The sequence below is a fragment of the Myxocyprinus asiaticus genome, chromosome 34 (genome assembly GCF_019703515.2).
Source record: "Myxocyprinus asiaticus isolate MX2 ecotype Aquarium Trade chromosome 34, UBuf_Myxa_2, whole genome shotgun sequence".
Taxonomy (NCBI): domain Eukaryota; kingdom Metazoa; phylum Chordata; class Actinopteri; order Cypriniformes; family Catostomidae; genus Myxocyprinus; species Myxocyprinus asiaticus.
Genome location: NC_059377.1, coordinates 21,253,171 through 21,325,259, shown reverse-complemented (window position 1 = coordinate 21,325,259; position 72,089 = coordinate 21,253,171).

Below are 72,089 nucleotides of genomic sequence, written 5' to 3'. Positions count from 1 at the left end.
CATTTGCTATAACTGTTAAACCACTTAATCCCAAAATTAAATCCCATCTTAATGGGTACTTGTATTTTACTCCCTTGATACCCCAATGAAATAAACTGAATTCCTTTTCTTTTTTTTTCTTTACTTTTCTAAGTTAGTTAACATATGTGCTTTGTTCTTGCTAACAACTGTAAATAGTGGGAAATTATAGTCAAAATTTATCAGTTCTTAATAAGACCCATTAGAAAATAGCAAACAATAAAGCAACACAGTTTACTTTTCCTAACCCTTTTATTTATATATTTATACGATGGAGTGATTACATGTGACACTCAGCCTGGAGCCTCATACCTATGGCCATATCAACAGCTGTTCTTATATTCAGTACTACAGCAATCCAATTTCTAATATGCCCAATATGTTTGAACTATAATTTCAAAGCATTATGTATAGCATTTTCTGAATAAATTAGCAAAATCCCTGCTCTCCTCTACATTTAAATTCAGAATTTATAGGCAAATCATTATAGGGATGTGAGCTACTTTTATGTTTGTGATTTTTATAAAGCTGCTGTCAAGCTGATCAAGATTATCTTTTGCGGTGTTGTTGTACCACAAAGCACTCGTGTTCAGAACTAATAATTAGACTGTCTCAGATAAAATAAAACAATAGCTTTAAGGCCTCATTTACTTGCACATTTGGCATATGCAAATCTGCTTCAGAGACAAGAGAGCCTTTGATTCAAAGGAGCATTTTACATGATCCAGACCTTATTCCACTGGTCTTTTTTTCTTATGTCTTCTGTTTCAACATTTCTAGAGACAGTAGCCTAGTTTCCATCCACTTTTCATGCTTTTTTCCTTTCAAATGGCCTTTTATCTATAAAAATGGTGTGCGTGATGACATCGTGCCTAAAAAAAACACTTTGTCACATAAGTTTTGGTTTATCGCAAAATAAATCTGCCCTTAAGCCGTTTCCATACAGAAATGTGTTTTTATTGCTAATTCGCCTCCCAGATGTCCCTAATTTTTTTCCTCCGAAGTTTTGGTAAAATGGGGAGAGTATCGAGACAATTCATTGAAATTAGTCAGCTTATTGTCATTTTAATTTCACAAATAAAAGCAATCAGAAGAGGAGGAATTGCAATCAAAAGAGAACAGTTGCCCTTCTGATAGGACTGTAATATTGGTCCTGATGTTGCGCCTATCACAGGTTGACACCGGTTCCGATCCAAAAGCGAATCGTCGTGGCCCTGTTCAAGATGGCAACCTGCACCAAGTAGTGGGGGAAACTTTCAGTCTTAGTATAAGGACCATCCATCCATGTGTAGCCTATATGCTGTGTGCACAGCTATTAAAGAAAAAAATTATGCGGTGTAATATCAGGGTTTAAATATGATACATTCCTGATATTCAATAGGCTATTTTGAACAATCATCTAATCTAAAGCATCACCATCACAACTGCATTATGTCCTGCATATTTGTCCAGCAAATTTTAACGACCAACTGAACTTGATTATCATCTAAAATAAATTTTAGCATCATAATGCAATTTACATTTTCTGAAGAAGCTCAGCAAATGCGATCCGAGGTAAAAAGTGTTAGATTTAAAATATTTAAAAGTTTTAAAATGTTCAAAAGCTAGTTTTCTGAAAGCAAACACAGCATTGGATAAATAGTTCTGATAGTTTATAATCTTGAAAAAAGTGTAGAACACTCTGAGAATGTAATTCAGCCGACTTTTTTTTTGTCTACAGAACAGGGTAAAGCTAATTTAAATTTGTGTAAAGAAAAGGCATATATAGGTCTAAAAAAAAAAAAAAAAAAAAAAAAAAAATATATATATATATATATATATATATATATATATATATATATATATATATATATATATATATATATATATATTTATTTATATATTCGTTTGGTAATTTATTTTTTTAATTTAATGCTTTTTTCATTTGGTAATTATTTAATTTAATACAGGGAATTTTGCTGGCATTTTTTTCAAAAGTAAGCTAAAAAATAATTATATAAAACTGGGCCATGTTATTGTTCCCAAAAAGCACACTGATGTTTTTCTCCTAGTATTGTGTATTTATTTGTAATTTTAAACATCTTTGTGCACAGAAATGATATGTTTTTTTGTATTGTGGGCTAATTCCGTGACTGCTGTCTATTATTTTGAATGGTGTGGAAAAGCAACTTTAATAAATAAACGGATGTCTACCGTGATTAAATTAATCGCAAAGAGTGGCCATCATTTGTTCTCCGCGCACTTGTCGATGTGCATGTTACGAGATATTTGTGTTGGCACTCCTGGAAGTGTCATGTTTGCAGATCGGATCTATATGCCGTTAAGGTCAATCTATAATCACGTACAATATTTTGGCTTTCAAGGATGTATAATGTTGTCATGATTTACCTGTTGATGTGCATAACCCCCCCCAGAACTGATGTCACTTTGCTTAAATTAGTTCACATATACTATATAGTCTAGTCAAAAAAAGAGTTATTAATGTTGACATATTATAAAGATGTATAATTTGTCAACATTATGAACAATTTTGAACAGCACACTATATGGTAAATGTGAACTAATTTAAGTAAAGTAAAGTCAAACCCATGGGTGGGGTCAATGAGCATCAACAGGTTAACACAGGCTAATGATTGGGGTAAATCCTGTCATGTGACACTACATTTTTGCATTAATGCCAATTTTCTCAACAAAAAGCATTTCCAAACCAGTTTTTCACGACGTGAAGTATCGAGTTTATGCGCTAGAGTTAAACGGAAAAATTTTATGTCGACACTTGTGAAATTGTAGCGATAATTTAGCGATAAGTTTCCATCAGCTTTATTTTGATGCGCTAAAAATTTTCCGCAAAAAATCCTTGGATGGAAATGTAGTTAATGAGCGTCTTGTCTAGTTAAAATCTTTAAACTTCTGAAAGGCCCAGGTAGTGAAGAGCATAATTCCCACTGGCGTCTTGTCAGCAAACAGCCTGCATTGAGAGTAACCATGCTAAGTCATTCTCCCTTAGCTGACTTCCCACACTCTTCACAGTGCTTATGTAAGAATATAACTGTAATTTCCCATGCACTTCTTTTCTGTAGAAAAGAAATCTTCCTTTCTGTATTTATTTCTTTATTTTAAGCCACAGACTAGGAACTGACAGTTATGTCCAGGACATGTGTCAAGTTCTATTTTAATATCAGCAAAATATCTAACTGCCAAATGTCTCATTAGAAAATTAGTCCTTTTCAATGCCATGTAGCAGTCAGTCAAACCACTGGCATCCCTGACTGCTTTTGCATATACTTTTTTTGTTTTTTTTTCTGCAGCAGTTAGAATTGGATAGGTGAAAATGTAACACTATACACTTGACTAAAATGTTTCTCTAAGTATTATAATGTATAATGTGTCAATCTCTGTGATATTATTAGTCTAAATTTGTGAACATAACAAATCTAAAAATTTCAAAACACTATGTAACTGTAACACGCAAACTCATTACTTTCAAATTGCAAATACAGACCAAATAGAGTTGCTACTTGTTTAAAATCATGTACAATTTTGTAATATAATAATGTTTCAAGTTTGAATATGAGCATTAAAGAGAAAAGCAATCGTATGGCTTTAAAAGACTTAGAACATAGTTCAGAAGCAAGTTATGTTTGGTAAAAAGATTTTGAAAGACAAACTTTATTTTGGGTGCACCGATTAATCATTCACAATAAGACCACAATAATGTATTAAAGGGACCATGTCATGAGGAATCAAATTTTCCATGATATTTTGACAAATAAGAGGTCATTTTACTATTAAAAAAAAAAAAAACATACTGTAAATTTAAGAAATCAAAACTTAATCCCCAGTTCAATAAAAGCATTTATTGAAACCAAGCTGCAAAAATGCCTCATATGGAAACTACTTCCGTGATTTCCCTACATCTGTAGGAGCCCCATAAATTCATGACCTCTTCTACAGCAGCAACATCAACACCTATTTTAAATCATCACACCCTCCCACTGGATCTTGGTTCGTAAACAGAGAAAGAGCAGGACAAACAGGCCTAGTGTGGCCTACTAACTATTCCTGAACACCAAAGGGGACCAATCTGGAATATTTTGAATTATTTTTGTATATACACATGCACTAGACAGACGTCTTAGACTGTTGTCATGTATCTCACGGCACATTTAAAGGACTTTTAAAGTGTCAAGTTACTACTCTGAAAAGTAGTATTCATATTCAACCGTTTCATTCAGCTGCTGTGCATCTTGTTGTTTTGAGCCCAAATGTGTTCTGGACACCTTCTTATGCCCATCTATGCTATTTTTAATTGCTGGTGTATGTAACCGTGCACTAGATGGATGTCTTTTACCACTTTGATGCATTTCCGGTGATGTGCGCCTCAGTGCAGGATGATACTGTATGTGTATGCGTCTTGTTCATCGTGCTTTGGACTATGTATGTGCGATTTTTCTGGCTCATATCAGCGTAGATTGCTTGTGAACCAATGATAATATGGTTCAAGTTTTGCAAAGGAACTGTTATTGAAGGATGGGGCAGTTAAAAACACTACTGGACCCGATCACAAAACCGTAAGTAACCAGTTTTTTTTATGAATATTTCATGTGTCATGAATGTTTAATTGCTTATGGTGCTGCTGTGCTTGAGTAAACAGTTTAATATATTCATATGCAATGTGTTGTGTGATTACACAGGTGCGATGTGCGTTATGTGTAAACTGTGAAAAGAGGGCCAGAGACAAGGTGGAAAATGATCATGTATTACTAAATTATGACTGTTTTGGTGCAAAAAACTTTACTAATATTATCAGTGGACCTCAGGGAAGATAATACAATTATAAAAAAAGAGTATGTCATAACCACTTTAAGAAAGTAAATACTGTCAATTTTTCTTTCATGTTGACTAACTTTTTAATGGTCTTGACTTTTGAACAAACATTTGCTGATGTAACCAAAGGTTTTCATCTGTGGAAATCATAGATTGAGGCATTCATGGGGCTGTTGCTGTTTCTGTTCCTACAGGTCACTTTATTCATGCATGTGAGGTGCTGGAGTGCTGTAGAGGTTAATAAAAGGACCCTTGTTAGTTAATGCTAAAGTGTGTAATTTTCTATGCCACTAGCATCACCAAATGGAATTGCAAAAATTATGATTGTTTTTTAAACATCAGTAACATCTGACAATGAGCGTCTTGTCTGGTGAAATTCTTTCACTTCTTAATGGACCACGTAGGGAAGAGCATAATTACCTCTGACATCTTATGTCAGTAAACAACCTGTGCTGAGACCTTCTCCTTTAGCCATCCTCAATGAATTAACTGTGCAGTGTGTACTGTAATTTCTGCAACACTTTTTTTTATTTATTAATTTTTTTTTGCTATTTTTTTTCAAACTCTAACCCATTCTTCTGTGGGTTGGACAAACAGATGATCCCACCCCAAACTCTCGCCATCAACATCTCAGTCAATATTGCTGTGTTGGTTAGTGTTGGTTTGATTAGGTTGATTTCAGGAGCCTATAATAAAAGCCCTCTTATTATATTTTTTTCCTAATTCAAGCATTGTACTCTTTTCATGCCATATTTTCAAAATAATCATATTTACTATTATACTATTTTACTGCATGATTTCACTTAAAGGAATAGTTCACGCAAAAATGAAAATTTTCTGATAATTTACTCACCCTCAGGCCATCCAAGATGTATCTGAGTTTCTTTCTTCATCAAAACAGAATTTAAGACTTTTAGGATTTCATATCAGGCCTCCTCCTCTAAACAATGCAAGTGAATGTACTCAATTTTTTTGATGGTCCAAAATGCATATTTAAGGTGCATCAAAATAATCCACACGACTCCAGTTGACAAATAAAGTTCTTCCGAACCCAAACGATTGATTATTTTTAGAAACAAAACAATACTTATATACTTTTTAACTACAAAAGTTCGCATCCGTACGTCTCTGTGACGTGCGCTCATGAAAGGGATGACATAAGTTCGTTGGTATGGTCACGCGTCACGTGGAGGAGGAGGCAGGAAGCGTATCATTTCTAATCTGTATTAGAAATGTTTTTATCCTGTAAAACAATTGAAAGAAGGGAAATATCTCATTAATAAATAAATATTTTTTCTCCAAAACACATTGGCCACAATAATTGGCACCCCTAGAAATTCTTAAGAGTAAAATATATCTGAAGTATATTCCCATTCACATTTTAAATTTTTTAGTGCACCTGTATGACTAGGAACATGAAATTGTTCAGCCATGACTTCCTGTTTAACAGGGGTATAAATATGAGGTTACACACAGTCCAAATTCCCTTAATCATCAATCACAGAGGGTTAAACAAAAGAATATAGTTCTGATGTGCTGCAAAAGGTTGTTGAGCTTCACAAGATGGGAAGTGGCTATAAGAAAATAGCTAAAGCATTGAAAATACCCATTTCCACCATCAGGGCAATAATTAAGTTCCAATCAACTGGAGATGTTAAGAATTGGCCTGGAAAAGGACATGTGCCTATATTGTCTCCAATATTGTCTATTGTCACAGTGAGGAGGATGGTTCAAGTGGCCAAAGAATCTCCAAGGATGAATCTCACAGCTGGAGAATTAAAAAAATAAATAAATCAGACATCACCTACATCACCACAAGTTGTATGGGAGGGTTTCAAGAAAAAAAGCCTCTGCTCTCATCCAACAACAAACTCAAGCATCTTCAGTTTGCAAGACACTACTGGAACTTCAAATGCGACCAGGTTCTATGGTCAGGCTTTTTGGCAGCAAACACCAGAGATGGGTTTGGCATACACAGAGATGAAGTACCCAATGCCCACGGTTAAATGTGGTGCTGCATCTTGAATGTTGTGGGGCTGTTTTCTACCAGAGGTCCTGGACATCTTGTTCGGATACATGACATCATGGACTCTATCAAATACCAACAGATAAAAAATCAAAACCTGACTGCCTCTGCCAGAAAGCTTACAATGGGCCCTGGTTGGATCTTCCAGCAGGACAATGATCCAAAACATACATCATAATCAACACAAAAATGGTTCACTGACCACAAAATCAAGGTTCTGCCATGGCCATCCCAGTCCCCTGACCTGAACCCCATAGAAAATTTGTGGGGTGAACTGAAGAGGAGAGTCCACCAACATAGACCTCTGAATTTGAAGGATCTGTAGAGATTCTGTATGGACAAATGGTCTCAGATCCCTTGTTCTCCAACCTCATTAGGCATTATAAGAGAAGACTCAGAACTGTTTTAATTGTTTTACTTCAATTAAATATTAGATTTTTGTAACTTTTTTGAATGAAAGATCAAAAGGCTAAACAATGCAGATTTTTTTTTTTTCACAACCTTCTTTGCACATATTTACCAAAGGTGCCAATATTTTTGGCCACTACTGTACATATATATATATATATATATTACAGCTCTGTAAAAAAATAAGATACCTCTCCAAATGTTCAATTTCTCTGGATTTACTATTTATAGGTATGTGTTTGAGTAAAATGAACATTTTTGTTTTATTGTATAAACTACTGACAACATTTCTCCCAAATTCCAAATAAAAAATATTGTCATATAGAGCATTTATTTACAGAAAATGATAGTTGTTCAAAATAACAAAAAATCTGCCATGTTTTCAGACCTTTAATAATGCAAAGAAAACAAGCTCATATTCATTTTAACTGAGGAAGAGTTCAGAAATCAATATTTGGTGGAATAACCCTGATTTTCAATCACAGCTTTCATGCGTCTTTGCACGCTTTCCACCAGTCTTTCACATTGCTGTTGGGTGAATTTATGCCACTCCTGGCTCAAAAATTCAAGCAGGAATTCAACAGACATTGGAATGGAATGGCTGCCATACATGTAGAGATGCTGATTTAAGAAACATTTGGAATGGTCTCTGTGACGAGGAAGAGGGCGGGGCTGGGCTGTGACTATGCACACCCGGCCCCCAATCGGGCTAATCAGCCGAGGAGAGGGATAAGTGCAGCGGGATGCAGCAGTTCGAGAGAGAGAGAGAGCCACATGCAGCTGCCATGTGTGCGTTTATGTTTTGTGTCTTTTTGTTAAAGTTTAAATTAAAATATTACGTTGACTGTTCAACCGGTTCCTGTCTCCTTTCCCATTTTAAACTTGTTACATTGGTGCCGAAGCCTGGAAGGAGGGATGCACTGTCGTGGAGTCCTCGCCACTGCCGTCCGCCCAAAGGAGCAGCCGCGGCCATCCGCGGGGGAACAGAGGAGTCGCTGCCGGCCGCCTCGACATGGAGGAATGGCCGCCATCTGCGAGGGGAGGAGGGGCTTGCTGCCGGCCGCCAGAACCATCTGCCAGGGGTCAGAGGACTTGCTCTGGTCCGCCCGGGGAGGAGTGGCTGTCGTCCGCCAGAGGGTGGTGGAGTGATTGAGGACCAGGCGACGGTGTGTATACACCCATGAACCAAAGCATTATGACCACTCACATGTGAAGCGAATAATATTAATCATCTCCTAACAAGGCCACATGTCAAGGTCTGGGTAGATTAGATGCTAAGCGAACAATCAGTTCTCGTAGTCAATGTGTTGAATGCAGGAGAAATGAGCAGGAGTAAAGACCTGAGCGACTTTGACAAGGGCTAAATTGTTATGGACAGATGACTGGGTCAGAGCATCTCTGAAACGGCAAGGCTTGTGGGGTGCTCCCGGACCACAAACCGGCAACAGGATGTTGGACACCTAAAAGGTCTACTGTGGCACAAGTCAAAGAAAATTGTAATGATGGTTATGGGAGGAAAGTGTCACAACACACAGTGCATCACACCCTGCTGCGTATGGGGCTGCACTGCCACAGACTGGTCAGAGTACCCATGAGGACCCCGTTCACTGTCGAAAGCGTCAACGTCGGCGAATGTCGGAACTTGCCCTTGGAGCAGTGGAAGAAGTTCGCCTGGTCTGATGAGTCCCATTTTCTTTTACATTACCTGGACGGCCCGTAGACGTGTGCGCTGTTTACCTGTGGAAGTGATGGCACCAGGATGCACTGTGGGAAGACAACAAGCCGGTGGAGGGAGTGTAATGCTTTGGGAAATGTTCTGCTGGGAAACTCTGGGTCCAAGCATTCATGTGGACGTCAATTTGACACATGCTACCTACCTAAACATCATTGTAAACCAGATATACCCCTTCATGTCAATAGTATTCCCTGATGTCAATGGCCTCTTTCAGCAGGATAATGCGCCCTGCCACACTGCACACATTGTTTGGGGATGGTTTGAGGAGCATAATGAAGAGTTCAAAGTGTTGCCCTGTGGGATGTGCTGGACCAAAGTCCGATCCATGGCGGCTCCACCTCGCAACTTACAGGACTTGAAGGATATGCTGCTAATGTCTTGGTGCCAGATACAACAGGGCACCTTCAGGGGTCTTGCAGAGTCCATGCCTAGGCAGGTCAGCACTGTTTTGGTGGCACACGGAGGACCAACAGCATATTAGGCCAGTGGTCATAGTATTTTGTCTCATCAGTGAATCTACAGTATATATATGTATATATATATATATATATATATATATATATATATATATATATATATATATATATATATATAATATATATATATGTATGTGTGTGTGTGTGTGTGTGTGTGTGTGTGTGTGTGTGTGTGTATGTGTCTGTGTGTGTCTGTGTGTGTGTGTAACCTTTTGGTAATGCATATTATTGTATAATCTAATTAATTAAGTATTAACATATTTTAGTAAGGTACTTCAACTCATTTGATTATTTTCTCTTTTTATATGGAACTTGATGGACACAGACCAAAATAAAGATTATTAATAACAAAAGAATAAGTCTGGCATCAGTGCAAATACAGCTTAACATTGTTTAACACTTCAAATAAAAAAATTAAATAACAAAATAATCCAAAAAAAATAAAAATAAATAAATAAATAAAAAAATTATAAAGCTGATTGTTCCAACTCTAAATTCTGATTTACTGTGCCACATTTGAAGCAATTGCAAAATCCTGCTAAAATATATATATATCTTGCCGCACACATATATCTACCATGGTATAAACATTATAGCAAACTCTCTACTGGTAAAACACTGTTATACTACCCAGCCCTACTCACCAATATTGTTAATGAAGATATGTGCAGATAAATTGGACTAGGAGAACCCATTACAGTATTCAAGTGACTGACAAGGGTCTATAACAAAACCAAAGTGTTGAACAAGAAAAAGACTAAACTGAAGCAATACATTTGGACTGACTCTTGAAGATGATCACAGCAGGCTCTGATTGGTGTGTGTGCGCCAAGAAAAGTAAAGATGCTCTGTGTCTTTCCATGGGCGGCCTGATGGCCTGTTATTGAGGCACAAGGTGTGAAATTATATCCTGCTCTGTCTCCTTTGCTTGCAGTTACTCATACACACTCCCATACACACACACCCACACTACACGCACACACAGACCAGTGCACCTGCTCATAATAACACTTAGGTCGTCATGACTGTTACCATTAAAAGCAGCCTGCATTTATTCACAAAAGAAAGCAAAGTGTAAGTCCCTTGAGAACATGTTGCAATCAACAAGATACAGCTACCTTTATGCTTCCTTGCCCTAGTGTCATTTCCGATCTGTCATTTCATTCACTGCCTCTTCAGCTTTCTTTCTTTTGTATTTACTACATGCCTGTTTGCTTGCTTACTCTACAGTATCAGTCAGTAGAAAGGAAATCGCTTCACGTCTTAAAACAACAGACAGCAGGAACCCTGGAGTAAGTATTTAACTTTGTCCAAATGACAAATGCCTAGTCTTCCATTCTGTAAAACAGTTGGATCTTTGCATTGCTTGTGCCTATCTGTGCACAAAGCTCTTTAAACATGACCGATATATCTCCCGGCCACAAAATAAGTGTGATTTTATTTTTCAACTGCTCATTGGAAATAACTGTGACAACTCGAATATAGAACAGGACTGCCATCAACAATTTATTCTCATTCTGTCCCTAGCAGTGGGCTTGGGTTTATTTCAGGTCTACTTAAATTATATAATGAAATCTTTAATGGCTGTTTAGTACAGGAGTCAAATAGTAATGGTACAATAAGTTAGAATGGCAGTTTTTGAACTGTTTCATAGACATAACATTTGCCATATTCACAGTATTGTCTGCACAGATATTACTTTATTATTGTAATTTAATCTGAGTTTAATTTAATTTTAACTGTGGTTCCATCACTGCACAGTAGAAAGTTTGGCCTAAAGGTATCCCTCTCAGGTTCCAATACAACTAACCACCCTTTGCTTCTTAAAAACCAATTAAGAAAACTCAGCCCGTACACATATCCCTGAGCTACCCATTTTTAACATCTATTGATAAGCTGGGAACAATTCATGTCGATGCCAGAAATGACTGTATTTGTTCTCTGGATTTTTATTTATTTATTTATTTGTTTATTTTTGTCTCCTGCCTGATTTGAAAGCCTTGATAGTGCACTTCTGAGAGTGCATGGCAATGCTCAGTGGTTCAGCTATCAGCTCTTCCAGCACCTTCTGTACTCATAAGTGGTGTCTCTTTGAGTGGCTGACAAGGTTATCCATATGCATTTGAACAATCATCATAAAGCAAATAGATGCAGGAATGTGGCAGGTATCCCATGTAAGCAAAGCAGGAAGACCATTTTCTCATTAGCTGCTAGACAGAGAGGCTATTATAATTGTTGTGAGATCTAGTGAAATAAATCTGGTCATTCCTGTCAAGCCCACTCCAGTCTCTCCCTCCCTCACCAGATCAGCCTCTCCCGTATACTAACTAGCGCTTCATTGGACTCACCTGTTCCCCATTATCCCCATTAACTAGTGTATGTTTAAGTTGCTCCATTTCCTTTGTTCCTTGTCAAGTCTTGTTTGTGTGTACACGGTGTCTGATCCTCGTCATCGTTGTTTTCAATCTAAGTGTTATTTGTTCTTGTTTCAACCCCATTTGTTTGGTGTTTGTTTTGCATTCTGTTTTTGTTTTTTTATTAAATAATCCACAGAACCTAAGTCTCCTTTCATCCTTCCACTCGCCTGACAATTCCAAGACCAGAAGATGCACACTGTTGTAGAGCTAAATATGACATTGCTATTTTACACAATACACAAACTATTGATATTAGACAGGTTACTGTAAGCCAAGGAAATGAAAAAAAAAAGAAAAACAGATTATTCTAGAAAAGAGAAATCAGATGTTTAGAACAAGACAGAATAAACTAAATAGTGAGTGAGTTTCTACTAAAACTTGATGAGGTAAATCCTCTGAAGTGCATGTCTGATCTGCAACTGCAAGAGAGATTATCTATGTACTACTCTATGTTTGAGGCAAAAGCTTTTTTCTTTGTGGCTGCATTTCTATTTGGCATGCAACCACGCTCAAGCTAAAGGTGAGAAATTTTGCTGGTGGCAATTGTGATGCAAACTTGGTCCTGTTCCAGTATAATAATGTGAACGTGAGGCTGTGATCCAGCTCAACACAGTTTTACACCTCTGTTTGCAGTTAAAGAGAATAGTAGAATGGAAGATTCAATAACGGAGTACTGATGCTGCTACAGAATCCTGAAAGCATTTTTAGATTTCTTGCTATTGTGAAATACACTGTGGGCATGTGGCAGTTTTGTACTTCTCTGTATTGTCTGACGGAGCCGCATTGATAGCAATTTGCCAATTATATGAAATCCATGTTGAACTGCATGCTTTTGACTCACAACCCATTTCAAGCATGCTTTAAATGGCCCTTTTATTTAGAGCGATCCAATGCATGTTTTGAACAACAATGCATTCAATACAGTGTTAGAGGACATTGAACAGCAATTGGTATGTGATTTTCCTGAGCTGTAGTTACAGTTGAAAGCTTTCATACAGCTGCTACTATTTTATCCAGACCTAACGGCTAGTAATCATAGTAGTGTAGTTTATCTAACTGTGAATGAATCTCAAGAATCTTTCATTTTTAGATGAATTATTCCATTAAGGGACTTCATATAAAGTTAATTTTAAGTTCATTAACACATTAATTATTTCTCTATGCAGTGATTGTGTTTGATTAGTACCAATTATATTCCCCATCATGAGAAAATTACATTTTCAGTATTGTTACTTTCAAGATCTTGTGTTGCTAATTGTTCCATAATACAAACAATTAGATCACTTTCATGTATTTTTTTTTCTGTCACTCATAAGGAAATAACCTAAAATATTGTTTCTTTTTATGGTCCCTGGACAAATAAGGATAATTTTGATCCTTCTAATATTTGCTTGAAACCATTCATGTAAATGGAGACTTTCTCTACCACAGTTAAGCAATGACAGTAAACACATAAAATAGTTATAATGACTTGAATGTCATCAGTAATGTTGACTCAAGAGGTTGGTTTCAGGGCATACAGCTTAGTGAGAGTGCTTTTACAGTACACTACTGCACAAAAGTTAGTTCACCAATCAGTAAACACCTGGAATGGAATGCCTGAATTGGAATAAGAGTGGGTCATTTTAATTTTTAATTTTTTTAAAGTACAGAATGTGTCTCCCTACTTTGATCTGTAAGGGCACATGGTAATACTTTGAGTCAGAGAGATTGGTTGTCTTGGGGACTGTTGGTTTACCTCTCAATCTTTGGCATTCTGTGCAGATGTGCTGATGATTGTGTATAGCTTCTTGGCCTTACAATGTCCTGGGTAGGGTTGCACCAGCTGTGCATTAAGTCTCATGTAAAATGGGACATAAAATTCAGACTAAGGGATTAGTAATTACTAGTTAGTTTTTAACTAAGTCAGTGCTTAATTTGGTTGCACCACCTGTCTTTTGGCAGTGGCGGCATTAGACGGACACCCGCTTAGTGATGGTCATGTGCATCACACTACCAAAGATGTCACTCTGCAAGTTGGAGCACTGCATACTGAAACTATTCGCTTATATATCATCCCATCACCTCATTACTCTGTAATTTTTGGTCTACCTTGGCTGCAAAAACACAACCCTCAAATCTCGTGGAACGATCAGCAAATTACCCAGTGAGCTGAACCCACTTCAGTTCCTAATCTACCTCCTGAGTATTCCGACTTAGTTGAAGCCTTCAGCAAAGCCAAAGCCTCGCAACTACCTCCTCATCGCTCCAGTGATTGCGCCATAGAACTACTACCTGGTTCCTCACCTCCATGAATCAGAATCTTCCCCTTGTCTAAACCTGAGTCTGAGGCCATGAAGTCATACATTGAGGAGGAACTAGCCAAGGGTTTTACCAGACCCTCCACTCACCTGCATCAGCCGGATTCTTCTTCGTGAGTAAAAAAGAAGGAGGGCTTCACCCATGCATTGATTATCGTGGTCTCAATGAAATCACTGTAAAGTTTTGTTACCCCCTGCCATTGGTTCCAGTTGCCCTTGAACAACCCAAACTCGAACTTCGCAGTGCTTACAATCTCATCCGCATTCGTGAGGGGGATGAGTGGAAGACAGCTTTCTCAACCAGCACAGGCCACTATGAATACCGGGTCATGCCTTTCGGATTAGCCAACAGTCCTTCAGTGTTCCAGGCATTCATCAATGATGTCTTCCGTGATCTACTGAATCAAGGGGTAATCGTATACATCGACGACATCCTCATCTACTCTAACTCTTACGAGGAGCATGTCAAACACGTCCAGGCTGTTCTACAACACCTCATCGCCCATCAACTGTATGCCAAGGCTGAGAAATTAGTTCCATCAGACATCAGTGTCATTTCTTGGATATGTTATCAGCACAGAGGGCGTAGCAATGGATGATAACAAGGTGAGAGTGAGACTTAGATGAGCTGGGTAGATGAGGAACAGGTGAGCAGGTAATCAGTGCCAGGTACGGGGATTATGAGAAATGGAGTTCAGAGTGTAAAAGTCAATATTCAGGTGATGGAGCCCTCAGGTGGTGAGTGGGAGGAACTACGGAGGCGGGATTCGTGACACCTATATATATTTTGAATGTGTTTAAACTTGACACTGGGCGGACACACCCTAAAAACTGCACCGTTAGAGCGGTTTCATGCTGAAAAGCCACTTAAAGTAAGTTTTTTTTTTCTCTCTCATAAATGTAAATGAGTGTAAATGTCAACATCATACTGTTTGTCAAAAGTATTGAAGCTTGTTGTGCAAAACATGAGCTCACTAATGTCATCAGTCTGCTTTTTTATTCCAACCATTACTCCTGGTCGGAGGCTTCCGTAAATATTTAGTTTATACATAGGGTTACGTCCTACCTAAATTTAATGGTGCAACGCTCAAATATTTAGTAGTGTGTAAATTGTGACTAAGTACCCATTTATGCCACAACTACGCTAAGTTGTAATTTACGTATAGCTGGTGCAAACGACCACTGGAATCTTAATCTCTGCAGTACTTTGATATAAGTGACAGTCATGAATTATATACCCAGTCTAGTAAACATATTGCAGTCTATCATTTGTGCACCACAGTTTTTTCTACTCCATAGAGCTTTCCTGACTCATCAAGCTGTGGAAACAAGTAAAGTAGTCTGCTATTTGGGTCAAGTGATCCAATCACTACCTCAGACAGAGTGCTGTTTGCACCTGGTTTAAACATGTGTCTCAAATGTGTTTCCTGTGACCATTTGCGATCAGATTTTGACAAAGAATTGGATCTCTGATTTTGTAACAACGTACATCACTTACTACATCACAAAAAAGTTAGCAGACTGTTACCCCCAAATATACTTCAAAATTTTAATTTCACCACAATGGAGACATCTCAGGCAGAATACTCATTGTTATTGTAGTGGAGCAGCCAACTGAAATTTGGATTGGCCTTCTTTACATGATCTCTCACTGCAGGTGCTTGCCCTGCTGAACACACACACACACACACACACACACACACACACACACACACACACACACACACACACACACACACACACAGTATAGCTGGTCACAAGCATATGTTGTGTTATGGAAGTTCATCCACAAAACAGGATGCTGGTGTGCTGGTGTTCCAGCAAGGCGTTTTGACTTAGCCAGCAAGACACCCTTGATTAACTAGCATTACCACAAAAAAACAATACTAGTCGACCAACTTAACCAGCTTTTGGCATGGCTATGACAGTCTACCAGCTAGAGCAGAATCAAATCAGCACTAACCAGCTTGAACCAACCTTACAAATGTGTGATATCAGTGTGTTAAAAGTAAATTTAAAGAGGACCTATTGTAAAATAAATAAATGGAAATACAATGTTTAGTATAGAATTCTCTATTAGATTCTTCAGCCATTGCTGTAAGTTCTGTGTAGCGCAAGATAACACCCATAACATATATGTGAGCCTGAGATGATTTAACGCAGTTGTAACCATCATGTATTTGCAGAGTAGTTCAGTGATTTCAGCATGCTGATTAGATGGACAAGGGTAAGGATCCTCCATTTTAATTAATTTGATTGAAGACTGGAGACCTCAACCCTCCAGATTCCACCCCTGTCATGTCTGCTGTTGCTGGGCTGTGAAAGAGGGTTAATGTCAAGAGCTCTTGCTTTTGTTTAGGACTTGCATTTGTTTTCCCCTCACAGCCTTTCTGTTCACTCACGTCTTCATCAGAGCAGCATTTAGTCTGGCTGACATGTGTTAGTGAAGCATTAACACAATTTTCTGCCTTGAGGAGAGAGAGAAAAGAGAGAGTGAGTTAAAAGATAGGACCCCTCCAAGGCGATTTACTGTTGATATGCTGGTCAGATCAGTGGGCCCTAACCAGCCCCAGTTATGTCAGCATTGCCTTGCTTTTCCCTCCAATTTTCTACTTTTTTTGGATTAACATTTTCACCTTGTGCTGTCACCATAGCGTAAAGGAGATATGATGGGTGTCTTAATCAATTTCTGACACCAGAAGGCAGGTCCTGTGAGAGTTAACTTGATGGTTGCCGTGGAAACACATGCAGAAAAAAGTAATGTGGTTTGCCTAATCTCCATAAACCAGAGATTTAAGCTGTCTAAATGCAATAATGCTCAATATACAGCTGCTGATCACTACATGAAATATCTATCTATCTATCTATCTATCTATCTATCTATCTATCTATCTATCTATCTGTCTGTCTGTCTGTCTGTCATGTCAAAAATAACACAAATACAAGTAAACAACAATACTATTTTACATAAATATGTATTATTCCTAGACCAATAACCATACATATTTCCTTTCTTCCCAACATATTTTTCAAGTTTTAGTGCAAACTTAATTCATCCAATTACATGCATAATACACACATAGAAGACTGAAATTAGTCATTTGAAAAATAAATAAATAAACTGTTGAAAAAACAAAAACAAAAAAACAAACCCTGAATCAATCTCATTTTAATTTATGTATTCATTTATTTTCATGTTGCGGATCTCAGTTTTCATCTGAACCTTATTTTTACTTAAAAAGATAATATGTTGAAGCTGGGGGAGGATCAAACTCTCCCAACAACCATTAAATTGTGGGTCAGGTGGTTATGCGATACCTCATAATTCTGGATAACATTTCAGAATTTGATCATCCTCATTATAAGCCCTTTTTTCTGCTTTTGTTGCTAATGGCAACACCCCATTAACAAGTTTGCATAATCTCCAAGGTCAAGGAAGTCCAGAACATGGTGGTATGAATGGTCATTAGTGGGGAAAATATCAGTTGACCAACTAGAATAAGCATTCCAACAAACAAACGGCATTACTCAGCTTGGACAACAGCTAATTGGACCACAGACTTTCATAGCATATCACTTTAACTCAGTAAACTCGAGAAGAAGAAAAAATAGCTTATTTTACATTCATTTTGCAATAAAAGTTTTTTTTTAGTTAATGGAAAAGTCAATGAGATCATGATGAAAAAACAGGACACCCTTGTCTGTGGATGTTTCACACAGGTCCTGGTTAATCTGTCAGGAAAGGCATTGTGCAATCATATGTAACAGCATTACAAACATGCAATATCTGTGGTGTGAACAAAGAAATGACAACATTTATATTCAGTCAGAGTGTGAAGACTTGCCTTTGAAGATTTTTAGATGGTTCTATATTTTTAAAGGCAGAAGAAGAAATGAAATACCAATTTTAATGATTGAATAAAATACATTTTCACTGGATAAAATACCAAACCAGACTGCCTTTGTGTTGTAAGAGCAGCTGCTGTTTATTACGTAGCATAATTTGCCTGGAATCCAGGCTCTTGTTTCTCTGTATTGTCCAACAAGATACAGCATGGATGAGAAACGCTTTGGTTCTGGTGGTGTAATTCTTGGACACACAGGAAAGAGTCCCTGATGCATGAAGATTGTAATTTTAGTGTACATTGTAACAAAACCAATAGTGATGTGTAAACCTATGTATTTTAAAAATGCCTGAAAATATATTTTGAAAAAGAAATTTTACGCTTAAAACGTTAAAGTCTCCGTATACATAAGTCAGTCATATGAGGTATTATTTGAAAGCTTATGCTCTGAACTTTTCAGAAATAACCAACACTTCTGCATTTGTGTTACTTAAAATAACAAAATAAGGCCTCACAAGAGTCACGTTGAAAATTGCCGCCCCCTAGAGGTAATGGGGTAGAAATATTCATATGAAAATAAAAGTCCTTCGCATAGCACCTAAATGGACAAGTCATATATCAAATGAAAGCTCTCACTCTCAATAATTTTGTCATTTTGTTGCCCTAATACCATAGTTTGAAAGATTTTTAAAAGAATCACAAAGTGAAATATTTCTGTAAGTCATCAAATACTGTACATACGACTCATTTAACGCTCCGATAACTACTGCTGTAAGCCCCAAGTAGATTAAAAATAATATCTGCTTTTACCCTAAGGAGGTACACATTTTTGTCTGTGAGCAGCATTTGGCTGAATAATCCAATGTTATATCTTAGATGTCAGAGCAATATATGACATCCAGAAGGAAAAGCATGCAAAACAATTAATCAGAAAAATATGTTTTCGACTATTGATGATAAAATGTTATACAGTATATTATCTCAAAGGGGAGGATCTCAGCTAGACACCTAGATTGAGCTTCCAGTCCACTCAAAGACTAAGATATTCAATGAAACAACGAGGGTGGTGCTTGAACTGAAAATTAGACTGAATGTCTATGGACGAACACATCTGTGAGGGCTAAAATGCATTAGAGTGCCACCTACATTTCTCTGAAAAATTAGACAATTTTTTTTTACAATTAGTCCACAATAAAATTTGAGATTGAAAAATTACGGGCGGCAGCCTAAAAATACACCAGAGTATAAGGGGTTAGAAGATAGGTAAATTGTGGCCATGAAGGGATGCACATGGTCGGCAACAATACTCAAATAGGCCTTGGCATTCAAGCAATGATTGGTTGGTATTAATGGGCCTAAAGTGTGCCAAGAAAACATTCCCCACAATATTACACCACCGCCACCAGGTTGGACTGTTGACACAAGGCAGGTTGGGTCCATGGATTCATGCTGTTGGTGCCAAATTCTGATCCTTTCATCTGTGTGCCTCAGCAGAAATCGAGATTCATCAGACAAGGCTAAGTTTTCCAGTCTTCAACTGTCCAGTTTTGGTGAGCCTGTGCCAACTGCAGCCTCAGCCTTCTGTTCTTGGCTGACAGAAGTGGAAATCGACATGGTCTTCTGCTGCTGTAGCCCATCCTCCTCAAGGCTTGATGTGTTGTGAATTCTGATATGCTTTCTGCTCACTACAATTGTCTCAACTACAGAGTGGTTATCTGTGTTACTATAGCCTTTCTATCAGCTCAAACCAGTCTGGCCATTCTCCATTGACCTCTCTGAAATGCTGCTCACTGGATGTTTTTCTTTTTGGCACCATTCTGAGTAAACTCTAGAGACTGTTGTGCATGAAAATCCAAAGAGATCAGCAGTTACAGAAATACTCAAACCAGCCTGTCTGGTACCAACAATCATGCCATGGTCGAAATCACTGAGATTGAACATTAACTGAAGCTCCTGACCCATCTCTTCATGATTTTATGCATTGCACTGCTGCCACATGATTGGCACAATTAGATAATCACATGAATAAGCAGGTGTACAGGTGTTCCTAATAAAATGCTGAAGGAGTATATAAGATATAAGATAAAATCTAGATAAATTAGTTGTCCACCTTACTAAATTACTAGTTGATTGTTGGACTAGTGGACCATTGTGACGCTTCCCTAATGAAGCGCAACAGTGCCCGTTCACTTTTTCAGTCATTTTTGGTTTCGGAAGTATTTTTCTTATTAATTTTTTTCCACAAGGATATGATAAAGTACTTCATAAAAAAGTTCTAAATAAATCACAACATTACAAACTTTGATCTGAAGCAAAAAAGTACTTCACGTCTTTAAGGAGGGAATGAACTTCAATCCTATAAAGCATTGCAAATGACATAAAATAAAAACAAAGAAAAAAATATGAAACAAAGCTGTTTGTTATAAATATAGGAACACTATATTTACATTTTATTACAAAATTTTCAGATATATACAAATATATAAGTAGTTTCAGAGTGTAGGGAGAGCTCTTTTTGTTTGTCGCAATTTTGTTTGTCTCTGATTGGTGGATCGTTACCCTTCAGGATCATGGATTGTTAAGTTCTTCACCAAGAATTCTGCTATTAATCACGATTAAAAAAAAAATGAAGTTGAAATAACACAGACTGTTCGCTTCAACCGAAACATATACCATGAATTAACAACCTTGGAGCTCGTGGTAGGTGTATAATTATTGCTAATAATCAATTCTATGGAAAAATAAATAAATAAATAAATAAATGGGATCAGATTGGAACCAGACTGTTGTGCTGTATAGCCATCACACATTTCATTCTCATGTTCATCATACCCGCTTCCCTGAGGAAAATGAGATATGCCTTTTAAATACTACAAGGCATTGAGTGCTCTGTTCCCATGAAAAGTAAAACCTCAGAGAATGAATATGGTGAGAGTGTTAATGCTCTTGCCAAGGTAGCACACTAATGTAGCCTTAATACAAGTGAAAAGAGTTAATGTGTGGTAATGTGTGTTTAATAGTGTGTTTTAACAGTAATGTATTAAAAAGGTTCTTTGATTACACATGGCCAGCCTGTTTGTTGAAAATGCATTTATGAGTGCATAGGTTAGGTAGGAGTGCTTTAGCTATTTTAGCTTTGCTTTAATCAGTGTTGAATTGCTGATAAAACATATTGTTTAGTAGGCTATAATTGGAATCTTAGTGAGGGAGCTTCTTGGGGTGAGTATATGCCGATGTGTATGTTAACGATCAAATCAGTTCATATACCTCACCCACAGAACCCTATCACCCTTATTTGTAGCGAGTGCAAGGAATGTCAAGTAGAAGGTCAAATCCAGGATGGCTCCAGGGATCTCATGACAAGGAAATATTCCCCTCTTTACTTGGGGTGGTGTGCTGAGGTCAAAAGAGAAGGGTAGAGGTGAGTCTTCTCATTAGGTTGATGGGAAGGTGGCATTGATCAACTTACAAACACTTGAAAAACACGGAGAAGATCACTAGGTCAATGTTATCATGAGCTAGAAAGTCTTTTCTTTTTTTATATATCAATTCACACTTATTTCCTTTGATCTTGCCTTAGTCTTTTTCTTGATTTATTTTATCATTTATCAGTCTTGAGAATACTACACTGCAAATTGAACACATTTCTTCATGGGCAAGAAGATCCATCCAAGTCTAATGCTGGAGATCGTCTAGTGACTGATGTCTCCAATGAGAGTCCCCTCACCCATTCTGATGTATGGAGGACACACTGATCATCTTATTCCCATCCGAGACATCATTCTCAGACTGTTCATATCCTGCAGGCCATACTAGATTACATCACTTATTTATAAGCGTTCATTTGTCTGGTAAAGATTTAACATTCAATAATGATAAAGTTCAGCCTGGCATTTTGCAGCATGACTCCACCAAAATGAGAGACATTGCATCTGTAAATTGCACTGACATTTTATCATATTATTGATCTTAATATTGTCGTCACTGTCCTGTTGAAACTTCCAGGATAATTATATTCTATTGCATTCCAACTAAGAGCAATGTTTGCAGATTGATTATTTAAATTTCAGTTCTTTACCCATCACACTCTGCTTGGCATTGATTGACGTTCAAAAGCTGACAAGCTTGCGGCTTCAGCTGCATTGCATTGTCTTCATCTTTTTACTGAAGGGTGAGATGACCCTGAAAAATGAGCGATCAGGATTCAAGATAGAGGAGTATAATTCTCCCCCTGCAATCAGATTTTAAAGACTTGCTGTCAATGAGGCCCATTCATCATATGGCACCATATTCTGACAGCTGGCAGTGCCCTTTCCACAATAAACCATGACCCATGACACTTTAATCCAGTTGGTGGATGCTGTACATCAATATGCCTGCAGGCACATACAGGCCTAGATCATCTTCAGCATTGCTTTGTGCATGTATTTCAGTGATAACATCTGTACCCAGTGGACCATCAAGCAGGTTAATAGAGTAAAGGAGAACTACATAGGGCCTTCTGGCATTGCCAAAGTCGGATGTAGCTGGTGTGAAAATGCCTGTGTCAGTTGCTTTCCATCACTCAAATGCACTCAGCTTTTTAATTAATTAATTTTGCTTGCCTATCCTGATGGGCAGGTGTGCCAAAGAATATGAATTGAGCTGGGCCACTAGTGGAGGTAGCCTCGTGCTAGGGTCAGTGTCGGGATAGGAAACTGGGAGATGTAGGATAGGAGAAGGCATGCGAGTTGAAACACTGAAGGGACAGTGGCGGTATCAGCCACAAATGAGCTTGCGGAGAGCTGTTCTGTGCAAGAGCAATCACAGCATTCGATGGGGGAGTAAACCCGGCAGTGAACGGGCGAGCCCATGATATTAATAAATGTGGATAGCTCACGCTGCGTTCAGATGGGAGATTGAACGGGAGAGCCCTAAAATAGATTGTGTTGGAGGGGTCTGCAACGCCCTATCACAGGGGGCACTGGGGCCAGCCTGGTTGACAGGGATATGCAAGCGACCCCTCCCGGCCCTGGTCATGAACGCCTCGTGGTTAGCTGATGAGGGCTTTTTGAGCGTTTCTGATATGGAGATGGTTAGTGTTGCGGCACCGATGCAGAATGAATGACTAGAGTATAGTTTTTTCAGGGATGCCGTATTTGATCAGGACAGATTTGAGGTGTTTTGGAACCAGAATCGGGAAACTGCATAGTTTTTGTCATCTACAAAAAGCGGATCAAGAGGAGTTCTGGTAAGGGATTTTCTGTGATGGAGATAGTGAGCTAGCGACTGGAAGGGCTGAATAGGACTTGGCAGATTGAAAATGAAAACTGGATGCCCTTTTTTGGTCTGATCTGTCTTGCTTACAGAAAATGTATTTGTAGAAGAAATGGATGCTACTTAGGTATCCTTTGATTGTTCCTGTATGGATTTTGATTGATTGAGGTGTGAGGGAAGGGAAAATCTGGGAATGGTAGGTTGTAGATATGGTGAACATTTTTAAAGCATTTCCACGCCATCCAGTAGGTTTGAAGAGTTTGAGGGGGAAATGGCATGAAGGATGGAGTCTAAGGAAGCTTAGTGGAGGAGTCTGAGAGGGTAGTTTTTATAAATTTCAGTTCTAAACGGGGAGGGACTGGGGTTGGTGTTGGGTTCGCTTCTGGTGCCAAAACTATGAATCTTTGCAAGGATTTGAGAGCAGAGGTGGTTGGAGACTGGTGGAGGTTCTGAGAATTCAGTGTTTGAGGGAACGGCGAGAGGTATAGTTGTTTGTAGATTGAAGTTGGGAAGGCGAGCTGGAAAGTCTGGATTGGCTGAGAAAGTATTCAGAACCGGATTGACTTACTGATGCAGCCTCGCGAAAGGATCAGCTCTGGAATGAGGGAGATTAGGATGATAGAAGGAAGAGGGATAAAGTTGGGGAGGGAATGGGCTTGGGGTGGAGTTCACCAGCAGAGGCAGCCTCATGTGGGAATCCGTTCTAGAGGCCCATGGATAGGAAGGGATAGAGGGATGGATGTTGGCAGAAAGAACAGGTTGCATGAAAACTAATGTGTCTGGAACATATGCGAGGCAATGTCAGGTACATGCTTAAATGGCATTCGTGATATGAACAGGCTGAATCCTGGGGCACGGGACCGCATGGCATTCAAAGGGAGAGCGTACGAATCGTGTGAGGATGTGTATGCTGAATTTTTACTGAGCTCGCTCGAAGCTGCGAGCGGCTGGATCCGCAGGCGTGGGCCAGCACAGCATTCGATGTTAGGATGAACAGGATGAATCCTTGAGCGCAGACTCAGGCAGAGTTTAACAGAAAGAGATGATATTATTGTGTGAAAAGTTTACACTGCAAATAAGCAAAAACTCACTCTGTGGTACGAATGGGTTGAGCATGGCTTTCGACGTGGGGGCATATGGAAGGCTATGTTTGAATGAATTTGGTTGATGCGGAGATGCAGGCTTATGGTGAACTGTTTAGGGAAGACCTGAAACAGCCCAGTTGTTGTCAGATGCTAGATGGGTGATGGTTCATTTGGTATGAGTGGTATAATATGGGTTACAGAGCCATGGAGGCTGAAATGCATGGTCTGAAAGACGTGCTGCGGTTGTGTCATGTGAACGGTGGTGGCGATTAGACGGCGTATTTGTGGTGTAGTGGGAGTTAGTCAAATGGCCTTTAAGACGCCACAGTTGCGGCCCTTGGACGGCACATTGCGCTGTTTGCGGTGTAGTGAGAGGTTTAATCGCATGGTCTGAGAGATGCCACAGTTGTGGCACCTGTACAGCACATTTGAGCTGTTTGCGGTGTAGTGGGATTTTGGCACATGGCCGAAAGATGCCAAAGTTGATGCGCTTGGATAGAACATCGCACTGTGTTTGGTATAATGGGAGGTTTAGTCGCACGGCCCAAACCATGCTGCAGTTTCGGCACCAGGACAGTGCATACATTGTTTGTGGTGTAGTAGGAGTTGTTGCATGGCCCGAAGATGCCACAGTTATGGTGCTTGTATGGCGCGTTGCGCTGATTGCAGTGTAGTGGGAGTTTGTTGCATGGCCGAAAGACGGCACAGTTGCGGCGCTTGGACAGTGCATTGCACTGTTTGTGGTGTAGTGGGAGGTTAGCTGCACGGCCCAAAAGACTCCGCAGTTGCGGCACATGGACAGCACATTTGTGCTGCTTAGGGATGTGTTGAGCAATTGAAAACATGGCAACGTGGTAAATGTAGCGTCTGTGGATGCCTGAATGTAATAGTTGCTAGATTAAGTGTCGGGAACATGTGTAAGACAGTGTCAGGAAACATGCTTGCGTGTGCTTACGAACAACGTCATTTAAAGTTGGTTTGTCATGAAATTAGAAGGCACCTGAGGAGTACCATAGTGTGATGTTTATTAACTTAAACGCATGGTTTGGAGCTTTGTAGATTGTTTTCCAACATAATGCAAGTCATTTCATGACTCTATGTTATTGGCACGGGATGACTCGTCTCGTTTGATGAGGACGTATGAAATCGAATGAGTTTGTGCCTGAGAGTTGGATTTAATAGATACTAAAAGAGCATTAGTAGTGAAGTGCAGTAGTGAGGTGAATAAAACGACTTGTTTATATTGATGACTTGTAATAAATTCTACAGAAAAACAGAAATATTAGAGTATAATGCAATCATACTGCGTCGATTTAAACCTGTTTCTTTAAAATTGGGTGGAACATAAAATTATGACAGATTGTTGAACACTTTTAAAATTATGCAGCAATTAAGTTGTATGGTCAGGCTTGTAAATAAAAGTTTGTAATCCAATGATTCGGGCAAGAGTAGAGAAGACTGTCTGTAAAATAAAATGATTTATTTTACCTGTGTGAAATGTTTGTCCTGACGGGAGGAGGAAAAGTGATGTTATAGTGTAGAGATGAGTGGAAGTTTGTAGCAGCACTTGCTTCATGTTATCGGGGCTGTGTGGCGAGGCGAGCTGGAATGCTGAGAGGTGAGACAAGTTTGCAGAATGATTATGAATGAGTTGGGACATGGTACTTGTTCCGCCTCATGTGGAGCCGAATTCGGCTCGTGTCTGTTTGAACAGAGGCTGTGTATAACTGCAGTGTGCTGTGGAATGGTCAGAGCGAGTGCTGCGCGGCAGAAAGCTTGCGTTAAAATGTTTGTATTGGTTTGCAATGAAGTTGTAATTAAAGTATCGGACGATTGGAGTTCACTGTTGCATGATTGCTCCTGTGTTCCGAATGGAATAAATCATGCTCCAAAGGGCACTTTGAAGGGAGAACGATCGTGATATTCATATTAGAATTTGACAAACAGATTTGCTGAATGGATCACACCCTAAAACAAGCTGCACGCCGAGAGAACATATGAGCAGACACGTGGAGCTGTTTCACATTTATGAGGCACCGATGTAGCCAGTTTGTGGAAGCAGCTTCACGTGAATGGGACACTCTGGGTGGAAAGTTTAGATGAGAACATATGAACAGTCGTAGAGAGCTATTTCACATGTATACAGCGTTGAAGTAACCAGTTACATCAGCAGCTTCATGTAATGATCTGCTCTGGCGAACAGAGATTAGGAGGAAAGACAGAGTAAAAGTAGCACTAAAAGTGGTAGCAGTCTATGCTGTGAAATGAATGAAATGCTGTGGCAGCTTCTATTGAATAACGAGATGATTTAGACGGAAGAGCTGTTCTGATGAAGGCAAATGCTTTGCAGCGGAGTTGCAGTCCGATGATCCGAGTCACTTGTATGGGTCTGTTCGTGGGCAATGGGCGGGGCCTAATGCCGGAAACTCTCAGAGCTACACAGAGGTAAGCAGGTGTTTATATACACTTACTCTAGCCGTGTGATTGGTCGTATTAAATGAACTTGCTCCTCCCAAACTTTGTTAATAAAACTACATTTATTTGCTTTTTCCCTTTATTATATAGGACATTGAAAAAAAAAAAACTGACAGAAAGTTGGAGGGAGATAAATGAGGAATGGGACTGGGACATGACCCAGGTCAGATTTAAACCCGGGTCCCTCTGAGCCATCAGCTTCCTATTTGTCATGAGCAACCCATGCCCTCTGTCCCACAGCTGCGATATGCACTCAGCTTGCCCTGTTCCTGGAAAACCCTAAGAATGCTTGCAGAATTTTCTGGAAGCCCACACTCCACATGACTCAAAGCCTTCACACAGGAGGGCTATAGAAAAACATCTATTACATTTAATTTACAGGTGTTTTTGCAATTAAAGTTACTGTACAGTGATAACAGAAAATCTGTAGAACAAAGCAGCACAACATAGCAACAATGACTCAACCAATAGTATGCGTTTGGGGTTGGATTTTGTTTTTGTTTTTTGGGTAACAATTTTTGTCTTTTGATGAAAATGTCCTGTACATTTTGTCAATATTTATCATATTCATTAATTTTAGTCAATTTTACTTCTACTACAATTGCCTATAATTTTAGTCGACACATGATGATAATGTGCAAAATGCCGAAAACATCTCAAACTGTAACAAATCAAACATTAAGTTAAATATTCAAACATTTCATTATCAACGAAAATAACAAACAACAACTCTTCATTAAGGAACATTTTTGTCATTAATTGTGTTGACAAGAATAAATCCTGTGTTCAGGAAACCTGCTTGAAAACAGTCATTATTTTGCACTTCCGTTTGGTTATGCTAGTGGTGAAGAAATTACACACCTAATATATTTATTTAAAAAAGAAGCAATTTTCTGAAGTCAGATCTTTTTATACAAAAAGATGGAACAGGCAGATCCCTTCGCTGAGAGGTTTGCTAGTAGTGATATTATCCACAAACACCTGATTATTTCTCCAGCTCATGTATTTTTACAGGATATTATTCCCAAGACTTTTGCCTTACTCAGCACATTCATTACCAACTCTTAATGGCTTCATATTTTATGCATACTGTCAAGGACATGCATGCATAGCAAATGAGTAAAGAGTAGTTCCTCCAGGAGGAAAAGGCACTTTTCTGTGGTAATTAACCCCCTTCCGACCTTGGGGGCATAGGGTGTTTGGGTCTTGGAAGAAGTAGGGGGAGAAGAGAGATGGCTGTGGTGAAGCAGAGTTCCTGTGTTAATTCATAGTTTTCAGTCACGTGACTGGTGCGGAGACCTGGAGGGCAAAACATTGTTCCAACATGGCAGCCAACACAGGCCTGTCAATTTTCCATCTGTTTCAAGCGACGAATATTTAGATCACCTCTCAAAAGAAGAAAAACAAAGATATGTGAACAAACTTCAAGTTTTGGGCACTTGCGATCCATCTACAGCACCTGCGCTGGTACGTCCTGCTGGATTTTTTCCTCATAACAGCGGAAACAACTTAAAATACTCCGTAATTTTTGGGCATACAGATATGTGTAAGACATCATTAGAAACTATAAAGGTTCTACTTTTATTTGTGTACACTCACAATAACAACATAACCTTGTGCTTTTGTAAAATAAAGAAAATAAACAGGGTGCGCTTTCAGTCGTCTCTGTCTCCGCGAGCATCTTTCCGAAACACGTCACAAAAATGAACTGAAACTCCGTGAATACTTATCAGACAAACATGAAACATATGTCTAAAGAAAGCTTAAAATGTCTACTTTTAAATAAAACAATTCCAATTTAAAACAAATATTCTCCTGCAATGTAATCTGTATGAAACAAAGCGATGTACAGTTTTTCCTGGCTCAGCTAATTATCGCTAATGTGATCACACCCACCAGCAGAGCGCGCTATTCATACGGTAATGTGCTGAGATGATCTATGCAAACGGTAAACGCCCCCAACAATGCCTTAAAAAGCATCAAGTTCATTCACTTTCTGCGCGTTTGGAAGATGGCACGCTACACAGGTGAGGAAGATCCTGGATAGTTCACATTTTCCTCAGAAGAAGAGCGGGACTCCAATGAATGTTTGAAGAGCGACTTGATCCAGCCGAAGATACAATTTCGGATGAGTAAGTCATGTAGTTTTCCTTACGAATTAGTTGACATGCTATTTTATATAAACATGGACATATTTTACTAGTTGGACTATTTCCAGACTTGCCAGCCAGTATTCAAAATATTGAAATTTGAAATATGTCCTAATAGGCAAGTTTTAGTTACATTTAAATGTTGTTTCGGCTAAAGCAGGTATTTAAATTGTATGCTGTATGATATAAATATGATATGTTATATGATATAAAAATAATATGAATGTTTAGATTATATTTTAACTAGTGTTTATGCTGCCTCATTATCACCAACAAAGCTTGTCCTTGCAAATATCTGTTCAGGTGTAAATGTGTAAAATGTGCTGTAAATGCCCATATTAGAAAATCAGCATATTAGAATGATTTCTGAAGGGTCAAGTGACATTGAAGACTGCAGAAATTATGCTAAAAATTCAGCTTTGATCACAGGAATAAATTGCATTTTACAATATATTCAAATAGAAAACAGTTATTTTAAATTGTAAAAATATTTCACAATATCACTTTTTGCTGTATTTTGGATCAAATAAATGCAGCCTTGGTGAACAGAAGGGACTTCTTTTAAAAACATAAAAAAAATCTTACAGATCTAAAACTTTAAATGGTAGTGTAGGTCTAAAGTTTTTAAGTAAAGTCTTTATGTAAAGAAAATGTATAGTCAGATTACTTCTTTTAACTTAAACTTGATTTTGTGAATAAGCTACAAACAATACATTCAATCATTAAGTCTCCTCACATTCATTCTCTCTCAGGGGAGGGGTCTTTGTCTCCTCAGGTGTGAATCACATCAATATTCATGATCATCCACGCCTCCTCGCATATGGCCTTTCTAACACTAAAAGTGTCTTACAAAAGTTAAATGACTATATTGTTTGGTATGAATGAATGATCAGGAAGGTTTTCACCTATTTTGTAGCAAAAACTCTAGGCTACAAGATCCAGTTCTCAAAAGTCTTGTGAACAAATGTTTAGTATGTGTTATATGGCCTTATATGGCCAATTTTTGTTTTTTTTCAAAAACCATGCATAAACTTTGTTTTCTCAAAAATTCAAACATGTACATACATGTTGTTCACATATTATTGTAACCCAGTTTGTGCTGAATATGGTGTTATCAGACTTTAGCCATTAATATGTTTTTAAGCAACTGGAAAAAGCACAAATGTCAAGGCATGTCAAAACTTCTTCAGGGCCCAAAACACCCTCAGACCCCAGAGGGTTAAATCACTGAAAACAGCAAAATCCCTGCCAGAGCTCCACTTTGGCAATGTTTGCATATGTCTTGTGGAGAATCCTTCCCCATACACTGCCGCCAGGATGAAAGTGTACAAAAGTACAGACAGTTATCTGTTTTTTTGATCTGGATGGGTCAATAATGCTGCTGTTTGGGATGTGATGACAAGAAATTCTTCATTGTCAGAGCAAAGGTGAATGCTAATTAGCTAATGCTAGTTTCAGGGTCACTGTAGTCAGCGATCTAGGGCAGTAGTGACAAGAGCAGTAGTGGCAGTAATGTTTTGGTTAGGTTAACACAATATCTTATGACATAAATCCAATCAAAACTTCTTTTTTTTTCAATGTCAGGTAAACCATTCCTACACTTTAAATGACTCACAATTGACAGCCTGGGTAGCTGGGGAGAAGGAGGGATTGGTGCGATTTGGATGCACAGCATTCTACAATATGCTACATATATCAGAAAGCACTGAAAAGGAACCCAACAAAAGCTCCATTTTGTCTGTTGTCCCTGGCCATGCAAAGAGGTACATACCTCAGGCAGTGCAACTGAACATTCCTGCATCCCTATGCAAGATGTACAAGCCCCAGTACAGGTCACTGTCATGCCAAGAACTGCAGGCAAAGAGTGAAGTCTTTATAGGGTTAAGCATAACAGAAGATCAGGTACATTTTTACATCAGTCAGTAAATGTGGTTGAAGTCATGCATGTCAGGAATGTCCTAGGCACAAGTGACTAGGATAGTTCAAGTGCAGAAAACAAAATTCTCCACAGAATTCAATAGTCATCTTTTTCTAATAGTTTTTTCAATCACAATAAAATTCATCACTGATTAGATTTGTCAAATATCACAAACTTGTTATTCAACCTTTTTCAATTGTAGTGTCATGTGATAGAAAGGGAGACAAGACTACAATTAAAATGTGCCATGTGGTTTGACCAGAAGGCAGGAAGGGTGATGGCATCAAACATCTGAGCAGCCTGCACACTGACCCAGACAAACCAGCTGTCTCCTTGCTGAAGAAACTGTTCTATCATGTGGCCTACAAGGACCCAAACAACACACGACATTCTCTCAGGTATTCACATCCACTTTACACTGGATGAAAGCAGAACAGAAAAAAGTGGAAATCAGGATTCCCAAATAGGCCAAAAGCAACCACAAAAGTGATGGGGTGTGAAACCATGGCAAAGTGCATAAAAGTTTTTAATACAGCATTAAAATACTCCTTTCATGGCTTTGTAGTCTTATACAAAAACACAAAGCGTTAAATCTAAATGCAGACCACTTGTACAGTAACATGTTTTGAGTTTCACTCTTTTTCAGGCAGCAATGTTTGCTACATTAAAAAGAGTTGCCTGAAAGTGCAACTAGAAACACATTGCTATGCAAGTGGTCTGCATGTTGATTTAAGGCTTTGTGTTTTTGTATAAGCCTACAATGCTGTGAAAGATGAGTATTTTAAGGGTGTATTACAACATTTTATGCACTTACCCTCCCCATCACTTTTGTGATTTACATCCACTTACCTTATCACCTTGCTGGAAAAATACAAATGATAACAGGAGATAAATGACACCTGCTAATAAGGATGTCATTTGGAATGATGTCTCACAGCACTAATGTCACTGTGATGTGAGCAGTGTTCATTGTTGTGGTTATCATTTATTACATTCATTTGATACTTAAGGTGTACAACCTTATACTTATGGGGCACGGAACATGAGGGAAAGGTAGTTGGGAAGTACACCAAGATGATGGAAAGCCACCACACCAACCTCACTGTAAGGAAGGGAGGGCTGGTCATCAACCCTCAACACCCATGGTTAGGGGCATCCCCAGACGGCATATTAACATGTGATTAACTTAAGATGGGTGTGTTGGAGGTAAAGGCACCCAGCAGCCTTAAAAATAGCACTTTGATGGAGAAAAGCAAACGGGATAGCATATGTTGTCTCCAAGAGGTGAAGGGTAAACTTTCATTGAAGAGGGACCATTAGTACTTCTATCAGGTGCAGACACAAATTCATCTGACACAAGCAAGCTACTGCGACTTTGCTGTCTGAGGACCAGGGAAAGGAGGCAAAGGGTAAATCCACATTGGGAGAATTCTGCCTGATACTGACTTTTTTGGAACATTTGTGAAAATTTTCATACATTTGTCCAGAAATGTGTAATTCCAGTGCTAGTAACAAAAGTGTTTACATCTCCTATTCTAGCAACATCATGTGATACCACCAAACCATCTCAAGGGCTGTTACTTTGGGGTGCCCGTCCTGCATAATGAAGACAGACTTGAGTGTAAATCAGGAATCTGTAAAAAAACAATACATTCATAGAAGTTTAAAATTTCAAGTTGGAAATGCAGTGACTGTACGCAGGAAATAGCTAAACAAAAGAGGGATAACAGAAAACAACTGAACAAAGTCTAATTATTAAGTTTTTTTATTCAACACAGGTCACATACTATCTAGTATGTATGTGTACATTATATATATATATATATATATATATATATATATATATATATATATATATATATATATATATATATATATATATATATAGTCAGGGTTGGGGAGTAAAGGAATACATGTAACAGGATTACATATTTAAAATACAAAATATAGTCAAGTCAAGTCAACCTTTATTTATAGAGCACATTTAAAAACAACAGAAGTTGACCCAAAGTGCTTTACATATCAAACAAACAAAATATATAAAAACAGATTGATTTAAAGTTAAATATAAAACATAATAAAATCAAAACATTTAAATGCAACATCATGTATTAATCCATTTCAACCTATTCAATGATCTATTCAAAAGCCACAGAATAAAAATATGTTTTTAAAGAAGATTTAAAAATGGCTAATGATGAAGCTGACCTCACATGGAAAGGGAGACTATTCCATAGATTAGGACCTATCACAGAAAAGGCACGGTCACCCTTAGATCTGTAGCAGCAACGAGGAACCTTCACTAGAAGTTGATCAGAAGACCTGAGTGCTCTGGTTGGGGAGTAAGGGTGTAGAAGGTCGCTGATATATTGGGGCACGAGACCAGATAGTGCCTTGTAGACAAAACTCAGAATTTTAATATCGACCCTGAATTTCACTGGAAGTCAGTGTAGAGATGCTAAAACCAGGGAATTGTGATCCCTCTTTCTTGACCCTGTTAAAACCTAGCTGCCACGTTTTGAACAAGCTGTAGGTGGGATAATGCAGTTTGGGGCAGACCAATGTACAATGAGTACAATGATGAAATAAGTGAGTGGATCACAATTTCCAAGTCTTTATGGGAAAGAAAATGTTTTATTTTAGCGATAGATCTCAGGTGGAAAAAGCTACCCTTGACAACAGCACTGATCAGCTTATTGAAAAGTAATGATGAGTCTAAAATCACTCCAAGACTCCTCACACGATCTTGTACATTCGACGACAGAAGACCTAACTGGGCAACCAGGCCAGGTAAGTAGGACATGGAGGAACCTAAAATCAGAACTTTGGTTTTGCTTTCATTTAATTGTAAGAAATTGTTTGCCAGTCAATGTTTAATATCTTTGAAGCAATTTAGGGCATTCTCAGATGAACAATTCTTGTCTACACACACTGGGGAATAAAATTGGGAATCGTCTGCATAATAGTGATTAGATACGCTGTACTTATGAAAAATAGAGCTCAGAGGTAGCATATACAGATCGACCCTTGAGGGACACCACACTGTAATTGAGCTGAAGTAGAAGAAAAATTACCTAAATTCACAGAGAACGTCCTTTCTTTTAGATAGGAGGAAAACCACTGGAGGGTCATCTCCTGGATGCCAACCATACATTCTAGATGATTGAGGAGAATATTATGGTCGATGTGTTGAACGCGGCACTGAGATCGAATAGAACTAAGACGACAGGTGAACCTGAATCCATGGAGAGTAAAATATCATTTTCAGTATGCCATCAATATCATAAAATATCACAGTGCAGATTCAGTGCTGTGTAAGTGTCTGAAACCAGACTGAAATATATCTAAAATGTTAAATGTATTTAGTTAGGAGAAGAGCTGTGAATAAACAGCTCTCTCCAAAATCTTGGAAATAAAAGGCAGTTTGGAGATTGGTCTGTAATTGTTGTGTATTGCTGGATCAAAAAAGTTTTTTTTTTTTTTTTTTTTTTTTTAACAAAGGATGTAGAATTGCATGTTTAAAACTACTTGGAACAACTCCACTTGCTAATGAGCTTTTAATTATAGCTGTCACACTGGAACTGATAGTCATGAAAACTTCTTTAAGAAGGTGTGGAGAAAGAATGTTCAGCTTGTAACTGGAACACTTCATCTTAGATAAATATATAAGTAATATATGTAATACAAAATATAAGTAACTGCATTCCACTACAGTTACAATTTAAATAATTGTTCATTAGAATACAGTTACATTAAAAAAGTATTTTGATTACTGAAGAGATTACTTTGCATTTTTTTATTTTATTTAATATTTGGTCTTTTCAGATGGAAAACATTTATACATATATATATGATGCTATCCATAGTGCATTTGAACAGCGGTGAAACACTTTATTATGATGTGTTACATTCATATGAGCAGACAGAGAAGTAAGTTTGGAGCAGAAGTAGAAATAAACCTTGTGTAAATTGTCAGCATTACGCTAAGCTATAATGCTATTTCTAGCCATTTTGCATGCACATTTTTTTTTTTAATCATAATTTTTTTTTTTTTATATAGTAAGATCTTTGATATTAGGGCAAATTTAATAATAATTTTTGTATTGTTTTCCTGTAAAAATATCTAAAAATCCTTAAAACAAGATCAATTAGATTTATCTTGTTTTAGAAACAACACTGTATAAGATACAGTTGTGCTCAAACTTTGCATACCCTGGCAGAAATTGTGACATTTTGGCATTGATTTTGAAAATATGACTGATCATGCAAAAAAACTGTCTTTTATTTAAGGATAGTGATCATATGAAGCCATTTATTATCACATAGTTGTTTGGCTTCTTTTTAAATCATAATGATAACAGAAATCACCTAAATGGCCCTGATCAAAAGTTTACATACCCTTGAATGTTTGGCCTTGTTACAGACACACAAGGTGACACATACAGGTTTAAATGGCAATTAAAGGTTAATTTCCCACACCTGTGGCTTTTTAAATTGCAATTAGTGTCTGTGTATAAATAGTCAATGAGTTTGTTAGCTCTCACGTGGATGCACTGAGTAGGCTAGATACTGAGCCATGGGGAGCAGAAAAGAACTGTCAAAAGACCTGTGTAACAAGGTAATGGAACTTTATAAAGATAGAAAAGGATATAAAAAGATATCCAAAGCCTTGAAAATGCCAGTCAGTACTGTTCAATCACTTATTAAGAAGTGGATAATTCGGGGATCTCTTGATACCATGCCAAGGTCAGGTAGACCAAGAAAGATTTCAGCCACAACTGCCAGAAGAATTGTTCGGGATACAAAGAAAATCCCACAGGTAACCTCAGGAGAAATAGAGGTTGCTCTGGAAAAAGACGGTGTGGTTGTTTCAAGGAGCACAATACAACGATACTTGAACAAAAATGAGCTGCTTGGTTGAGTTGCCAGAAAGAAGCCTTTACTGCGCCAATGCCACAAAAACAAAAACAAAAGCAAAAAACAAAAAACACCTTGACACGCCTCACAGCTTCTGGCACACTGTAATTTGGAGTGACAAGACCAAAATAGAGCTTTATGGTCACAACCATAAGTGCTATGTTTGGAGAGGGGTCAACAAGGCTTGAAAAGAATACCATCCCCAATACTATCCCCACTGTGAAGCATGGTGGTGGCTCACTGATGTTTTGGGGGTGTGTGAGCTCTAAAGGCACGGGGAATCTTGTGAAAATTGATGGCAAGATGAATGCAGCATTTGTTATCAGAAAATACTGGCAGACAATTTGCATTCTTCTACAAGAAAGCTGCACATGGGACGCTCTTGGAATTTCCAGCATGACAATGACCCTAAGCACAAGGCCAAGTTGACCCTCCAGTGGTTACAGCAGAAAAAGGTGAAGGTTCTGGAGTGGCCATCACAGTCTCCTGACTTTAATATCATCGAGCCACTCTGTGGAGATCTCAAACGTGCAGTTCATGCAAGACGACCAAAGAATTTGCATGACCTGGAGGCATTTTGCCAAGACGAATGGGCAGCTATACCACCTGCAAGAATTATTACTAAAGACTGCATGCTGTCATTGATGCTAAAGGGGGCAATACACAATATTAAGAACTAAGGGTATGCAGACTTTTGAACAGGGGTCATTTCATTTTTTTCTTTGTTGCCATGTTTGTTTTATGATTGTGCCATTCTGTTATAACCTACTGTTGAATATGAATCCCACAAGAAATAAAAGAAATGTGTTTTGCCTGCTCACTCATGTTTTCTTTAAAAATGGTACATATATTACCAATTCTCCAAGGGTATGCAAACTTTTGAGCACAACAATTTTTAACATGTGTATTTTGTCTTAATGTACTGGCAGAGTTTTTATAGTCAAAACAAGTGAAAACATCTACCAGTGCTGAAGAAGTAATCCAAAGTATTAGAATACATTACTGACCTTGAGTAATCTAATGGAATACATTACAAATTACATTTTACAGCATGTATTCTGTAATCTGTAGTGGAATACATTTCAAAAGTAACCCTCCCAACCCTGTATATAGTTTTTGTATATAGATGCACATTGTTATAAAGATGTATATAGTTATTTATGGTTAAAAGTATGAATTCATCATTGTCATTGTCATTATTTCATTGATGGAAATAGTGCAATAACACACTTTTTTCTTATGTTTAACCCAAACGAACAATTGAAGGAGCCACGTTTGTCAGTGCACAGCACACATTGACTACTTTAGAGGTGTAAGAACTTTAGGATGCTCAGCTTCACACATTTGAATTCCAATTGTACTTTGAAGTATGGTATACCGATTCCTTGCCTCACCGACAACTCTCTCAACATGGATCCTAACCAATGCAAGTCCTCGTGTGGACTCCAGTTCCACTGTACCCATTTGCTTTTTCCTTTTGTAAAAGCTGGGATCTTAAGCTCAGCATTGTACAAACCAACTGAATCTGCCACATCAAACCCTCTATCAGCTAGTATCACATCACCTGGGCTGAGCTGATCTAAAAATCCACTTCTTTCAGTCAAGTGTTTGTCTGATGTTCTGCCACCCCATCCTTTTGATACAAAATAAACTGTTCCTTGTGGTGTTATGCCAATTAGATATTTAATGGTATGGTGATGTTTGTATTTTGAGTATGTCTGTGCTCTTGCTCTTAGGTCTCTAGGCTTTTCAATGAAAATCTCAAAGCAGTCAATAATAAAGGCACAATTACGAAAGACCAGTCTAAATATCATAGGCATTGACAGCTGAAGTTCTTCTCGATTTGGCCAAAACACAAGTGCTGGAACAAGCCTTGCATTCAAAACTTCAATGGTGCTTCTAAATGGTCTGCTGGCAGTTGGAATTGAGATCTTAAAGATACAACCAAGCAGTGAAAGGGGAAGGTTCGTTTTCAGCCTCATAAGTGTTAACAACAGTTGTTGGAAAGGAGAGAGGTTTGTACCAGTCTGCAGAAATGATATCACAAATGTTAAAACTACTTGTAACTTGGGATATATTGGGATTACAGTCATTGCCTTCACCTTTTCATCATCTTTTTCAAAAGCCTGTTCATCAAATGTTCCTGATTTAATAATGTCCTTCAGCTTATGATTTTCTTCCCTGAGGTCATTACATTCCTTTTGTAATCTTGCAATCTTTTCCTTGCATGGTTTGTTGTCACACTGTTGTTCATCCTCAGCAGGTGGTGCAGGCTCAGCATCTGGTACTGATGACAATTCTAGGAGGACATCCACTGCATCTTGCTTCTTTTTCTCCACCTCCCTTTTTCTCTTCTTGGTGGCTAATGTGTGCGAGAAGATGGATGGAACTCAGTCAGGCGACAATGGGCCATCAGATTTGGCACCTATAATGATACAAGGGGGTTTATGTCCAACATATGCCAGCAAGTTAGAAGTAATGTTAGTAACATTTGTGATATTCCTGCAGACTGGTAAAACCCTCTCTCCCTTCCAGCAACTGCTGTTAACTCTTCAGACTGAAAATGAACCTTCCCCTTAACTAGCTAACTGTTAACGTAACCATTTCCTGACTCAGGAAACAGTTCCGCTAGTGTAAGTCATCAAGGCTACTGAAGTTGGTTGCATCGCTCCACGAAAATGAAGCAAGTCTGAATGATTATGTAAAGATATAATGACTAAAAATACAACAATTAAAAAAATACTCAGTGTTTACTTAAGCTTAACTTTGATGAAATATTCGCTACAAAGACATGTGTACTTTGATGGTTGCCATTCTTTGCCCTCCCCAGGGACGGAGGCACGTCTAATAGCACAAATCCACAATCTCTTCTTCTCTGGGTTTTCTTTCTCGGATGGTATTCAGTAGAAGCACAATCCAGGCTTGTCTCCTCATTGGTTAGTACATCCGACTGAACAACAACTATCCAGCATTTTGGCTAAACAAACCTGGTAAAAATAACTGCCGGTCAGTGGGAGAAAGCCGTGTTTTGTCCTCCAGGTGGGTGTTCCTGTAAGGATGTGACTTCATGTGAAAACTATGAATTAGAGTGAAAAGTTGAGCCATTCTTTTAAGTTTTCGAACAGAGAATTGGTAGAGTGTCATTGAAGTGCGTGTTGATAGAAATTTCCACTCAGAGCTCCTATGACTTTGCAGTCTCAGATGTTTTAACACGAGACAGATCTGAGGGAAAAATCAGAGTGAATAGAGAGACTGTTGAGTTCATTGTTGTGATAAACATCAGTGCATTGAGCCTTAAGGTGTTATATTAATGATCTGCCACGTGAGGCAGAAGAGACGTGAGGACAACCAAGATATGACCCAGAGCTGTTTCCTCTGGCACCACTGGATTAACTTCCTACCCGACGTCATTGCCGACCGGACAGAGTGCTCTCGTAACCCGCGAGTGATGTGTGGAGGAGAGGCCTGAACTTTCTACAAAGAGGTGGACATTTTGTTTATTGAGCTCACTGAGTGAAGTGGCAGTTGTTAATGCCTCAATGCACCCAAGAAGTGATTTAGGACTGCAATGGTTTTATTTTCTTTACAAAAAGGGGGTGTTGTTCATGTTTTCTGTTACCTGTGATATTTATGTGAACGGCAATAAGTGAGTTTAATCAAAAGGCGCCTCATATCCATATCAGAGTGCACTACTAATAGGTTAGCAAGGGTTTTCTTCTTGTTTGAGTGAACTTGCATGTCTATATGTGATATTTTTTTCTGCCTGTTGAAGGGTTTGTGTCAGATTTACATTCTAACTGAAGTCTGATTTAATCTATTTGACATGTGATCTTTTCAAACTTGAATTGTTTATTGTATCTGAGGACTGTTTTTGTGCCTTGAAAAAAAGTGTTTCAAGGACAGTGTTCAAATTTTATAATTTAAAGGAGAGAACACACATTTGAGCTCTTGCAAATAATTTATTAATTTTATTGATTGTATTTTTTATTTTATTTTTGCTCATATATATATATATATATATATATATATATATATATATATGTGGAACAACTAAATATGGAATTCTACTAAATATTGTTGTGTTTATAATTTGAGTTTAGAGAAATTTGAAAACAGTTAGAAGCACACCAAAATAAGCGTTTATTGAAAAACACACACAGAGAAATTCATACTAGAACTTTATTTTGGCGAGATCCAAACTTTTAAGAGCCCAGGGCCCATACCGCTTAATTATAGGGAATAGGGCGCTACAAATGTAAAGATGGATGTAACCAATTTGACATGAATCCATATACTTTCATCAAACATCTTAACTTTGAGATTTCCAGGATAAGTAATCTTTGAAAAGAGAGATTGTAAATCCGCCACACGATGTAATTTTAAATATAGAGGAGCTCATACAGTATGTCCCCTTGCTAGACTCTCATTAAGTATGCCACATGGTCTCTTTGGAGATGTGGCACTTTTCATTCCTGCCAGCTCATACAGATCAGACCCTGCTGGACCCACCCTCATCTGCTTCACTCCCAGTGAAGGGAGCATTTTCTCACCACGAGAAGCCAGAAAGAGAAAAAAGCACAGCCAGGCCTCCTGCTCTTTGATGCCTACCTCCCATCATCTCAGCAGGGCTCTAAGGTGCTATTGAGCCCCATGTCTATCCATTGTGTGCATTGCCTGTAAGTTCACTGGCATTAGATCTGTCTGATTAGTAAAAAACTGAGAGGAATTGTCAGAAGGCTATAAAGATAGATATAGGAATATGTATGTGTGTGTGCATGTGAATTCTAAATGTGTAATGGAGCAAAGAAACATCAGTAAGTGAAGAGGCTCCCACTCATTATCAGGAGGCTTGGCTTTGGTGTTAAAACTAGGCCAGTTTATGATGGGAAGACAGGATAAAGTTCGTAGTGTCAGATCATTATACAAAGATATGCAGCTGTGACTAGTGTGAAGCTCTGGAAAACATTTATGAAAGGAGGGAATCTCCCCAAAGTTTGAAAAATATGTTGTCTTCCATAAGCACATGAACATTTGGGAGGGCTGCTTGCACCACACAAAGCAGGGGCCCTGCATAATTAAAATGAGGTTGTGAGGTGATGTTCACCTATGGGGTTGGAACATTTATCTTCCACCTACAGCTCCACAGGAGTTCAGTTTATTTTGCCTCAAGCTCACAGGAATTCTGTAGAGATCCTGATACTTTAATATTAGCTCTAGTTTTACATTTCGTGCCTGTTTGACAAGTGACTGTCATTGCTGCACTGTCATTGTAGGTCAACCCACACACACCAGTGACTCAATGACAAGGCTTTGATCCCTTCATTAACCTTAATAGGTTGGTGCACCACCACACGAACACTACACCCGCTCTCTCTGAGATATTAAACTGAGTTACTTAACAAAAGATGAGAGATGTAATCAGGATGGGGATGCCAGAACCATCAAGTTGTTAAGAGTATGAGAGGAAACTGATTAAGATAGGGATGATTATGGCTGGACAAGGGCCCCAATTACTTGACACTTAAATCTAAACACAAGTGCTTTTACTGTATTGCAAAATTGTGCAGGATTACTCTGCATAATTTATTTTCAGCTGACTTTGCAGCATCAGAACAACAGTAGATGTATTCTAGGTATGTGCCAGTGCCAAAACTGGTTTTGATATCAGGTCTGATAATGTGCTTGTATTTTACTCATTAAAGTTGAAGTGTGTAATTTCTGTAAACAAAATTGCACAAATAGTCTGTTTTCAAACAGATTGCAAAAAAATAAAAAATAAAAAAATAAAATCTCTCCCCACCTTGTACTTGTTGTAAAACTGATGTCATGTCCCAAACTTATGCTATTGGTTGAGCAATTTTGCTGTTTTGGGCTGGATGGGCCGCTCAGATAAACAGAGGAAAGTTTCAATAGCACCACAGTGAGCACGTTTACATGCACGTTCTTACACTGGTTATGCTTAATAAGCCGACAATTCATGTGGTCATGTAAATGCAATAAACAGGTTTCTTTTATAAGGTCATAAACAGTGTAAGAATAAACCGGTTGACATGGGTAGATTTTTGCCCATTACACCAATTTCGTGTGGCATATAAACACCTTTACCAGTGTTCTCAGCAGTTTATCCAGTGTGTATATGTGTTGAGCACATGTCTCTTTACGGTTTGACGTCAAAAGCAGAGAATAACATGATTATTTCAAATCTCATGACAACATGGTTTTCTTGCTTTGTCAGATTTTTTAAATAAGTTGATTTTTGGGAGTAATCAGCATATTGGTGTGCATGTAACCATGCTTATTGTTACAGTGTAAATCAACCTACAAATGGCTTACTTACTGTCTCTGGATATTAGGTGGGGATACATTAAATAATTATATTGAAAAAATACATATTGTACAAACATCACCATTAAAATGCTCTGATTCCATAAACTGATGTCATGCACTGAACATACAACATTCATTGCATTATGTTTTCACACAAAGAATTACTAGAAGCAGAACAAAATGTCAGCAGATTGGAGATATTTCAAGATACAACCAACATCTATGGCTTCATTTTAATGTCAATATCCAAACCAGCTTAGAGCTGCTGTTGTGCGAGCAGGTAACTTTGCAGGTACACAGAGTACGTTGAGTGCACACAGAGGCACACACAAGCAAGTTTACTGAGTTAACTTTCCTAGAAAGTCATCTCTCACAAGTAGTGCTGGGAAATTTGATTAATTGTAGGGAATTGGTTTGTTGGGGATCTTTAAGCCAATACATTGTTATAATTTCCAATTCCAATTGGACTGGATGTCAAGATTTATAGGTAATAAAAACTTACATTTTGGTCTGTCAGTATTTATAGTGATTCATTACTTAATTTTTGGTCTTTTCTCACCAAAAGCTTTCGTATCGCTTCGAAGACATGGATTAATCAACTCGAGGATTACTTCTAAGCTGCCTTTATGTCCTTTTTGGAGCTTGAAACTTTTGGACCTCATTGACTTATATTTTATAGACAAAAACACCTCATTCATTCTTCAAAATACCTTAATTTGTGTTCCACAGAAGAAAGAAAGTCTAATGAGTTTGGGATGGCATGAGGGTAAATTATGTACATGATGAGACAATTTTCATTTTTTGGTGAACTATTCCTTGAACTGCTATGGTAGTTAAAGTGTTATCAGAAAATATTATGCATGCCACCCTCAGATCATCAGTCCCACAACATTGTACTTGAAAATGAAAACTTTACTAAAAATACAGGTCCGTATAGTATTGGCAAGTTCTAAAATCAAAGAACAGTATTGTTTTTCTAAAGCTCAATTGGTAGAGAATGGTGCTAGCAATGCCAAGGTCATGGGTATGGTTCCCAGGGAATGCACATACCGATGAAATGAATAGCTTGAATGTACTTTAAGTCACTTTGGATAAAAAAAATAAATAAAAAAAAATGCCAAAATGCATAAATGTAATGTAGGTTTTGTTCTGATCCTAAAGTCATGACCCCTGTCTAACACTTGCTGACTTCCTTGAAATGCTCAGGTGTGATGGCACTCGCTCTTTGGCTGGTCCCATCTCAGTTGCTCTAATTAATTTTAGCTTTTTGTCATCAATCAACATATGGCTGTCACTAAAATGATTGGAAAGCTTAGTAAAAAAATGTGTCTTGATTAAAATCTTTCTCCTTGCATCTGGTGACTTGGATAATTGATCACCACATAACGCATGTTTTTTCGTCATTATTTATCACTGGAGAGGAAGTCTAGAGTGAGCGAGGGCTCCATCTCCACAATTCATTCTTCTGGCAGCTTGTTTCTTTCAGATACACAATTCAATTGGATCAATACAGTGGTTGTCAAAGTGTTGGGCGTGCACCTCTTACAATACCCTAGGAAGACTGCCCCGTTCTGAAATATCTTTCACTTTCACAAAAATTTGTGATGAGACAACATCTTTCATTTCCTCGGTTCTGTTGCCGTGCGCTAAGTCTGACAGCCTCGAAAGGGAATCTGCTGACAGGCAGCTTATGTGTGTGCATGTTTTATTTGCGTGTGTGCTCCGAGAGTGCTCGCACTAATGCAGATTCGTGCCTAAATGGTCAAATTCACTTAAATATTTAATCAAAATGCCTGTCTTGGTGAGGTTTTAGTATAAACACAGACCGCTATGTCTAAAGTAAAAGTAAAAAATGGATTTGTATCAAAATAATGGCCTTGTGTAATGCAGCCTAGATCTGCAACTGTGTTGTGTGTCGTTAATATTAGGAAAGCATGTTTGATTATTATGTCAGCTCACTCGGCTATGTCCTGTGAAGCCCTTTACTGCTATTATTATTATTATTATTATTATTATTATTATGTCTTCCATGGATAGATGAATAAACAATAACATTCGTTGTCAAATCATGGGACAATTAAAGACAGCACAATTCAGCAAAATCTGCTTTACATTCACCTGGCTTTGCCTCAGAAGTCCTTGCTTGAAGCATTGTGTTCTTTTGTATTTGTGTCATGGCACAAGTAAGCTGAAAAGAGACACTACCTGCACCTGACATCCTGATCCCCATTAGCCCGTTCAATGCCAAATGCTATTTTGAAGATGCTATTAGACTTTAAGGATGAAGGACAAAGGAAATCTGCAGGGAGGAAAAGAGAAACACTCTCCAGCATTTGTCTGACATGTGCTTCTCATCACAGATTTATTGGGTGAAAAATCAAGGTTGATTGGATTTCCAGATTGACTAAGCAGAGATTAAACCCTGGCTTCTGTTAGCAGATGAAATTACCCTTCCTGCCCACACTCAGGCCCAGATTGTCGACACTATAATGAATTCATAACACAATGCCAATCAGATGTTTATGACCCGGAGAAGGTTCAGAAGAGAGAGACTTGAATCATTACAACATCGCCACGTTTTCCACTATGAGGGCATGCTAGTGTGTGCCAGGGCCAGTTGCATTTCCACTGTCACGTCTGGGGCTTCATCGTGCCACCTCAGGTCTTCCTCTGGGCCAATGGCCTTTGGCCCACTGATTACCCTTGGGCCAAACAAGAGAAAAGGCGCAGTTTCGCTGAGTCAGTTCAGAGGCTTCAGCACCAAGGTCACTGAACTTGCAGGTTGTGTATCCAGCACACGACGGTACAGGTTCGAAAAAAAAAAAAAAAAAAATGCAGGCACAGTACAAATCTGTTAAAACGCACAATGGACAAAGCGGTGCCCAAAGATCATGGTTCGAGATCATCGACGATGTGCTGGGACATCGTTCCACTGTCAGTGGAGAGACAACTCGGGACACCATGGCAGTTACAGTCGATGAGTTGTCAGTGCTAACTTATCTTACTAGCTAGCTAATGATTACATACGATATAAACTCAATATTCTAGATAACATAATATCTCAGCTTGAGCTTCCCTCTTGCTCGTGAAATAGGCGGGGTGTGTGACGTTGGCATGAGGGTGGCGTAATAAGGGAGGGTTTAAAGGAAGAGAAAATTATCTCATTATTCACTTACCCTGATGCCATCCCAGATGTGCATGACTGTCTTTCTTCAGCAGAACACAAATTAAGATTTTTAGAAGACAGAGCTCTGTCTGGTCCTTATAATAGAAGTACATGGGTGCCAGCACTTTGATGGTCCAAAAGTCATAGTAATCCACACGACTCCAGTCGATCAGTGAATGCCTTCTTAAGCAAGTCGATCCGTTTGTGTAAAAAATACATTGATAATTAAAATGTCATTAACTTTTAAAAGGCACTTCCTGCCAGAAGCTGACGCAAAGTGTGACGTAAGCATGTCGGCGAGTTCACGTGAGAATTCAGAAGCGGTGCTTATTTACAACGGAAGAACGAACGTCACACGAGAGTTTGTCATTTCAGAGCCCTGGATGGAAGCATCGATTTAAATTTAAAAACGTTTTAATTATCAACTTGTTTCTTACATAAACCTATCGATTCGCTTCAGAAGACATTCACTGATTGACACCAATCTGCCACAACATTAAAACCACCTGCCTAATATTGTGTAGGTCTCCCTCGTGCCACCAAAACAGCGCCAACCGGCGTCTCAGAATAGCATTCTGAGCTACCGTAGACTTTGTCAGTTTGAACTAGTCTGGCAATTCTCTGTTGACCTCTCTCATCAACAAGGAATTTCTGTCCACAGAACTGCCACTCGCTGGATGTTTTTTGTTTTTGGCACCATTCGGAGTAAATTCTAGAGACTGTTGTGCGTGAAAATCCCAGGAGATCAGCCATTATAGAAATACTCAAACCAGCCCATCTGGCACCAACAATCATCCATGTGGCAGCAGTGCACTGCCTAAAATCATGCAGAAACGGGTCAGGAGCTTCAGTTAATGTTCACATCAACCATCAGAATGGGGAAAAAATTTGATCTCAGTGATTTGGATCATGGCATGATTGCTGGTGTCAGATAGGCTGGTTTGAGTATTTCTATAACTGCTGATCTCCTGGGAGTTTCACGCACATCAGTCTCTAGAATTTTACGAGTTTTAAAGTTATCATCCTCAAATTTGAAATAGAACATTATCAGAACTGTGGCTTTGCTCTATTATGTTTCTATGCATCAACAAGGTCAGTGTCATATATTATTTCATATAAATATCTATGTAAAAAAAAAAATAGCTGATCACTTTACAATGAATTTGAGCTTTTATAACATTTTATTTTCATGACTTTTATTAATTTTTACTTTTTAACAACAAACTTCTATGTGTCTCCTTTCAAAAGAGACCACAATTATGCCTGCAATATGATGTGGGGAATACAGCCTTTGTATTTTGAGTATGTCCTTTACGGCTTGTGCTCAAAAAAGGGGGGTGCTTGGAAACAGGATATTACAGTATACACTGATCAGCCACAACATTAAAACCATTAACAGGTATAGTGAATAACATTTATTATCTCGTTACAATGGCACCTGTCAAGGGGTGGGATATACAGGTGCATCTCAATAAATTAGAATGTCATAGAAAAGTTCATTTATTTCAGTAATTCAACTCAAATTGTGAAACTCGTGTATTAAATAAATTCAATGCACACAGACTGAAGTAGTTTAAGTCTTTGGTTCTTTTAATTGTGATGATTTTGGCTCACATTTAACAAAAACCCACCAATTCACTATCTCAAAATTAGAATACATCATAAGACCAATTAAAAAAAAAAAAAAAAAAAAATTTTTAGTGAATTGTTGGCCTTCTGGAAAGTATGTTCATTTACTGTATATGTACTCAATACTTGGTAGGGGCTCCTTTTGCTTTAATTACTGCCTCAATTTGGCGTGGCATGGAGGTGATCAGTTTGTGGCACTGCTGAGGTGGTATGGAAGCCCAGGTTTCTTTGACAGTGGCCTTCAGCTCATCTGCATTTTTTGGTCTCTTGTTTCTCATTTTCCTCTTGACAATACCCCATAGATTCTCTATGGGGTTCAGGTCTGGTGAGTTTGCTGGCCAGTCAAGCACACCAACACCATGGTCATTTAACCAACTTTTGGTGCTTTTGGCAGTGTGGGCAGGTGCCAAATCCTGCTGGAAAATGAAATCAGCATCTTTAAAAAGCTGGTCAGCAGAAGGAAGCATGAAGTGCTCCAAAATTTCTTGGTAAACAGGTGCAGTGACTTTGGTTTTCAAAAAACACAATGGACCAACACCAGCAGATGACATTGCACCCCAAATCATCACAGACTGTGGAAACTTAACACTGGACTTCAAGCAACTTGGGCTATTAGCTTCTCCACCCTTCCTCCAGACTCTAGGACCTTGGTTTCCAAATGAAATACAAACCTTGCTCTCATCTGAAAAGAGGACTTTGGACCACTGGGCAACAGTCCAGTTCTTCTTCTCCTTAGCCCAGGTAAGATGCCTCTGACGTTGTCTGTGGTTCAGGAGTGGCTTAACAAGAGGAATACGACAACTGTAGCCAAATTCCTTGACACGTTTGTGTGTGGTGGCTCTTGATGCCTTGACCCCAGCCTCAGTCCAATCCTTGTGAAGTTCACCCAAATTCTTGAATCGATTTTGCTTGACAATCATAAGGCTGCGGTTCTCTCGGTTGGTTGTGCATCTTTTTCCTCCACACTTTTTCCTTCCACTCAACTTTCTGTTAACATGCTTGGATACAGCACTCTGTGAACAGCCAGCTTTGGCAATGAATGTTTGTGGCTTACCCTCCTTGTGAAGGGTGTCAATGATTGTCTTCTGGACAACTGTCAGATCAGCAGTCTTCCCCATGATTTTGTAGCCTAGTGAATCAAACTGAGAGACCATTTTGAAGGCTCAGGAAACCTTTGCAGGTGTTTTGAGTTAATTAGCTGATTGGCATGTCACCATATTCTAATTTGTTGAGATAATGAATTGGTGGGTTTTGTTAAATGTGAGCCAGAATCATCACAATTAAAAGAACCAAAGACTTAAACTACTTCAGTCTGTGTGCATTGAATTTATTTAATACACGAGTTTCACAATTTGAGTTGAATTACTGAAATAAATGAACTTTTCCAGGACATTCTAATTTATTGAGATGCACCTGTATGTGGCAGCAAGTGAATAGTCAGTTCTTGAATTTGAGTTCACTGTGTCTGTCCTGTGTACATTTATAACTGTCTGGTTTGGTTCAGCCACCACATCAGACAGAAGGAAACTACAATGGAGAGTCAGGACTGCTGAGAAGATTATTGGTGCCCCCCTGCTCACCCTCCAAGACCTGTATGGATCCAGAGTGAGGAAACGTGCAGGTAGAATCACTCTGGACCCCACACACCCTGCCCACTACTTCTTTGAACTGTTGCCCTTTGGCCAGCACTACAGGGCACTGAGCGCTAGGACATCCAGGCACAAGAACAGTTTTTACCCTCAGGCCATTTTCCTCATGAACAATTGCCTCAGGACTCCCCGATAGTGCAATAATTTAAATACATATCTCATGTGCATATGTAAATTCACATATTTAATTCAATAACTGTACATACCCCTACCTTGCATATACATTACACCATTCCGTTATATGTCAGAGTTACCGTAGACTTTGTCAGATCGAACCAGTCTGGCAATTCAAAGTGCGGTTACCTTCCAGTTTGCTGCTGCGCTTGACATTCTGCCCATACATTCTTCAACGGAGGACTCCTCACGGATCTGCTCTCTACACTGCCACAATGCATACATGCCTATGAACACACTCTTCATGGAGGATTCCTCACGGATCTCCTCTCTACATGACCACGATGCACACACATCTACGAACGCACTCACCGCCTTCCTGCTGCAGTCAGTGCTGGGTTACCTAGGCTTTGCCAGCCCTGCTGTGTTCTAATTTATTGTCAAATCCTGTGAACTGTTCCTCTGCTCTTGGGTCTCTTGCTTTCTGGCAAATATATGCTTAAATACATGAACTATAATTTTATACATATATATGGCCATGAACAGTACTGGCACTAGCTGCACTAGATTAAAACAAGAGCTATTACTTAATAACAGAGAATACATTAACTATGATAACAACAAAGATGTTACTCAATGTCAACATGTGATTTTATTACAAAGATTAAAATAATGAATTTGCAAGTACTCCTTGCATCTCTGTTGCTTTGGTAAATCATTTGTTATTTAGAAAATTGCTTTCATTCAAATGGATTTATTTGCTAATTGCAAAGACCATTCCCCTGGAGCTTGCTCATGGGCACAGTGGTGCAGGAGTAACATTATGATTTTGGTAACAATTTTCTGAAGAAGAAACTATATTTAAGCCTCAAGACACTCAAGCCCTTAACCATTAGGCTGCCACCAATGCGAGCCATCAACATTATCACCCTTGTTTTAATACAGTTCAGACAAAAACTTTTATAGCACCAGTTTCAGCTTCAATGGTCTGGAGTGCCGTGCAGTGATAAACCTCCGGCAGTGCTGAGGACTTTAAAATTGTTAGGATCAGTCAATTATAAGCAATACTTAAGATAATGAGGAACAGTTCTCTACCCTGCTGTTACTTAATTCAGAAAAATTTACTTATTGATTGTTTCCATTTTTTAATCAAATGAGGTTATGCTTCATTTTGTCATCTCGTGTGAATTGTAGAGGAAACGTTCTGTCCTTGCTTTGTTTTTGCATTCACAGAAAATTGCATCCCTTTATCAGGTATGCATTATTAAATCCACACTTAGATGTTGCACGAAAAAGCCCAGATAATTGAGTCTAAATGCTAAACTGAACATATTAAGCCAAAATGGTTTTAAAAAGCCTTATTAACGCATAAAAGTACATCAAGTACATTAAAGGTTTTGACAGGCTTTTTATCTTTTGGAAATGCAGTAAGAAGCTGATAACAGGCTTCTGTTGAGTAATTGTATTAATGTAGCTTTTACTAAAGCCATTAGGCTGAATTTTTCTTCACCACAGATGTGCTGCTGTCATCCTCATCATGTTTCAAACAAGCAGAATTTATGTAAATGTCAGGGCTTTGTTTGTTTCCTTGTCACATTGAATTTTAAGAAGACACTCTTCCCAGCATTGAGAGGATTTTGCACGGAGCTAGAACAAGTTCATTTCCAAACTAATTTTCTTACACAGTACTTTAGTCTTTTTTTTTTTTTTTTTTTTTTTCAGAAAATATATATATATATATTTACACACATATATTTACACACACACTGGCAGCCAAAGGTTTGGAATAATGTTGAGATTTTGCTGTTTGGAAGGAAATTGGTACTTTAATTCACCAAAGTGGCATTCAACTGATCACAAAGTATAGTCTGGACATTACTGATGTAAAAAGCAGCACCATCACTATTTGAAAAAAGTCATTTTTGATCAAATATAGACAGGCCCCATTCCCAGCAGCCATCAGTCCAATACCTTATCCTTGAGTAATCATGCTAAATTGCTAATTTGGTACTAGAAAATCACTTGCCATTATATCAAACACAGTTGAAAGCTATTTGGTTCATTAATTGAAGCTTAATATTGTCTTTGTGTTTGTTTTTGAGTTGCCACAGTATGCAATAGACTGGCATGTCTTAAGGTCAATATTAGGTCAAAAATGGCAAAAAAGAAACAACTTTCTCTAGAAACTCATCAGTCAATCATTGTTTTGAGGAATGAAGGCTATACAATGCTTGAAATTGCAAAAAAACCTGAAGATTTCATACAAAGGTGTACACTACAGTCTTCAAAGACAAAGGACAACTGGTTCTAACAAGGACAGAAAGAGATTTGTAAGGCCAGATGTACAACTAAACAAGAGGATAAGTACACCAGGGTCTCTAGTTTGAGAAATAGATGCCTCACATGTCCTCAGCTGACAGCTTCATTGAATTCTACCCGCTCAACACCAGTTTCATGTACAACAGTAAAGAGAAGACTCAGGGGTGCAGGCCTTATGGGAAGAATTGCAAACAAAAAGCCACTTTTGAAACCGAAAAACAAAAAGAAAAGGTTAGAGTGGGCAAAGAAATACAGACATTGGACAACAGATAATTGGAAAAGAGTATTATGGATCTTAACCCCATTGAGCATTTGTGGGATCAGCTAGACTGTAAGGTGCTTGAGAAGTGCCCTTCAAGACAGTCACATCTATGGCAAGTGCTGCAGGAAGTGTGGGGTGAAATGTCACCTGAGTATCTGGACAAACTGACAGCTAGAATGCCAAGGATCAGCAAAGCTGTCATTGCTGTACGTGGAGGATTTTTTTTTTTTTTATGAGAACTCTTTGAAGTAGTTTAAGTTTACAATTCAAATTGTAATAGTAATTTTTCACGTTATTAATGTCCTGACTATACATTGTGACAGAGGTGGGTAGTAACGTGCTACATTTACTCCGTTACATTTACTTGAGTAACTTAAAAAAAAAAAAATCTTTTAGAATAGGTTTAAAAGTGGGTACTTTTTACTCTCATTCAAGTAAATTTCTAATGAATTTTGTTTTTTTTTTTGTTTTTTTTTTTTTTTTACTTTACAATGGGTGGCGTTCCTGTCATTACATTACTGGGTTTAATTTTAATTAATGTGTAATTTATTGAGAGATTATTGAATGGGTCTTTTATGAGAGCGGAAGTTCACACAGCTGCACGTGTTGAGCTGCTGACACAGACTGTCACTCAGTCACTGCTGCAGCATCAAGCTCTTCAAAGTGAAACACTTTCTTCGCTCCGCACAGTGAAAAAAAGAATAGTTTTGTCATGCAATGCCTTCATTTAACACCAAGACAAGCTGATATTTCAAGATTAAAATCACAGCTTCAAGTTAAGACAGCACGTTGTGGTAAGTGTTGGCTCTAATGCTAACACGGGCTTTTCTGTGTAATGTGATGGTCATTTTCAGGGTGATTCTGTAACTGGGCTCTTATGACATCAGTTTTTAAGTGTACATTTTTAAATCAGTGCAGCAATATATCAGTGCACTTTGTCCCGCGTCCTGCATGTCATGAACAGTATTTACGCATTTACCCCACGCCCTTGCGGGGGTACTGGAAACTATCACAGCTACTTCAGGCGGATTAACTGTATAAATCCATGTAAACATCCAAGTTAAGTGTAAATAAATGTCTTTTGCTCTGCCGTTCGCGTGATCAACAACAGACAGCATTTCTGCGCGTGCACAGCGTGGTGCAAGGGGCGCGTGCGTGAGAGATGTGCCGGCTCAAGGCGATCTTATGGCGAAGAGAGTGGTTGTGTCCGAAATCGTTCACTCATTCACTATTTCCTATATAGTGAATAGTAGTTAGTGCACTATATCTCAGCAGTAAGTGAATGAAATGAGTGAGTGAATTCAGATGCTGACGTATACACTGAGTGTCGGAGCTCTGGGGCTGTTGCAGAAACAACATCACATATGAAATGTTAAAATACTTGGACCTTACTTGTTATTCTTATTAAATAATATGTTAATAAAATAAACCTGCATTCTGTTTGTCAATTTTAATATATACTGTGTGTTAATATAAAGATTAAACACATTTTATCAAATAAAGAGTACATTTTAAAATGTATCTGTGTGTTTTGCCTCTCTATATGTTATTATGTTATTTTAATCAAGTATTGATTTGTCAAAAAGTAATTTAATACATTCAGCATGAAATAAAACATTGCAGGAGTGAAGGAAGCAGTAAACTCCCAGCTCGTACGTCTTCCCCATGGTGGATTGTGGGAAATTAACCATTGTCGAGTGTACATCAAATGTACACTCGAAATTAGAGTGCATTGTGGGTAATAATGAGTGAACAAAAGTAGGGAACGAATGGCTCACTCAGAATTCAGACACTCCTACAAAATGGTGGACACTCGAAATAGTGCACTATACACAGGTGCATCTCAATAAATTAGAATGTCCTGGAAAAGTTCATTTATTTCAGGCTCACATTTAACAAAAACCCACCAATTCACTATCTCAAAAAATTAGAATATGGTGACATGCCAATCAGCTAATCAACTCAAAACACCTGCAAAGGTTTCCTGAGCCTTCAAAATGGTCTCTCAGTTTGGTTCACTAGGCTACACAATCATGGGGAAGACTGCTGATCTGACAGTTGTCCAGAAGACAATCATTGACACCCTTCACAAGGAGGGTAAGCCACAAACATTCATTGCCAAAGAAGCTGGCTGTTCACAGAGTGCTGTATCCAAGCATGTTAACAGAAAGTTGAGTGGAAGGAAAAAGTGTGGAAGAAAAAGATGCACAACCAACCGAGAGAACCACAGCCTTATGAGAATTGTCAAGCAAAATCGATTCAAGAATTTGGGTGAACTTCACAAGGAATGGACTGAGGCTGGGGTCAAGGCGTCAAGAGCCACCACACACAGACGTGTCAAGGAATTTGGCTACAGTTGTTGTATTCCTCTTGTTAAGCCACTCCTGAACCACAGACAACGTCAGAGGCGTCTTACCTGGGCTAAGGAGAAGAAGAACTGGACTGTTGCCCAGTGGTCCAAAGTCCTCTTTTCAGATGAGAGCAAGTTTTGTATTTCATTTGGAAACCAAGGTCCTAGAGTCTGGAGGAAGGGTGGAGAAGCTCATAACCCAAGTTGCTTGAAGTCCAGTGTTAAGTTTCCACAGTCTGTGATGATTTGGGGTGCAATGGTGTTGGTCCATTGTGTTTTTTGAAAACCAAAGTCACTGCACCCGTTTACCAAGAAATTCTGGAGCACTTCATGCTTCCTTCTGCTGACCAGCTTTTTAAAGATGCTGATTTCATTTTCCAGCAGGATTTGGCACCTGCCCACACTGCCAAAAGCACCAAAAGTTGGTTAAATGACCATGGCGTTGGTGTGCTTGACTGGCCAGCAAACTCACCAGACCTGAACCCCATAGAGAATCTATGGGGTATTGTCAAGAGGAAAATGAGAAACAAGAGACCAAAAAATGCAGATGAGCTGAAGGCCACTGTCAAAGAAACCTGGGCTTCCATACCACCTCAGCAGTGCCACAAACTGATCACCTCCATGCCATGCCGAATTGAGGCAGTAATTAAAGCAAAAGGAGCCCCTACCAAGTATTGAGTACATATACAGTAAATGAACATACTTTCCAGAAGGCCAACAATTCACTAAAAATGTTTTTTTTATTGGTCTTATGATGTATTCTAATTTTTTGAGATAGTGAATTGGTGGGTTTTTGTTAAATGTGAGCCAAAATCATCACAATTAAAAGAACCAAAGACTTAAACTACTTCAGTCTGTGTGCATTGAATTTATTTAATACACGAGTTTCACAATTTGAGTTGAATTACTGAAATAAATGAACTTTTCCACGACATTCTAATTTATTGAGATGCACCTGTAGTTGATAGGGGGTGGTTTTAGACACAGCGAGTGTTCCACAACCGGGGTTGGTGCCCTACGCAGGCTGCATATTCTGCATTTAGAGAGCGGCGGTACTGCTGTACAGAATGATCTAAATATTACGACACTGATAACTGTAACTACACTGAAATAAGAATCCACACAGGACTTTAAAACCTATGAAATAGTGAAAGTAAGCATTAATAAAACATGATCTTGCTTTGGTTTATATTTCAGCATTATATATGTTCTTGTGGGACATTTTCACTTTTTCACTGTAATAATTACTAGAAATGTTTCCAAACCTCTCTTATTGACAAATTAATCCAGATCTGACAAGAGCCCTTAAAGGGATAGTTCACCCAAAAATTAAAATTCTCATTATTTACTCACCCTCATGCCACATCAGATGTATATGACTTTCTTTCATCTGCTGAACTCAAATGAAGATTTTTAGAAGAATTTCTCAGCTCTGTAGGCAACATTTTAAAGCTAAAACAAAATCAAATAAATCAGCATAAAAGTAATCCATATGACTCCAGTGGTTAAATCAGTATCTTCAGAAGCGATGTTATTGGATGAGAAACAGAGAAACAGAATACTTTCACATTCTTCTTCTTGTGTTTTTGGTGATTCACATTCTTCTCTGCATATTGCCCCCTGCTGTCTAGCAAAAAATGACAAATATTGTTTTATGGAGTATTGGACTACTTTTATGCTGCCTTTATGTGCTCTTTTGGCCTACAGATCTAAAATATTCTTCTAAAAATCTTAATTTGTGTTCTGCAGAAGAAAGGAAGTCATACACATCTGGGATGGCATGTAAATGAGGAGAGAATTTTCTTTTTTGGGTGAACTATCTCTTTAAAGTGATAGCTCAGCCATAATTTAATATTCTATCATAATTATGTTCCAACAGTCAGTTAGGGACTGACAGTCTCGGTCACCATTCACTTTCAAAATATGGAGAAAAAAACACCAAGACCAAGGCTAACATGCTGTCTAATATCTCCTAATTGTGTTGCATGGAGAAAGAAAGTCATACAGGTTTGGAACAACATGATGGTGAATGATGACAGAATTTCCATTAATAATAATAATAATATTGTAATACATGTTAAATGTGTATTATGTAATGGAATATAGGGGAGTAAATGTATATTATGTCATTTGTGAAAGTAACTACTTGAGTACTCTTTTAATTGGATACTTTCTGACTCTTATTCAAGTAATTATTTATGTTAGTACTTTTACTTCTACTTAAGTAATTATTTTTTTAAAGTAATTGTACTTTTACTTGAGTACAGTTTTTGGCTACTCTACCCACCTCTGCATTGTGATCAGTTGAATGCCACTTTGGTGAATAAAAGTTAAATTATAGTAAAAAGTAAAAATCTTTCCATAAGAGCAAAATCTGTACATTATTCCAAACATTTGGCTGCCAGTGTATATATCCTTTTAACAAGATACATTTACCAGAGGTGCAAAATTATATAAAATATTAAGTCCTGTTTTCAGAGAAATCTAGCTAAATTTAGTGAGGTTTATGCTTTAAACAAGAAAAAAAAAAAAAAAAAAATTGTGGATGGGATAAGAAAAATAAACTTAATTTAAAGGGAAAGACAAGTTTATTTTTATTAACCCATTGGCAAATATTTTAATTAATTAATTACTTTTTCTTAATTTGAGCATAAACTGCAGTACATTTTTGTTAGATTTATCCAAACCTACTATCTTATCTGAATATAACTCATTATCTTATATAATTTTGCTTTTCAAAAATGTATACTGTTTTAAAGAAGTTTAGATATTTTCAAATCGGGCAGATTCATCTTTGTAAAGGACACACGACTCCTGCCACAAGGTTATCCTGGTAGAAAACTTGCTTCCTTCTGCTCTGACCATGTTCCCCAACTCTGAGGATTGGTTTTCCCAGAAGGACAGTGCTCCATGCCACACAGCCAGGTCAATCAAGGTGTGGATGGAGGACCACCGGATCAAGACCCTGTCATGGCCAGCCCAATCTCCAGACCTGAACCCCATTGAAAACCTCTGGAATGTGAACAAAAGGAAGATGGATGGCCACAAGCCATCAAACAAAGCCAAGCTGCTTGAATTTTTGTGGCAGGAGTGGCATAAAGTCACCCAAAAGCAATGTGAAAGATTGGTAGAGAGCATGCCAAGACGCATGAAAGCTGTGATTGAAAATCAGGGTTATTCCACCGAATATTGATTTCTGAACTCTTTCTAAGTTAAAACATTAGAATTGTGTTGTTTAAAAATGAATATGAACATGTTTTCTTTGCATTATTTGAGGTTTGAAAACACTGCATCTTTTTTGTTATTTTGACCAGTTGTCATTTTCTGCAAATAAATGCTCTAAATGACAATATTTTTATTTGGATGCCCTGGAGAATAGCGTGAAGCCTCCACACATGCTCTGTCTCAGTGGTAACACGCTCAACAAGTCACATGATAAGATGCGCAGATTGATGGTCTCAGACGCGGAGGCAAATGAGATTCGTACTCCGCCACCTGGATTGAGGCAAGACGTGGAGGCAACTGAGATTCAGACTCCGCCACCTGGATTGAGGCGAGTCACTACGCCACCAGGAGGACTTAGAGCGCATTGGAAATTGGGCATTCCAAACTGGGGAGAAAAAATAAAATTATAAATAAATACATAAACAACATCAACAATAAATAAAAAAACTGCATATTTGATCATAGTATGGTTATTATGAATAAAATAAGATAAGTCATGTTCAGTGGTTTGATTGGTGGAGTTGGTTATGTATCGATGACGGAGCTGAAGAGTGTGGTTCGGATCAGGTTCATATACCTGTATATGAAATACCTGTAGGGTAAAGAGTGGGTGTCAAGCCAAACAAGCAACAGAAATGAGATTCACCCACAACACCTCATTAAGATGTGTCTCGGGTGATCCGACCACATGTGATCAGGCAAGACACATTGTCGTTTACACCTGGTCATTCAAATGTGTCTCCTGTGACCACTTGTGATCAGATTTCAAGGGGAGGGTATGTCAGTATGTTACTGTACACAGTATGTCAGTGTGTTACTGCATGACAATAAAGTGCAAAAAGTCATGAGACAAAGAAAGCGAAAAAAAAAAAATGCAAGCTATTTTCCCCAGATGCAGCTGAAATTTAATCTAAGCACAAAAGCAAAATTTCTAGCAGAATTGTTCATTTTATTAGTGGATTGCCTGTATTAACCTGAGCTGCAGATGTTCGTGCTTCTCTTCTGTGTCTGTTGATATTATCCAAACTAAAAAAGATCTGTGAGGTTCTTGTGATTGTGTACTGTATGTGTCCGCTTTTTTCAATTTTCAGAATGGATGATTATTTCCTGTTAAACCGCTCTTAACCGGTAAAATGTAAACTCTTACTTTAACACAGTGGCTTTCTTTTTTTTAAAAAAGGAGGGATGAGTCAAAATTAAGTCTTGTGGTAATCAACATTACGCCACAAATGCTGTCGATCAAGCTTAACTTATATTAAGCACAAAATATTCCTTTAAAGCTAAAGTATGTAATTTCTGTGGCACTAGTGCCACCAAATGGTATTGCAAAAATACTTTGTTTTTATAAAAAAAAAAATCAATTTTTTTAGCACCAAAGACAGTTGTTACAATTTCAGAGAAAAATATACTTATGACTGGCTTACTAATAGTTGTCTCATATGTTGTTTAATTGTTTAATTCTGTCAAGACTCTGACCACGTTTACATGCACTTAAGAAAAACTGCTTATTCTAAGGTTTTGCAGAAAGCGTTCTAAATCGTGAATGCAACCGTCAACAAATTGATGGCTGTTAAGAGAAAGCGCTTTAACACACAAGGCACACACATCCAAGAACAAGGCTTATGTGTCTGTGTTAAAGAATAAGTAGCGTTCTTATATGTTTTTGAAGAGTGCACATGTGCGTATGTGCTCGAGTGCTTTGGGGGAACCCTGAAGTCTTATGTAAAGGGAAACTCCATTTACAAAGTGCACCTAGCACTCGTGTCCTCAGCAAGCTTTCAAGAATTAAACAGCTTTCTGGAGTATGTGTAAATTATCTATTATATTTTGATATCTGCAGAAGCTCTTACTCCATAACATCATTAACAACAGTTCTATATTGTTGAACCAGTGTGGTTCGAACGATGGATGTGAAACACAGTTACTATGGTTTCGGGAAACAGTCGTGATTAGTTAACTAATTTCTCTAATGATGCATCATATTATAGTGGTTATGCAGTGAGTTACGTAATTGTAAGTGAAATGCACCCCAGGGGACACCATAATAACTATGTCAATATAATAATATTTCTTTATTCTATCTGATGATAATATTCATTCCTATTGCTGAATTCTGAGGACCAGTGATTTAGCAGAGCAGAGGACTATATCCAGCTCATTGTTCATTTTACACGAAGAGATACTGGGAAGAGGTAGCTCAGTCGGGCATAAAAGTCATTTGAGAGAGAAATGCAGCTTGTCAAATTCTTCACACAATTACCCAAGGAACAAGCACAGGCCCAGGACATACTTGATATTCCTACCTTATTTCTTAAGCCACTTTCACATTAAGTGCCACTCTCTTCTCAATCGTTGGATGACTTTTACACAAGTTATATAATGAGAGGTGCATTAAAACATGGTATTTGCATAGGTCTGTAAAAAGGTTCAAATGTCAGATCAATTACTCTCATACAAGGTCAGCTTAAGATCAACAATACTAAATGCGATTTCATGTCTTTGTAGCTTCATAAACAACAATTTCTTTCATTCAGGAGAACATAATTTTCTCTTATATTTGTTCCTGGAAATGCCAGAGAAAATGGTATATTCCTTCATTTTATTTACCACCACCATTTACCAACCAGAGAACTTCATGCAAAACTTTTTAGGAACAGTTCTGTAATCATGCACTGAAAACAATTATATATATATATATATATATAAGATATTTTTTTAATTTTTTTTTTACTTTTTTTAATTTTGACCAAAGCACATCACAAAACCAGAATTCATAGCTTGTAGATATTTGGTATTTACATTTTGTATGTATTGATCTGTTTCATGTGACGTCACTGTATGATCGCACCGCCTTGTTTGTGACCAAAACCCCAGATACCTTCAGTGTACTGTGATATGGGTTGTGGCCAAACTCTTTAAACTTTTGTTTCTATTTCTAAAGCTTGATAAAGCGATAGCCTACTGCTCATTTACCTACCAGAGCCATATATTATTATTATTATAATTATTATTATTATTATTATTATTATTTATTTATTTATTTTATTTTTTTCAAATAAAGTTATATCTTTTAATCGATGTGGCTTCATTTTGGAAAAGATTAGCAGCGATGAAGGGGGACAGCAGTGATTAAACACTTGTTGGTGTTTGCTCTTCATTCTGAAAATACTTAGCCTAAAACTTTGAAGTTTTACCTCAAAAATCTTTGACATGTTAGTTGTCATTACCTGTGTCAATTACAATCTTGTCGGATGAAACTTGGAATGCACTTAGGATGATGTTAAATTCATAACACATGGACTGTATAATTGTAATGGAGGTATATGGTAATTGTAGACATAAATGAGAAAGTACTATAATGTCAATATAGCATACAGTTCTGTATGTATTTACTAATACACTCATACACTACCAATACACTGTAAAAGAATTTAATAATACATACAGTATTTGTATTTACTAATAAACAACACATCTTAAAATTAGGCAGCACAGACTTTATTCACACATTATATAGCTTTTATGTTAACTACACCCAAAAGAAAGTTTTTAAAGGCATGGAAACACAACACTCTACCCTTCATGCATAAATGTGTGCTAGGTTGCTTTATGATGTGTATTCTTCATGAGCTGGCCTTCATTTTGGCAGCTCTAAAAGCACCTCATACAGTACATTCATACAGACAAGACTGGTGTTTTGCAATATGGTCTGACAAAATCAGTCCAGAAAACAACACAAAAACATTTGTAATTTCTTAATGAGAGATGTTTAAGATGATGTACCAGCAGGCATGTACACTCACCTATCACACATCAGACTCGCTGGTGGATGGAGATGAATCGTGGATATAATATTGCAGACTGTTTTGACTTAAAAATGCCTTTTTGTTTTCCGAAATTGTTCGCTGACCTTGATAAGGCATCCATATGCATGAGGGCTCCACACTAGTGTCATACTGAAAGTCTTATGTGAAATATGGGAAGGGGGCTGCAGAAAGATTTAAAGACGAAAGGTCAAACGCACATTAAACATTCCTGTCTGATCCTAAATACACTCTCTTTCTCCTGTCGATAGACCCTCATCTGTAATGACAGCATGTGTTCATAACTCAGTGAAATCATTCATTGACAATGCACAAGCACCAAGCTTTCTTTCTAACTCTAACTGGTGACCAATTAGAATGTAAATGTTGGCCATAACTATGGAAATGAGTATCAGGCAAAAATGCTAATGGCCTATACATTACAACATTATGGGAAACTTTTTTATAACTTTTATATATTTTTGTATTTAATTTTTTTATAAAGCCTTTTAACTCTTTCATACATACCATCACATAACTGGGCCCCGCAGAGTAGCGTCACACATATATGTTTCTGCAACAACCAGTTACATTACAAGCTGCCAGATTCAAATCTGCTTTTTTGCCGACACAGGCTGCACTGGTCAAGCATCTGTTATTTATATTCAGTCAAACAGTTACTCATACAGTCTTTTAAACCACAGAATAAGTTTATTTTAAGTACATACATCCAACTCGTCACCAAAGTACCACGATAAAAAATTTACAGCTCTTATGCGCACAGTCAGTACATCAAACACGATCTTCCTCCGATGCGAGCTGCCATTTGTTTACATTAGTAGTGGCTGTCTAAGTCAAACAGCACATAGGCAAACCGGACTGCTGATATTATATGTTCATTTGCTTTTTACGGCTATAAAAAACTAAATAAAACAAAAGCAGTACAGCAGACATAACTCATTTGTTCATGTTTACTATATTATACAGAATTTTTTCATGACAAATAATTGAAAATTAATATAATAATAAAAAAATAAATAAAAAAAAATACTTGTCTACACTCTGCCCTCCTCTACCATCTGTGCAGTGTCACGTGCAGAAATAACTCACTCCAGGGGGCACTGCAGAGGAATTTAGACCTTGCTCATGAAAAGGTTCAATTGACTGTCAGCTCAGTTCAGAATGGCTGGCACCAAGAACAATTTACTTTCATTGCCAACAGCAACATTCTGTTGATAGGGCAAAGTTTGGAAGAACATTACCAAAGAACAATTTATAGTGCACAAAATATTTAAGTCATCATCCTTGATTATGTTCTGGTGTTCGATCATTTATTGTATCTTATTACATGCAAAATTCATACACATTGTTCCATGGAACTGACCTCTAGAAATGGTTCCAAAACTGCAAATTATAAATTCACATACAAAATTATAATTTCTTTTTTTTTTTTTTTCAGAATTTGGAATGCCCAAATCCCACTACTTAATAGGTCCTCATGGTGGCATGGTTACTCACCTCAATTCGGGTGGCAGAGAACAAGTCTCAGTTCCCTCCACTTCTGAGACAGTCAATCCGCACATCTTATCACGTGGCTCTTTGTGCATGACACCACGGAGACTCGCAGCATGGAAGGCTCATGCTATTCTCCGCAATCCACACACAACTTATCACGCACCCCATTGAGAGCGAGAAACCCTAATTGCGACCATGAGGAGGTTACCTCATGTGACTCTACCCTCCCTAGCAACTGGGCTAATTTGGTTGCTTAGGAGACCTGGCTGGAGTCACTCAGCATGCCCTGGATTCGAATTCACGACTCCAAGGGTGGTAGTCAGCATCAATACTTGCGGAGCTAACCAGGCCCCCCAAAATTATAAATTCTTATGCACTGGAGGACTTGTTGGGATCAAATAACCTTTGTTATTTTTATGTGGTAAAGACTTTTACTCTCTCACTGAGAAGGCAAAACTAATTTCTTTGTCTTCTTCCTGAGGCACTAGCCATCACTGAAGAACATTCATTATGAGGCCAGGTAGGATTAGAGCTCCCTTCTAATAACTTGCCTGTGCTTGGCCCAAGCTACCCATGTGAACCCTGTCCGACTCAGTCTTCTTTCTTGGGAGAGCAGATCAGTAGCTTTGTAAAGCACTGGCGGCTTGGCTGAATGTTTAGTCGACCTATCTGTGGTTCCTTTCCATTGCACTGCACATGCCAGTCTTGGTTAAAAAGTGTATGGAAGGAAGAGAAGGTTCAAAGTGAACTTGGAAATCTGAAGCACATAGGCAGGAGAGTTTTTAAAAAAAAAAAAAAAAGCTCATTTTCTAACTCTTTGCAAGACTAACAAATCCCTTCAAATATGTATGAAGATTTAGAAATAAAGACAAAGTTTCCAGTTGCTTTAATCATTGTTGTTGTATAGTTATGGTGAGGAGATGAGAGATTTCTGCAACTGCGGGAGTTTTGAATGGTTAGATTGACTTGTATAGATATCAAACCAACAATGGGACTGTAACAAACTGGCCATGGAGACCGTGTTAGGATCCATGTGCAGGAAGTTTATTAAAAAGAGACACAAACAATCCAAAACAGCAGGCAGAGAGATGGTCGTAAAGCAGGCAGATAAATCCAAAAAACCAAACAGACAGTCCAACCAGGCAAACAAAACAAAGGGTAAATCCAAAAAGCAGTAAATGCAGAAAAAGACAAGGGTCATAACATGAATCAAGAAACAATGGAAAAACGCCGGTAAGGCATGGTAAACTGGCAATACTTCGCAATGGACAGACGGACACACACAAGAAATGGGTGAACATCAGTATTTGGGAGAGGGCTCCCTCAACACCCCACAAACAACACCTGGTGTTCTTCTGCTGGGATGTCCACTTGGTCGTGGGCTTGTTGGAACTCTTGGATCAGGGACAGGTCCAGTATGTCCTTGGAGGCTACTCATGATCTCTCCTCTGGTCCGTAACCTTCCCAGTCCACCAAGTATTGCATCTGACTCCCTCGTTGCCTTGAGTCCATGATCTCTCGGACCATATATACGCTGGTGCTCCATCAACCTCCAATGGGGGCGGAGGCTCGGGATTCCAGGGCCAGATGCCGGGTGGACCGGTTTCAGCAAGCACACATGGAATGAAGGAGAGATGCGGTAGTTAGAAGGAAGCACTAATCGGTAAGTAACTGGGTTTATTTGACAGATAATTCTGAATGGACCCACAAACCTTGGACTGAGCTTCCTGCAGGGTAGCTGCAGCTTGAGATTCCCTTGTGGATATCCAGACCCTCTGTCCAGGCTGATAGTTGGGATGAGGTCACCTCTGCCGGTCAGCCCGAAAATGTTGTGCTCGGACCACTTGCTGTAGCCAGACACGTGCACTGTCCCACACCCTCTCGCTCCGCCTAATCCAATCGTCCACCGCTGGCACTGTAGATGGTTCTGACCAAGGGAACATTGGGGGTTGATAGCCCAGCACACATTGGAAGGGGGTTAGCCCTGTAGAGGTATGAGTGAGGGAATTCTGTGCGTATTCGGCCCAGGGCAAGAAGTCGCTCCATTTCTCCTGTTCATGGCTACAGTAGCTCTGAAGATATCTGCCAATCTCCTGGTTTAAACGTTCCACCTGTCCATTGGCTTGGGGGTGATAGCCTGAGGTGAGACTCACACTGATGTCCAATTGCTTACAGAATGCCTGCCAAACTCCGGACGTGAACCTCAATCAGACACGATGTCTTCTGGTAATCCATGGACTCTGAATACTTGGTGTAATAGAGCATTAGCAGTTTCCATAGCCCCTGAGAGGGACAAGTCTACATGATTTTGAAAATTGGTCGATAATTACCAATATGGTGGTGTATCCGTTGGAGTTTGGCAGGTCAGTGACGAAATCGATGGACAGGTGGGACCATGGTCTTTTGGGTATTGGCAGTGGTTGGAGTAATCCTGTGGGCAGTTCCCTGGTGGTCTTAGATTGTGTACACACACACTTGACAAGACTTCACATACTTGGTAACATCAGGAATTACAGATGGCCACCAGAAGGAATTATGTACCAGAGTAATTGTTTTTTTGGATGCCAGGGTGTCCTGTGCTCAAGTGTGCCAGTTTTGGACCCTTTTGAAGTGTGGACCCATTGGATAGTTCTCAGACGTAGAGCTTGTGGTACAAAGTGCTTGGTTGGGGGGCAGTCAGGTGGTGATGGTTCGTGCTGTTGTGCTCATTGTATTTCTTCCATGATATCCCAACTAATCAGTGCAATGATGACAGATGGTGGTAGGATTGATCCAGGATGAGGTTGGATGTGGGGTGGATCATGCCTGTGTGAAAGTGCATCTGCTTTGCTGTTCTTGCTGCCAGGGCGGTAAGTGACGGTAAAATAGAACCTGGTGAAGAACAAGGACCATCGGGCTTGACGTGGATTCAGTCTCTTGGCTGCCTTGATGTATTCAAGGTTCTTGTGATCAGTGATAACTTGGAATGGGTAGACTGCCCCTTCTAACCAGTGATGCCACTCTTCGAGTGCTGCCTTCATGGAAAGTAATTCCTTGTTCCCCACATCATTGTTTCGTTCAGCAGAATTTAACTTTCTGGAGAAAAATGCACAAGGGTAAAGCTTGCCTCTGGTTCCATGATGTGACAGGACCACTCCAATCCCAAAATCAGAGGTGTCTACTTCAAAGACGAAAGGAAGATTGAGGTTGGGTTGTTTCAGTATGAGAGCGGTCTTGAAGCTTGACTTGAGAGACAAAGGCTTGGTATGTGGCGTCATTCCATGGCAACTTGTTGGGTTTTCCCTTGAGCAATGACATGAGTGGTGCTGCAATGATACTGTAGTTTCTGATGAAGCTGTGGTAGAAATTGGCAAAGCCCAGAAACCGCTGTAGTTCTTGGATTATGGAAGGTTGAGGCCATTCGGTAACTGCTGTGATTTGTGACATCTATTTCTATACCTTGGTGGCTGATATTGTAACCTAGGAACGTGGTATGGGAGATATGAATCTCACATTTGTCTGCCTTGACAAATAGCTGGTGTTCCTGGAAAAGTGATAAGACTGTCCTGACATGCTGGATAGGTTGTTCCCTATTTTGAGTAAATGAGGATGTAGTCAATATAGGCCACCACACACTGATTCAGTAGGTCTCTGAAAATCTCATTGACTAAAGACTGGAAAACAGACGGGGCGTTAGCAAGTCCATACGGCATGACCAGATATTCATAGTGCCCCCTGGTGGTGATGCAGTTTTCCACTCATCTCCTCTGGTTCTGATGAGGTTAAGCACTTCTTAGAGTTGAGTTTAATATAAGACAACTCCGTGAAGCTAAGTTGTTCAAGGGCCGAGGGGATGAGTGGCAGTGGGTAAGAGGTATTTCAAGGTGACAGTTCAGGCCTCAATAGTCTCATGGACATAGACCTCCATCTTTTTCTCCACAAAGAAAAAAACCTGTAGCTGCTGGAGAGGTAGAGGGACGGATGTAACCAGAGGCAAGGGCTTCCTCGATGTTTGTTTCCATAGCTAGGGTCTCGGGGCATGACAATGGATAAGGCTTGCTTCTCGGTGGAGCTGTATTAGACAGAAGTTCAATGGCGCAGTCCCATGGACAGTGAGGAGGAAGTTGAGTAGCTTTGACTTTAGTAAAAACTTCATTGAATTCTGCATACTCCTTGGGAATCATGGTTACTGTTTGGAATTCAGGGCTTTCAATGCTGGTGGTAAGACAAGGCATGGAGACAGCAACATGGAAACAATGGTGAAGTTTCTGTCATGAACATTGCGTGAGCTCACCCTGGTTCCAAGATATAGAAGGGTTTTGGATGGCCAGCCAAGGATGACCCGGGATAAGAGCATGATTGGGCGAGTTTGACAATGAAATGTTCTCCACATTAAATAGTCCAATCTTGATGGTTATGGAACAGTCTGTTGGGTTATACCAGTACCAATAGGAACGTTGTCAACTGTGGTGATATTAATTGATGGAATACATTGAATGGAGGGTATTTTAAGCTCTTGTACGATCTCTTGATTTGGCAACAAATGGAGATCTCTACAGGCATAAAAACTGTGAAGGATAGGTGAAAGTTCGTGGTACTCACTTTCAGCTTTGATTCATGGGAACTTGATTTCTTGTGTAGGCATGCAACATTGAGATGACCTGGTTCACCACAGTAATAGCAAAGTTGTGTTACGTCGATGTTCCTCCATTGAAACATGGGCGTAAACAACTTGCATGGGTTTGGGTGATTCAGTGGATGCCTGTGCCTGTACTGAGACTGTAGACTTAGAAGTGGAGTGAAACTGGGGCCGTGGAGCATTACGAAGCAGGTTATCTATCTTGATAGCTATGGTAATGAATTCTGACAGAGTAGAACCTTCACCCTTGCATGTCAGTTCCACCTTGAGTTCTTGGTGAAGCCCCTCGCAGAAAACAGTTTTCAGAGTGACATCGTTCCACCCACTTTGAGCCACTAGCATCCTGAACAGAATTGCGTAGTCTGCTGCAGATCGATGGCCCTGGCGTAAATGAAGCAGCTGAACAGAGATATATTGACCACCCACTGGATACTCAAAGACTTCATGGATCTGTTGAACGAAGTAGTCAAACGAGGTCTGGATTTGAGGATCTTTGTCCCAAACAGTGGCGGCCCAATCGAGTCTGTAAGCAGAGACATCATATAAAAAGGTACATTTCTTGCCATCTTGATAAAATTATTCAGGTTGGTTAGAGAAATAGACTTCACACTGTCATAAAAAACCCCGGCATTTCTCAGCAGAACCATCAAATTTGTCAGGAAGAACAAAGCTTACCAGTTTAGCATGCAGAGCTGGCAGTGAGTGAATGTAGTGAGTCAAACATTCGTTGGCGGCTCGTAGGTCAATCAGCTGGTCTTGATAACCCTTTAAAACCTCGCACTAGTGTGCAAATGCAGCCTGTAGCTGTGAGACTTCTGCTGGATCCATGGTAGGTGAAGTATTCTGTATTGAACTGACCATGGAGACGGTGTTAGGATCAATGTGCAGGAAGTTTATTAAAAGAAACACAAGCAAACAATCCAAAACAGCAGGCAGAGAGACATAGTCATAAAGCAGGCAGATAAATCCAATAAACCAAATAGACTGCCCAACCAGGCAAACAAAACAAAGGGTAATCCAAAAAGCAGTAAATCCAGAAAAACAGGCAATGGTCATAACATGAAACAATAGCAATGGAAATCCACTCAGTAAGGCAGGGTAAACTGGCAATACTTCACAATGAACAATGAAACTGCATGGCTATATATACATGTGGTAAACAGGAAATGAGCAGTGAAGAAATGGGTGAAGATCAGTATTCGGGAGAGGGCTCCCTCTGGTGGTTGTTAGGATGGGTAGCAACTTCAGATGTTACAGGGACAATCTGACATAATACAAACCATTACTGTAATTCACATAACAATGTAAGTAACTGACAGATTGCATTGACAGAGTCTTAAAAAAGTTGGAGTGACAACAATCAATAAAACAGAGTAGTGACCAATTTATTTCAAATATGATTATGTAGCTGTCTATTATTTGCCTGGAGTCTAGCATATGGTCTGCAGCCAATACACCACTTCCATCCTCTTTAAAGTAAACAATTCTTCTATCCTTTCCACACTACCTTAAAAAGCTTCTTATTCATTTATCCTCCGCAATCACTTTCCCAAGCCACCTCTCTCAAAGTTGTGATTTGCCCGCACCTCCAACCCCCACCAAACAAACTTGCACAGTCATCACTTTTTGCTTTTCATTAATCTTGTGGGTGCAGTGCTCAGAACTGTTGGGTGACCCCCCACGGCCCCAGCAGGCTCCTTGTGGCCCCTACTGTAGTTTTTCTAATTAAGCTTGCCCTGCTGTATTAGGCTGCTTTGCATTTAACTCACCTCAAGAGCAAGAGCTCCTGGCTGCTCAGACTTCTCTTCTCCTCACCTTGGAAATGTAATAGAAGACATCACGTTCATTCTGTAGCCAGGCTTTCAGCTGCACTCTCTGGAGAAAGAGTAGGAGAGAGAATAAATACAGCTTTCTTTCAGAGTAATAACAACTTTGACAAATCCAGTGCCCTACTTAATATACACTTATTTATTGGCCAACAATACAGTGTGTAGTATTATGTTTTCAAAAGACATACAGTATTTAGCACATGATTTGCGGCCACGTTGAAGCTGGCATATGAAGTTAATTATATTGTTATCCTTGTACTGGAAATACCATTGTGTGCAATGTGAGGGTCATGTGGGTTTGATTTAGAGGTCTTCACGGGTCCACCCTAACCTGAGGACCCGAGACCCGACCCGGGGCCCATACGGGTTCGGATCCACGTTTTATATGGTCAGCCGGGCCCGGGTCGGGTCCCATTCTATTGCTGCTAGTCTGTTTAACATTATGTGTAATACCCGAGTCGATCTAAGAAGACCTGTCCGTGATCAGACAGCGCTGATGATGATGGTGCTGTGTGTGTGTGTGTGTGTGTGTGTGTGTGTGTGTGTGTGTGTGTGTTGTAACTTAAAACTTTGTAAAATTAGGATGAGAGTTCAGGTGGGAAATAAGGTGAAAAACGGAGCAGCGCCACAATGAGCTGAGTGATGTCAGAGGCAGAGCGGAGTTAAGGCACAGGATAGCAAATTAGCAATGCTAATGTTAGCAGCCGTGGCAATGAATGAGCAATTGTTATTATAGTTCAGTCGAACAGCCGAAGTTATCTTATGCGAGATACAAAAAAACTGCAAAGCTGATTCTAAACAAGTAGGGTTAGGGTTAGGGTTAGGCTTAACAGCAAGTGGACATTTGAAGCTGAAATAATGAGTGGATTAGCTGTTTCAATCAGCAAGAGAGGAATCACAGAAAACCTGGATGTATTTGACCAACTTTCTTGGCAAGGAGGATGGATTATATGCATCACGGCCAGGCACAGGGGAGAAGGCTACTAACTTTACATTAGGTAAGACACAAAGTTTTGATTTCACTTGTAAATTAACTTGTTAATAGCAATCAGCTTTGAAATTGGTGTCGATCGGGTCTGTGGCTCCCAACCGGGTCCGGGTCCCAGCTTTCAAATAATAGACAAGTACGGTATGGGTCCGGCATTTCTCGGTTCTGCATGTTTATGGGTCCAAGCTTTCAGATAATAGATGGGTCCGGTTCGGGTCCGGAAGTACATTTCCGGGTCTCTTTGGGTTCAGGCACAAATCTTTGGACCTGTGAAGACCTCTAGTTTGATTGCTAAAAACTGGACTAACCCCTTAAACTCTGGTGCATTTTTGGGCTGCAGCCTGCAATTTTTCACACTTAAATTTAAAAGCTCACAATTCACACATAGTGTGGACTAATTACAAAAAATTGGTCTCATTTTTCAGAACCCCCCTCTGAAAAAAAGACTCCAATAATTCATAAATAATATTGTATGTGTTTATAATCTTATGATAAACAGAAAGTAAAAAAAAAAAAAAAAACAACTTGTTGTCCTTAGTATGTAATTCTGGTTCTGTTGACTCTGGAATGTCTTATTTCATTCCACTAGATGTCAGCAAGTACTAGAATAAAGATTTTTCACATTATCACATTTATCACATTCCCTCACAATATACAGATCTGAAATGTAGGTGGCGCTCTAATGCATTTTAGCCCTCACTGATATGCACGTTCATAGACATTCAGCCTAATTTTCAGTTAATGCACCACCTTCATTGTTTCATTGAATATCTTTGCCCCTGAGTGGAATAGAAGCTCAATCTAGATTATCAATATCCTCCACTTTGCAATGATATATACAGTGGCATTTTATAATCAGTAGCTGAAAACATATTTTTCTGATGATTTGCTTAGCATGCTTTTCCTGCTGGATAGCATATTTTGTTCTGGACATCTAAGATATAACATTGGATTATTTAGCCAAGCAAGTGCACAGAAGTAAAAAATTGCTTAAGTTTTTGGCTACTTTGGGGCTTACATCAGCAATGATTGGTGCATAAAAAGTTTTAAGGGAACTCTTGGTGATAGATACATGAGTTTATTGGACTTGACAAGGTACATTACACAAGCGACATTAGAACTGGCAGACTGTCAAAGAGTCCATTGGAAAATGATCAGGAAACACGTAATGGAATACAGAGCAGCTCTGTGCCCTGAGACGAGGGTATCGAACTGGGCCAACCTGCATCCGGTTCTCCAAAAGTTAATCACACTGGCACAGGGCAAACACATCAGTCTGCGTTATAAGAGAGTAACCCTGGATTTTTTTTTTTTTTTGTCTGGGTAAATGGCAGCTCCAGTTTGTAACTTTGACTTATGGTTTATGGCTTTGAATTTGGCAACAGGGCTCTGAAGAGGTTCCAAACAGAGTCTTGTGCCCCATGTCATTAGACACTAGTGGCTATAAAAAGACAATGTCTGACAGAAGTAAAAATATCAAACAAACAAAAATTAGCATGTTTATTAATATCAGTTCCAAGAAAATGAAGACATAGTAATATATTTTGATGATTTTTATTAATTTAACCATTTAAAGGTGCTATAAAAAATGTTAGCAGTTTTCCGCCAGACTTGTTAGACATGGCCCCTGTTTCCAAAACCCCGATGTCCAAAAATACAGCTGCACTGTTGTAAGCAGAGATGGAGTAGAAGAGCAGCAGCACTGCTCATCTCAATACTGTCAAAGTTGTAAAAGGCAACAGAAGCAAAATAGCGTTCCCACATGACAAACTTACAATCAACAAACTTGATTGGACAAGCGATGTTACAGGAGTGCTGATATATAGTCCAACAGCATTGAGACGTTTCACTATTTGTATCACTCCGCTTCTCACTGTCCGTGGCTTGCCAAATAGTGGTGGAGATTTTTGTTCATTGTTTATTTAGATTTCATTTACTGATTTGTTTAGTAAACTTTTCTGGAGATTGCATATTTACTCCAGTTGATGACGACAAATGAGTGTCCTTTAATTATTGAATGATTTGTAAAAAAAATAAAAAGTGCCGCTCACCACCATAATGGAAGTGAACAGGAATGATTAATTCACTTAAAACATTAATTCAGAAACACTGATTCATTTACATTTGTTTACATATGGGCTGTGCAGTGCAATTGACAGGCAGAAAGCACCTCAAAGTTTTCTGATTGGCTAAACAAAGAATCTGACTGCGGGCTATGGCATTTCAGTGATATCTGTCAGGTAATATCAACTTTTTTTGCATACATTTGTAACAGTTCACAGTTACATGCTGGTTATTTCTTATTCTAGAGTTCCAACCGAAATGTAGATGCATTCACTCTGTTTTTTACACCCTTATGTTTCTCACTGTGTCTATCCTTTATGACTTATATTTATCATAGTAATCACCAAATTCACACAGAGGGATGTTGATTTATCACAA